Here is a 72,089-nt window from a genome sequence, read left to right as displayed (position 1 = left end):
ACCCTTCATGCTAAAAACTCTCAATAAATTAGGTATTGATGGGACGTATTTCAAAATAATAAGAGCTATCTATGACAAACCCACAGCCAATATCATACTGAATGGGCAAAAACTGGAAGCATTCCCTTTGAAAACTGGCACAAGACAGGGATGCCCTCTCTCACCGCTCCTATTCAACATAGTGTTGGAAGTTCTGGCCAGGGCAATCAGGCAGGAGAAGGAAATAAAGGGTATTCAATTAGGAAAAGAGGAAGTCAAATTGTCCCTGTTTGCAGACGACATGATTGTTTATCTAGAAAACCCCATCGTCTCAGCCCAAAATCTCCTTAAGCTGATAAGCAACTTCAGCAAAGTCTCAGGATACAAAATCAATGTACAAAAGTCACAAGCATTCTTATACACCAACAACAGACAAACAGAGAGCCAAATCATGGGTGAACTCCCATTCATAATTGCTTCAAAGAGAATAAAATACCTAGGAATCCAACTTACAAGGGATGTGAAGGACCTCTTCAAGGAGAACTACAAACCACTGCTCAAGGAAATAAAAGAGGAGACAAACAAATGGAAGAACATTCCATGCTCATGGGTAGGAAGAATCAATATCGTGAAAATGGCCATACTGCCCAAGGTAATTTACAGATTCAATGCCATCCCCATCAAGCTACCAATGACTTTCTTCACAGAATTGGAAAAAACTACTTTAAAGTTCATATGGAACCAAAAAAGAGCCCGCATCGCCAAGTCAATCCTAAGCCAAAAGAACAAAGCTGGAGGCATCACACTACCTGACTTCAAACTATACTACAAGGCTACAGTAACCAAAACAGCATGGTACTGGTACCAAAACAGAGATATAGATCAATGGAACAGAACAGAGCCCTCAGAAATAACGCCGCATATCTACAACTATCTGATCTTTGACAAACCTGAGAAAAACAAGCAATGGGGAAAGGATTCCCTATTTAATAAATGGTGCTGGGAAAACTGGCTAGCCATATGTAGAAAGCTGAAACTGGATCCCTTCCTTACACCTTATACAAAAATCAATTCAAGATGGATTAAAGATTTAAACGTTAGACCTAAAACCATAAAAACCCTAGAAGAAAACCTAGGCATTACCATTCAGGACATAGGCGTGGGCAAGGACTTCATGTCCAAAACACCAAAAACAATGGCAACAAAAGCCAAAATTGACAAATGGGATCTAATTAAACTAAAGAGCTTCTGCACAGCAAAAGAAACTACCATCAGAGTGAACAGGCAACGTACAACATGGGAGAAAATTTTCGCAACCTACTCATCTGACAAAGGGCTAATATCCAGAATCTACAATGAACTCAAACAAATTTACAAGAAAAAAACAAACAACCCCATCAAAAAGTGGGTGAAGGACATGAACAGACACTTCTCAAAAGAAGACATTTATGCAGCCAAAAAACACATGAAGAAATGCTCATCATCACTGGCCATCAGAGAAATGCAAATCAAAACCACTATGAGATATCATCTCACACCAGTTAGAATGGCAATCATTAAAAAGTCAGGAAACAACAGGTGCTGGAGAGGATGTGGAGAAATAGGAACACTTTTACACTGTTGGTGGGACTGTAAACTAGTTCAACCATTGTGGAAGTCAGTGTGGCGATTCCTCAGGGATCTAGAACTAGAAATACCATTTGACCCAGACATCCCATTACTGGGTATATACCCAAAGGACTATAAATCATGCTGCTATAAAGACACATGCACACGTATGTTTATTGCGGCACTATTCACAATAGCAAAGACTTGGAACCAACCCAAATGTCCAACAATGATAGACTGGATTAAGAAAATGTGGCACATATACACCATGGAATACTATGCAGCCATAAAAAATGATGAGTTCATATCCTTTGTAGGGACATGGATGAAATTGGAAACCATCATTCTCAGTAAACTATCGCAAGAAGAAAAAACCAAACACCGCATATTCTCACTCATAGGTGGGAATTGAACAATGAGATCACATGGACACAGGAAGGGGAATATCACACTCTGGGGACTGTGGTGGGGTCGGGGGAGGGGGGAGGGATAGCATTGGGAGATATACCTAATGCTAGATGACACATTAGTGGGTGCAGCGCACCAGCATGGCACATGTATACATATGTAACTAACCTGCACAATGTGCACATGTACCCTAAAACTTAGAGTATAATAAAAAAATAAATAAATAAAATAAATCCAGTGACCCTAGTGGTTTTATTTTGTCTTGTTTTTTAAACACAAATCTGACTGGACGGCTCGATGGTTGGAAACTCATCAGCAGCTTCCCATTGCTGTTAGAATAAGGTCAGAATCCTCAACCTGCCAGAAGCATCCCTGCCCTTTGTCCCCACATTCCTACCCTTTACAATTAGCCTGGCTTATAAGGGCTGCATGTGAAGAAATACACATATTTTCTTTTCCACTGCTAAAATTCTCACTTGCATTCTTGGTGCTGTGAGCAGAGGTGGTGTCTGCTGTGTTCACTCCTTAAATACATAGTCTAGCACTGTGCCTGGTACATAGCAGATGCTCATTACAAATATTTTAAAATAATTCAGTAACCGAGTAAAACAGTCTACCATGTTAATAATGTGAACTGAAGTTAAATAATTATCCAGATGATAGTGATATAGAAGTTAAGAAGAAATTACTTAGGCAGATAGTAAGGGCATGGGAGTCCTCAGTAAGTCTTCTCTCTTTAGTGAAAAGCAGCCCCAAATCATTTTCTAACAAAGAGCAGCCTGTAATGTCGAGCTGCAGATACACACAAGCAAGCTGGTAGCTTGCACAGTGAATGCTGGCAGGAACTAAGGACTAGACATGTTCAAGATGGCAGTTCCATCTTCCCTTCTCTGCCAGCCAAGTGTACAGTAAGAAATAGACAAGATGGCCTCGATCAACTGGAAAGCTCATTTGCATAAGAAGATTAGGGTGGGGCAACAAGCCTTCCCCAGGCACTATGTAAACGTCATACGTGATCGAACCAATCTATGAGCCCTATGTAAATCAGACACCGCCTCCTCAAACTGGACTATAAAACTTGGTGCATTCACGGCCAGCCAGTACTTTCCCCTCAGAGACCCCTTACTCTATAGAGGTAGCTGTTTCTCTTTCTCTTCTCTTCCACCTATTGAACCTCCGCTCTTAAACTCCTCGTGCGTGTCCGTGTCCTAAATTTTCCTGGCAGGCGACGAGGAACCCCAGGGGTATATACCCCAGACAGACAACATAGCCACTACAATAGCAGCACAGAATATTAGATTAGAGGAGGAATATATGGATCCATAAAAAGAATTTAGTGTTAAAAACAGAGGTTATTTATTTTTTAATCATTTTTTTCTCTAGCTAACTATACAGCTTTAAGTAATTTTTATTAAATTTTTAATTTATGAAATATTTTTATGAAACTTTATGAAAGTAACACATGAAAATATCTGCTTGATTAATAAATAAAATCAAGTGTTTTCAGATGAACTTGAATTTTTTTTGTCTACCTCCTTTAATGTCTGGGGATGTTGTTAGACTATTATGAAGTTTTATGTGCATTGCTCTGAATTGAAGGTCCCCTCCAAAATTCATGTTAAAACTTAATACCCAATGTGGCAGTTCTGAGATGTGAGGCCTTTCAGAGGTGACTGGATCATGATGAGGGTTCATGTTCTGGTTGTTAAATAATTTTAATATTGTCTTTGTTTTTTTTTTTTTTTTTTTTTGAGATGGAGTCTTGCTTTGTCCCCCAGGCTGGAGGAGTGCAGTGGCACGATCTCCGCTCACTGCAACCTCCGCCTCCAAGGTTCATGCCATTCGCCTGCCTCAGCCTCCCAGGTAGCTGGGACTACAGGCGCCCACCATTACACCCGGCTAATTTTTTGTATTTTTAGTAGAGACGGGGTTTCACCGCGTTAGCCAGGATGGTCTCGATCTCCTGACCTCGTGATCCGCCCGCCTTGGCCTCCCAAAGTGTTGGAATTACAGGCGTGAGCCACCGCGCCCGGCCTGTCTTTGATTTTTATCTAATTTATTACTGTGATTATATACTGTGCAACAATAGGTCTGCCACTCACTACTATGCAATGTTATTAAGTTACTTAATTTCTCTATGCCTCAGTTTCCTTGTCTATAAAATGGAATAGATAACAGCACCTACCTCATAGGATTATTATATTAAATAACTTACTACATGTAAAGGGCTGGAGCACTTTCTGGCACATGATGTGAGTTGAGTAAATTCTATTATTATTATTGTTATTATTATTATTTTCACTGATACATGCTTCTCTATATTTGTAAGTAGTTGCCCTGGTAGTTAGAGAACATGCTCTCTAGAGCTACACTGATGTTACCCAAAAGGCTTAAAATTAATAAGGCCATTGCAAAATCAAGCTCTAACTATAATGGCCTGGAATAGAGATGTGCAGGCATTGTAATTGTGTCCAGAGCCCCAAGATTGACTGAAGCTTGATTAAACACATGATAAACCCAAAGGGAGACTTTATCCACTGGAGGGGAGCTGGTTTATCTTTGAAGCATTGGAAAAGGAGAGCTCAATTAAACAAAATACACCAGGCACAGGATCTTGACTGTTGTAAGCATAATGTGTCTTCCTCTTTGAAAATTGCTCCCTCTGGTAGGTAGGGGCTGGGGATGAAATACAGAGAGTGGTGTGGGTGGTACCTGCTTAGGACCGTCTCAGAGGCAGGCTGCCTCTGATGGTGTGATCAGAGAAGGCAGGCCAAATGCTATGGTGGGGGCAGATGCTGTGGCTGTCAGAGCCTGGTTGCCAATCCACCTTTGAATCCGATTGTAGACTCAAGGAGAAAACGCCTTCTACCTATTGTAATTCATCTACCTGTGAATGCTACCTAGAGGAAGGGAAGGCAGTGGCCAGTGGATTATATCCTTTCGTGGAGTGATTACTGAGGGTCCAATCAATATCTTGCCCTGTTTGACCTGCTGAAGATAAAATGTGACTAAAACAAAAACTAATCCATAGCCTGGCAGGGCACTTATCCTAGCCATAGAGTCAGGCAATAAGCCATATACAGTATATAGTTTGTGGGGTGGGGGGCAGAAAAGCCCTGGAGGTTGAAATTTTTAAAAAGTTTTTTTTTTTTTGTTTGAGAAGCCTTTTGATTAAATGCCTGTAGGAAGTGAAGTAGTACCTGGTGGGGAGATTCTGGGAAGGGATTCCAAGCAGAGGGAACCACTAGTCTGGGAAAAGTGAGGCAGCAGAGGTGGTGGCTGGAGCAGCTTGAGGAAGGGTGAGCACAAGGAACAGGTGGGCAGATCAGGTAGGGCCTGTAGCAGAGCAAAGAGGATACAGGAGGGAGGCAGCTCAGCACAGATTTTTAAATTGTTTCTATTTTTTTAAAAATGTTCTTTATCAGTATCTCATGAAGCTTATTGTTAGAAATGGACATAATCACTTAGACACACTCATAGGATCATGTAATAGGTGTGACTTTCACAAGCTAAGTGCTCAGGTGTGTAAAATGTAACTTATTTTTTTGGATAACGAAATTAAATTTCTAGTTAGAGAGCCATTAATTCCAGTTAGTTCCAGGCACATATAATCATGCCACTTTTTCTAAGGAATTTCTGGGATTTCTCATTCAGTTCCAGGATTTCTCCTGCTTCTTCTCACGGTCGGTATTTTATGCGGCCTCTCTCCCTCCGTTAACATGGGTGCACTTTGTTGTCATTGATGCCTTAGGTTAGTATCACTGAGACAACTGTGTTTCTAACTGGACTTTGAGTATTGGTCCCCTGCATTCTGGGCTCCTTAAACTTCCCTAAGGCTTTTCCCATCTTCTCCCACGTTAGCAGCCAGCAGTCTAGTTCTCTTGATTTTCCTGGAAAATTTTACTCTCCACTGGCTGTGGAATTCTTCCCAAGGCTGGTGAAAGAAGGGAAGGAAGCTTTTGTCCATTTTGATGTCTTCTCCCATGTCAATCTCTGAAATGAGGAGCAGCTTGAGATGAGATTTTCTCATCTAGATTCTCCAAGGATTTAGTCTCACAAGTCTCAGAGTCTTTCTCTCAAAGTTGTCTCTGCCATGGGCTTCAAAGGTTTGTGTATGTGGTAGGGGGTGGGGGTGAGCATATCTATAATGAAAAGAAATCAACTATGGCTAAATAAAGCAACATTTGTCTAAAATTCTAGACACTAAAAGCAAATCAATAGAACAGAAAGCAGATCAGTGTTTGTTTAGGAATGAGGCAGAAAGGGAGAGATTTTAAAAGGTCATGAGGAAGATTTTGGGGGTGAAGAGTTAAGTTTATTTTTATGATTGTGGTAATAGTTTCACAGTAGTCTGCATATGCCAAATCATCAAATTGCATATTTTAAATATATTCAGTATCCATATGTCAATTATAACTCAATAAAGCTGTTAAAAAAGAATACTTCAGCTGGGCATGGTGGGTCATGCCTGTAATCCCAGCAGTTTGGGAGGCCGAGGCTGGGCGGATCACCTGAGGTCTGGAGTTCGAGACCAGCCTGATCAACATGGTGAAACCACGTCTCTAATAAAAATACAAAATTAGCCAGATGTGGTGGTGCATGGCTGTAATCCCAGCTACTCTGGAGGCTGAGGCAGGAGAATCTCTTGAGCCCAGGAGGCAGAGGTTGCGGTGAGTTGAGATCACAACAGCCAGGGCAACAGAGCGAAACTCCATCTCAAAAAAAAAAAAAAAAAAAAAAAGAATACTTAAAAGACAGGTTCTTAGGGCACCTGTGTTGTTATAAGCAGTAGTGTATGAGCAGCTGAAGCCATGTCACTTTGCTGTCTACATCTCATAGCTCTAGTCCATCTGTAATGACTCCATGGGAGAAAAGCTTTTTTTTTTTTTTTTTTTAAGTTTTTTAAGCTTTACATAGAACTTCAGTGCCTGGACTATAGGAAGATGAAGAGCATCACGGTTTATCCCTTACAAGTTGAGCAGTCTGAGTCATGGCAATATAGGTGGAGTGATCAACAGGGTGTCTGAAGTTGCTGCTGTCAGCCACCACCTCTATGTGCGTAGCCTGTGTTTTTGCAGAGCCAGTCCTCCGGTCTTAGACAAAGCACTCCCATAGAAGTGACCTGCTTGTGAGCAATCACTAACTCATTTTCTCCTTTCTGCCAGCTGCAGGGCCAGGTTCTGCAGGGTTGCGGCTCAGTATGGTGGGTGCATCACCACCATCAGTGACAACTGGTCCAGGCCATTTGCTCCTTATGCATGATTATCTTGATAATTGGACTGCTGAGAGGACAGAAAGCATTTCCATGCTGCTGGATCATAGGCTCTGCTGTAAGGGAACAAGTAATTATGCAGGCACTCACCATGCACACTTGACCAGCACAGCGTTGAAGAACAGGTCTCACATTTCCACCTTGTTGATGAAAGCAGCTTGGGTAGGTTTTCCAGCCACCCATCTTAATGGCCTTTAAAGGCCGCAATGACATATTCCGTTTTTGAGTCAGAGGGCCAAGGGGGAGCCTCTGCCCTTTTATCCACAGCTGGAGATGGACTAGCTTGTCACATGTTGGGGACCCCCAGGAGCATGGCAGATACCTGGTAGACATCTTCCAGCAGCTCTAGGTTGATGTACAGGTAAAGGCCACTCACTGGTGTCATTCTGCCATCTCCTCCAAGCTCTATGTTGAATGTGAGGGCTGCACATTAAATTGTTGTCTCTCTCTTTCTGTACTTTTCAGTGATAACACTGAAGAAGAAGTAATCTAACTGCCAAAGATGGGAGAAAAGACCATGGGAAAAAGGAGAAGGAGGGCTGTGGGAGTCAGGTCATTCCCTACAGTATTATACCACTACTGTAGATTTTATACTTGCAAGGTTGAGGACCATGACCTAGACCTTCCTTGATAAATTTATCAAGGACCTGTCACAGCTGGAAGCCTCCATAACTATGTCCTGGATGACTGTTTTGCCACTGTAGAGACTTCCCCTGGCATGGACATTCTCCAAAATATTGTTAACAGGACAGTTTGTGTTTACAAGATTGTGGGGAATTTGGTATGACTATAGAACTCTAACGCTAAAGTCAATGTCTTTTCTCAATGCCATTTTGGCATTGGTCTATAGATAGGACACAGGAAATGGGGTGAAAAAGCTCCCCTTTTTTCTTTATTTGTACAAAATGTCTGGTGTAAGCTTTTGCTTGGGAACCTCAGGGAGACTCTGGGTTATGAGAGAGGAAGGAAGAAACATTGTGAATATGACCATCACTCTGATAATTCACCTGAACTTTTGGGCTTGGATAATCTTAATGTAATTCCTGCTCTAAAATATTCAGCAAGGGATTTTATTAAATTGAACTTCTAATCACCAAAAGACATTTTCTTGAGTGATGGTCATGACCAACAGAGGCATTAGATTGTTTGGAATCCTTAAGTGGAAGGGTCAGAAATGCTTTGTGGGTGAAGGGTAGGAAGTAGGGCAGGGCTCAAATTTCCAAATCTACTAACCAAGACAAGCACCTAGCTTGGGAAGAATTCTGGCATTTTCTTTCCTTTTTGTAAAGTCTTTCATTGAAATATAACAGTGTATGGCAGACACATTTGACAGCAATAACTTAAGCATAGCTTGAGAATGACCCTGTGGTTTAAGAAGAATGTGTGTTTGGTGTTCCCAGCTGAAGAATCCAGGAATGGCCAATACAGAGATTCACTCCTTATCTACGAAGAACATCTGAACCCCCAGCCCATTCCTTGGAATGCAGGCTGTACAAGGGACCAAGTCCCTTTGTGTTGGGTTAAATGGAGGTTGGTAGGTGGAGGGTGCTAAGCAAAAATGCTATATAAACTGCGTGCTTTTTACAAATGGTAGTGGTTCTCCTTTCCATCCCACCACCACTGGACCGCCCTTGTATGTAAGTCCTCAGTAAACCCTATCTCTGATTCACTGGCTTGAGGTCTCTCTTTTCCCTCGTTGACATAATGCCAGACATAGAGAAAAGTGTATGTATCATGAGTGTACATGGTGGTACATTTTTGAGAAATAAAGCTCACCCATGTAACATTCAGTGAGATCAAGAAACATTTTCAGCCCTCTAGACACTCCCTCTTTACATGCCCACTTCTAGTCACTTCCTACCCATTCGATTGGCTAATCACAAACCTGACTTCTAACACTATAGGTTAGTTTTGCCTATTTTAGAACTTTATATAGGAAGACTTATACAAGTTTCTTATTTCTGGCTTCTTTTGCTCAATATCATGTTTATGAGATTCATCTCTGTTGCAAATGATGGCAATTCGTTCATTCTCATTGCTTTTCATTTCGTTCTCTAAACACACTGCAATTACCTTTAATCTATTCTGTTATTGATGGACATTTGAGTTATTTCCAGGTTTTAGCCATTATCATGAAATCTTGATAAAAATTTTTTACATGGGTTTGGTGAGCATAGCCCACCAAAATGTTTACTGGCTATTTGTATATTCTCTTTCACGATGTGTCTGTTCAAGTCTTTTGTCCATTTTTTCTTTTTATTGGGTTTCCTGTCTTTTTTTATTGATTTGTTGGCATTGTTATATAATCTGGATGGGAGTTCCATATCAAACATATGTATTGCAAATAACTTCTCCCATTCCTTATGTTAATAATTTTTTTTTTTGAAAACCAAGAGATTTTGAATCTTTCTCTCAATGCTTACAGGCGTGATCTTTGGGTATTCACCTATTCTCTCTAAATGAAACCTTTCTCAGTAAAATGAAACTTTATTATCTTAATTTCTTAAATTTTCTCTTGAGCCTGTATTATTTTACTGATATGGTTTGGATCTGTTTCCCCACTCAAATCTCATTTTCAATTGTAATTGCTGATGTTGGAAGTGGGGCCTGGTGGGATGTGATTGGATCATGGGGGTGAATCTTTTATGAATTGTTTAGAACCATACCCCTTTGGTACTGTATAGTGAGTGAATTATTGTGAGAAGTGGTTGTTTAACAGCGTGTGGCACCTCAATCTCCCTCTTCCTCCTGCTCCAGCCCTGTAAGACATGCCTGCTTCTCCTTCACGTTCTGTCATGATTGTGAGCTTTCTGAGGCTTCCCCAGAAGGTGAGCAGATGCTGGTATGCTTCCTGTATAGCCTGCAGAGTCATGAGCCAGTTAAACCTCTTTTCTTTATAAATGACCCAGTCTCAGGAATTTCATTATAGCAATGTGAGAAGAGACTAATACAATTACATATGTACTTTTACAAAAGTTGAGTGAGATTCTAAATCACAGTTTTGGGCTCCCATCAACTGGTTTGAAGTAGAAGAAGGGTGAGCAAAGGAGCTGTGTTAAGTATTGGGCTGGGGATCAGGTGACATTGCAAGGACATATCCAGCCTTTTATCTCCACCCCCAAATCTCTAGCCATTTAGGAAGTAACTTGAAAGTTCTATGCAACTGAAATAATTCCTGCTAAAGAAAATTTACTTCCCATTAGGATAATAATGGGCCACTTCCAAGTTCTTCTTCACTAGAGTCTCACTCTACTAAATGTTCCACTCTGTGGCCTAGGACATCTCCTGCTTGGCTTGAAGAAACAGACTCCTGCTGTCTTGTCCCCAAAATAAGCATCTGCCATAATACTGATGCTTAATAGATTGTTTTTAAACGAGCAAAGAAGATTCTTGGCAAAAATTGAAACTGATGTGGAGATTGTGGTAGAATATTTGGTGGAATTTTGCTTTCTTAATTTTGTTGGTCTCATTTTGTCTTTTTGAGAGAGGTATGTATTATTTCTGTTTTCTCATGAAGAAGCCCCAAGAATCAGTGTAGGTTGGCAAAATCATACAGAGGCTGGAGTGAGATAGAATTGGTTTAATATATGAATTCTTGACCAGTTATGTACTTCTCTGTTTTGTATTTTTCTTATTTGTAAAATAGAAATGATGCTGTCAGCCTTTCTGCGGAGCTCTGAAGAATATAAACCTGCACTGTCTGATGCAGTAGCCAATAGCCACATATGGCCATTGAACACTTGAAATATGGCTTGTTCAAATTGAGATGTGCTTTAGCTTTAACATACATATTAGATGCCAAAGACTTGATACAATTGACTTCATCTTCCTTACATATTACAATGATAACATTTGGAATATATTGGGTTACATTAGAATATGTTATTACATTTAATTTCACCTGTTTCTTTTTACTGTTTTAAATATTGCTATTAAGGATTTTAAATTATATATGTGGCTTATATTTCTATTGGAAAGCATTCTTACAGGTTATGGCTTATAATAGCTATATCCATGTCTGCGAGATCAACACTATCTCACTTACAATGGCAGATTCTGCTTCTTCCATTATATTGGAACACATACACACACACACACACACATACACACAAACAGAGGAAAAGGAGGCAAGCAAAACTCTCTCTTCACTCTACCGTCTCCCACAAAAAGATTCCAAGTTTCCCACCTTTTCTTCAGGGGCACTTATGTGAATCATGGGAAGTCCTTCCTCATTATCTCTTCTACTCCTGGGCCTAGGCCCCGTTCGGGAAGATTTGCTTTCTATTTCACACTTTGAGTGCATCTAATCCTGGAGCCATTTTCACTGGAGTTCAAGTGGACCCTCAGATGCTTCCCTGCCTTTCTAGAAGTCCCAGGCTTTTTTGTTTCTAGGAGGGGAAAAGCTGGCAAATAGGATATATTCACTAGGCACTTAAATCTTTAAATGCTTGCCCCTGTTTGGTTTGGGTAGGAAAGGAAACTCTGCTCTCTGGAAGTACGCATGAGAGAAGAGGGAAAGGAAAAAAATTCACAAAACACTCTGATTTATGGTTTAAGAAATAATGTTGCTGCATAGCAATCTTTTATAGAGCACTGATCATATTTTAGAAGTAAGCTAACAGTGATTGATAGCCAGGCAATATGCCAAAGACATTCAATACATTATCTCATTAATCCTTGAAACCAACCAATGAGGCTATATACCATTAGTATCACCATTTTACAGATAAGAGACTAAGGCTTTAAATCTCTAGGTACCAGCTATGGTTTCAGTGTTTGTCCTCTTCAAAACTGAGGTTGAAACTTAATTCCCAGTGTGGCAGTATTGAGAGGTGGAGTTTTTAAGAGGGGGTTGAATGGGCAGAGCCCTCATGAGGGAATTAATCCATCCATGCATGAATGAATGAATAGGTTAAGAGATTAATGGGCTATGAGAATGGGACTGGGGGCTTTATTAGAAGAAGAGAGGCCTTTGTTCATGTGATGCCCTGAGTTGCCTCAGAACTCTCGAGAGAGTCTCTACCAGCAAGAAGTTTCTCACCAGATGTGGCTTCTTGACCTTGGCCTTCTCAGCCTCCCTAACTGTAAGAAATAAATTCCTTTGCTTTATAAATTACTCAGTTTCAGGTATTCTGTTAGAAGCAAAGAAAACAAATTAAGATAGTACCCTTTTCTGCTAAGATTCAAACTATTGACAGTCTGACTACAGATTTAATAACCGTGCTCTCTACTGCACCAAGGAAAGCATCCAGCAGAATGCCAGGAACACCATAGAGACTTAATAAACGGTAGCTTTTAGTACTATTGTGGTCACTGTTCTTAATAGTGTAGCTTTGAAGCCAAGTTCTCATCTTGTTTTTCTGTCCCTTTTACCTTCAAGCCCACTCTTGTTATTCCTCCTGCCCTTTTTGATGACTCCTTTAGTAGACAGGAGATGGTGCATAATTTCATCCACTTGCCAGCTCCCACTGGTCAGTTGGGAGTGTTGATGAGGAGTCCAGGGGCACATCCGACTTACAGGACAGCAAGGCCATGATTGGTCAAAACGGCTTCCGGGGAAGGACGGGATAAGTGGGGCAACATCGCACAATGTTGTCATCTCTGCTTTCCCACTCTCTATACTCCCATTGCTCAGAGGTGTCTAACTGCTGCGTCTGTCATCCCACTGACCAGATCCTTCTTGTATTCTTTCCAAGAAAGCTAGTTTTCAACTAATTTAAGCCTCCCCATGAACAGTAGTCATGACTCTCAGGGACAGAAACTATTGTACTGAATTAACTCCAGAGATATTCTTCCCTAATCGCCTTTTCTAGTCATTAATTGCCATGTACTCCCGTAGGACTTGGGGAAGCAAGAAGGTGATGAGGACAAAGGGACGTGTTTGCATACAGCCATCCTTTCCTTGTGTCTCCCATCACATGGCACCCACCTGTGGGTGAAGCTCACTTTAGTAATAAATAGATTGTGAAAGGAAAATAAATCTTTGGGCCCTAAATTCACTAAGCTTAAGGGAAATCTCAAGTTGGGAACTGCTTAGGGCAAACCTGCTTTCCATTCTATTCAAAGTCATCCCTCTGCTGACTGAGATAAATGCATGTCTGATTGCCTCGTTTGGAAAGGCCAATCAGAAACTCAAAAGAATGCAACTGTTTTTCTCTCACCTACCTGTGACCTGGAAGTCCCCTCCCTGCTTTGACTTGTCTCATTTTTCTGGACGGAGCCAATGTACATCTTATATGCATGGATTGATGTCTCATGTCTCCCTAAAATGCATAAAACCAAGCTGTGCCCTGACCACCTTGGGGACATGCCGTCCAGACTACCTGAGGCTGTGTCACGGGTGCGTGTGCTCCACCTTGGCAAATAAACTTTCTAAATTAACTGAGATTTGTCTCAGGTATTTGGGGTTCACAATATTAAAGGTCCTAGCAAGTCCCCAATGAGCAGATTTTAAATGTTTCCTTGTGAGGTTACTCTTATATTTGTGTTCACAGTAGAATCCATTTTCTCCCCATAACCAAGACAATTTGGAAAACAGATATTCTCCTACAGACGGGCCCCAGATATTCTTTATTACATGGCATAAACACAAAGCACTGATATTTGTTTGAAATATGCCCCCAAACCCTGCAAAGGGTAAAAATGTGTGTTTGGAAATGGCTTGAATTAGGACAGGCTATAATACTCTGAATGTACAGTTTGTCCTCAGTCTTGCTGTTTTGCAAAAAGCATCTAAAATTTATGCACTTAGATTTGTCAGTTTAAAATTGTGAGCTGTGTGTTAGCCCAGCTCGGTAAAATATTGAAGGCATCACTGTAGAAGGGAGAGCGGGGGTGGGGAATGTAATACATCAAGATCAAAGGCATCGTGCAGACTTTATAAATTCTGCAGAGATTTTATCCCGCCTCATTTGTGAATTTCAAAAAGCTTTGCGTAATATCTTCTTTTTTCCCCTTAAGTACTTAGGAAGGACAACAAATTATATCGTTTTTCTGTCACTTTCAGAGACATGCTGTCAATGAACAAGCTGTAAATAATGTAATGTTCTTAATAAATAAGTGTGGACAAATCATGTTGCAAAACAAGGTTAGGAAAAGAGGCGATAGGTGGTCGATGACTCATAGCAAATTAATAAGGAAGCATGGGGATACAAGTCCCCATGTTCTCTTGCAGAGCAGTGTTCTTACAACTGTCCTTATTCTGAAGCTCTGCAGATTTAACAGTTTTAGCAACACAACCTAGAATCATTCAAAGGGAAAATGCTTCTGGGCCTCATTTAAACAAGTACTGTTGCTTTTCACTTACAGAACCTCTTGGTGGTGAAAAATGATGATCCCAAATAGGATGTTGAAAGAGAGGAATCCAAATTAAGGCACGTTTTTATTTTTACTTTCCCAGAGATGACATCTCAGGCAGTCTTTGCATTTTGCTTTCCTTTTCCTCAAACCAAAACCAAGACATCTTTAGAATGTATGTGGGGAGCACGGCCAGTCCTCATATCCCTTAGCAATAAACTTGAAATGAACTTGATTAAATCATATATGATTATATTATCATCCTAAAATATGTCAAGGGACCCTTGCAATTTCATTTAGGATCATTTTGGAATATCAGTAAGCTGGTTCTATTGGATACTGGGAGGAAGTTAATTGGGGAAAGGAAAATCCATTCCTTCAAAGACTTCTATAAGCCTGTCTAATTGGTATATATGCTACTCAAAAAAGCATGCCTGGCACAATACTATTGTAAGAAGCAGCTTTTATAATAGATACAGTTCTTGCTGTGTTGCTGTCCTACTTCAAAACATGTACATGGAGATATGCCCTGTGTCTGTGAGAACCATGGCTGAATGTTAGCTAACATCTTAGATAAAGAAAGAACATTTAAGCAACTCATCGATTGAGTTTCTGTTTGGCTGTCAGTTATCTAAACCATTTTATGTTTTCTCTCCTCTTCATTGGCACTAATTACATCAATTATTAAAGATTTGACATGTATCAAAAGAGTCTCTGTGCTGGCCACTCTGCTACATGCCAGGAATATTATGGAAGCATTGCCCTTAGAGGGCTGAATGTGGGGAAAATGTGGGGCATCTTTGTTAAACTGTTATGTTATAAACCTGAGGTCTGAAGGGCAAGACTTGGATGCATTGACTCCTTCCTGAGATCCTACTGTGTTCAAGGAACCATGAAAGCATATGAATGTTAAGTAGATGCTTATAAAATCCAAGGGCCACAGAGCCAGCACTCACAATCTGTTCTGTTCTCAACAGAACTTCAGCATTTTCCTTAATAAGGGCATATTAGTCAGTTCTCACACTGCTATGAAGAAATACCCAAGACTGGGTAATTTATAAAGGAAAGAGGTTTAATCGACTCACAGTTCCACGTTGCTGGGGAGACCTTAGGAAACTTACAATCATGGCAGAAGGCAAAGGAGAAACAGGCACCTTCTTCACAGGGCAGTAGGATGGAGTGAGTGCAAGCAGGGAAAATGCCAGATGCTTATAAAACCATTGGATCTCCTGAGACTCACTATCAGGAGAACAGCATGAGGAAACCACCTCCATGATCCAATTACCTCCACCTGGTCCCACCCTTGACATGTGGAGATTATGGGGATTACAATTCAAGATGAGATTTTGGGTGGGGACACAGCCAAACCTTATCAAAGGGTGTGTTAACTCAACTGACATGGGCACCAGCAACAAGATATTTCTGGTAATGGCAGTGAACATCATCCTGAGGCAGAGACTTGTTTATTCTCAGCCTGGTAAGGGAAAAGGAGGCCATGCTGCAACACAGATTGCCCTGGCCCCAGCTTAGAGAAGTTACATCAAAGTTTCTGGCATAGAAGAAAATGCGGAAGAAGAGACAGAACAAAGAAAATTCCACAGTTGCAGGAAACATTACAGATGTATTTGCCTTTAATTTCCAAGATTGTAGTTATTTTGTTATCTTTCCACTTTCTAGAAACAAATATTTTTCCTGTTAACAGAGTATGGAGGAGAGATGATAGAGAAACAGCCTGTCTTTACAAATCACACCAAAAAACAGTGACTCCTTTTAAAACCCATTTTATCTTGGAAAACACACACTACTATAAAACTTTACTGCATTTCCCCACCAATGTGGGTGTGGCTGAGGAAACTGAGCATTTGGTTGTGAGAAGTCCACACATCTGTATGTGAGCTGGTATCCTTCCCATCACTTGGTGCCAACAGCATAACCTCTAGGCTCTATAAAGCAGGTAGATCCAAGAAACTTTTGACTTTCAAAATGGCCATTATTTTAAAAATGAGTAGGCATGTTGCTGGCGAAAGCAAAATTTAGTACAATTAGTTTGGAAAATTTTTGACAGTATCTACTAAAGTCAGGATAAATATATATGACCATACGCTCCAGAAAATTTCCACCCGGGAATATATCCAACAGCAATAAACGCATATATTTACAAAAAGATGCATACCAGAATGTTCAGAGCAACATGCTCAAGGACCAAAAAGAGCCAATGGATAGTGTTTATTCTCACAATGAAATGCTATATGGCAACAGAAGTAAACAAACCACAGCTACATGTAACAACATGGATGGGTCCCAAAGACATAATGTTGAGTAGGGAAGCAAGACACAGAGTTCGCACTGTATATACACTTCAAAATACAAGCAAAAATATGTTGCTAGGTGTCAGGGTAGTGGTTACCTTTGGGGAGGTGGTAGTTGCAAAGGCACACTAGGGGACATTTTGGGGAACAGCAATGTTGCTTTTCTGAAAATGGGTGCTATTAGGTTGGTGTGGTTTTTGCCATTACTTTTAATTACAAAACCACAATTACTTTTGCCCCAACCTAATAATTACATGGCTATATTCACTTCATGAAAATTCATAGAGTTGCATGCTTATGATTTGTACTCTTTCCTGTACATTTGTTATATTTAGAAAAAAATAATTAAAAAGTGATCATGAATCCATAGGCCACTGTGAGATGTTTTGCAAAGCAAGAGCAGTCGGTATAAATCACTTAAGTGTTTTTTGTTCTCAACCAATCAACAATTTACTGAGCACCAACCTTTGCCTGGCACTGTGTTAAGCTTTAGAGAGAAATAAAAAAACTAAAAAGTAGAATATATGGGCCTTGCTCCAGGTGAGTGTAAAATCTAATTGGTGGGATAAACCAAATTAATCTATTAGAAAATTTCTTAGGTTAATGTAGAGTTGGAGCACCAATTAGTATACAAGGGAAAAAAATTAAGTCAGGAGTTCAGATTGGCTAACATAAGCTCTTTTTCCCAGCTCAGGGTTAACACCTGCTTCCACTTCTGTCCAAGTTTCAATGGCACTCTTTGGGAAACCTTCCCTGATTTGCCCCTGTTCTATACTCCCATAATGTTCGAAAATAATGCTGGGTTGCCTGCATCATGATGAGTTGAATTAATCTTATGCTATTTAGTTTATTGTACCTCTCTCCATGTGGCAGGAACAGTTTTGCTAATGGCTTTATCCCTGGGCCTAAGTCATACTTAGAACATTTTTCTGAATAAATAAGAGTGGAAAAAAAAAGAGTTTAACATGAGCTGACTTTGTGAATAAAGACTTTACAGAGGGACATCGTCTAAGTCAGGCTTTGAATGATGCATAGGAAATGAATCAGTGCACAACGTAAGGAAAATGAATACTAACTGAGCAAATGAGAATGTCTCAAGCTGTTTGCGTGTGCACCTCATTTAATTGTCACAATAACCCTGTAATACTGTTCATATGATTCCCATTTTATTTATCCCTATCCAGTATTCAGAGAGGCTAAGTAATTTGTTCTGACTCACACAGTTGGTAAGTAACCAAAATTAGAACCTAATACTTTGGTGCCTTTAAATGGCTCCTCTCAGTAAAAGAAAGGAGGCAGGCTTAGCATGTATAGATGTGTTCAGCTGGGTCAATAGAACTCCCATGCTATTACATGAATCATTTGGTCCCTGAGAGATCTTTTGAGTGGAAGCCATTTTGTTCCATTAAGCAAACAGTAGGACATTTTCACTTTGTTTTTAAAGAAAGCCAAAAGATTTCTCTACAGGCTTAATCCATTTGGCCATATAAATCCTAGGCAATTGTTAAGGCTGAAAATAGTCTTGCCAATATCTAAAAAGGAGAGGTTTGGGTATAAAATCAATATAAGCAATCAAAACGCACTTCACGCATAAGATCTGGGAGGACCTGCCGGGAGGAGAGGGTTGGGGTGGCCAGAGTGATGGCTGATTCTGGTATGCAGGTAACCAGGTACTCTGAATCCTGCACTACTGAGCGTGCTCTCTGCTACCCTACTTCAAGCCCATCTGTGTGCTGCTGCCTGTGTTGCCAAGTACCTGAGTGTTTATGGTGCAACTAATGCCCATCAGCTTTCTAGTGTCCAGCAAATTAATATATCCACTTTGAAGTGTTTCATTTCAGCTAAAAACCATAGAAAAATGAAGCTAGGAGGAAAAATATACAAAACAATAAAAACCTTAAGTGTTATTTTATTTAGTCTTCTTCTCTGCAGATGACAAGTTTGAGGCCCAGATATGTTGTTATCAGTTATCTTTTGTTGCCTAATAAAACACTCCAAACTCCATAGCTTAAAATGTGAACTGTGTTTTACACTTTTGAGTCCATAGGGGAATTCTTCTGATTTAATTCAGAGCTGGGTTCTGGATTCATTCATGTGTATAATGGCCATCTGGTGAGTCAGTGGTGGTGGGCTGATCTAGGATGGCCTCACACCCGTGGCTGGCTGAAGGCTGGGGTGATCCTTTAGCTAGCAGGTTCTCCTGGGCTTGATCACAGAGAGTAAATGTGTACAAGGTCTCTGGAGGCCCTCATGTCTACTGTGTTCTGTTGAAAACTCAAATTACGAGGCCAAACTAGATTTAAATGGAAGAGAACAAACATTAACTCTTGATGACCAAGCAGAAAGGCCACATTGGCAAGGATGTGAATATAGGGAGAGATGGGAACTTTGGGATAATTTTTTAATCAAGTCACCAAAGAAGTGAAATTGGGGGACTGGTTAAATGTCCTTTGGGCTATCAGAGCCAAAGGCATGGCCAACTCAATGTCCCAAGCTGTGCCAGGCCCTTGTGTTTGGGTTAAGACTGAGGTCCTCTTCTGGTACTATGGCACAGCGTTGGTGGTGTGCAAAGGCAACGGTGCACATGGTGTCTCTTTCTTCTTCCTATTAGCAGGTTTGGCCGTTGAAGTTAAAAAGTTCTTTCTTTAGCAGAATGAGAAACCTAGTGAGAATGATTGATAATCATATCTTTAGATTGAAAGTGAAGGGGAAAATGCTTTGTTGCTGGAACTCAGAGGGGTATGGTAAACTGACAAGACAGGTTTTCTAGAAGTCTAGCTGTAAGCAGGCTCAGATAACTTCTCTTTCTACAGAGAAGAGAATCTGGTAGGTGATCCTGACTCAGTGACCTTGACATAGGGTCATGGAGTGACACTATCTATACATGTGGTGATACATAGTGTGTGACTTTCAATTTGTCTTCTGCTCAGGCTTCATTAAAATAGGTTCCATGAGGGGAATGGGTAACTTAAACAAAAACTGAAATTTCTTCAACATTGAAGAGAGGTACAGACCTTTGGTGCCAAAGAAGATGTGGCAGCTGCCAGCAGATGTACCAGTGGAATCTGGTAGAATGAGGATGTATCCATCACATGCCTGGGATAGACTCTGAGGCATCTCGATGTTTTTCTGTCTAAACAGCTGGTGGCCATGGCTGATAAAATTAGATTATTTCTCTTGTTGCAACTCTCCTTTTGCAACAAGGAGGGAAACTCAGTTTCTATTGCCATGCACCTAAACCTAGCAGTAGTAGATGCTGTCAGTGTCCCCCATAATCCTCTCAGTCAACTTTGTATGTCATCACAGCCTTGGGGGATAGTTCCTGCACACTTTCTTGCTACTTGAAGCTCCTGAGTTGATCTGCCTGAAGGCTTTCTGTGGCTATGCAGGCTTGCTTCATACAAAGAGGCAGGCCACAGTTGTTGGGGAGTTGACACCCCAAGAAACAACCCTCATTAAAAGAGAACTATTAATAAAAAGTAGTGGGCAATTGCTTAAACCTTCTCTTCCCTTAGTTGGAACACCTGGGAAGTGTGTTCTATGCACTTCCTCAGGGTGTCTCCAGAAGATCAGGGCATCTCAGAGCATCAGTTTCCCAGAGTGGTAACCTCCTCATTAATCATCCTGTATTCGCGTTCTCTCTTTCCCTATTTCTCTATACTTCTCTTTTGCTGTACTTCCTGGAATTGCATCCATAGTATACCTCTTTCACCCAAATCACTGTCTCAGGTCTGCAAAAGAGCACAACAACCACTTGCAGACTTTCTCTGGTCATCCAGCTGCCAAACTCAAAAGTTACACATTGGTCACATTCTATGTAAACATCTGAGGCTTGTGACGTGGCTGACCTTTTCTCCTGTTGGACTACTTTCTCTGAGCTACTGGGATATGACCTCAATTCTTGTAGCAAGTATCTGATCTCTCACTTTAAATCTTCTTTTTGTTACTTGCTTCTTTAATGCAGGCAGCCCTCCAGGAATGGGTTGTCATTTGCTTTTCATCTCTCTTTACTTTCTCCCTTGATGGCCTTAGGTTTTAATTAACTTTTACTACCATATCTATCTGGATGAACCCCGAATTTGTTACTGACCTCAGGTCTGAGAAGTCCGAGGTCTCTCCCAAATCACAATCCCAAATTTCTAGCTCAGTGCTGCTCAATAAAAATACTTGCAATGATGAAAAAGTCTCAGATCTGTGCTGTTAAATGGTAGACAGTAGCCACATATGGCTATTGAGCACTTGAAATGTAGCTAACAAGGTGAAGGCATTGACTTTTTAAATTATTTAACTTTAATTTATATCTAAATAGTCACATGCGGCTACCTTATCAGACAGCACAGTTCTTCACAGTTCTAGTTGCCTTATGGGTATGTCTTTTTATAATTTTATCTCTTTAATTCTCAATTTTCTCATTGGTAAAATAAGAAGATAGATCAATTCATTTTTTAATTATTCAAATGGAATTTGCACAGAAGCCCCACATATAAAACGTAAATGTATAATAAAAACCTAAAAACAATTACATAGGAACAATAAAAAAGATTTGCCCTAAAATATATCAAAATACCTTCTAAAGCTATGGTTATTAAAGAGGTAAGGTACTTGAGCAGTAACAATGAAACAAATTGAAGGAATTGAAGTTTGGAAAAGACTCATAACTATATAGAAATTTGGTATATGACAAAGGTAGTATTTCAGAACAGTAGGAACAATATAAATAGTATTAAGACAACTGGGCTATCCCTTTAGTAAAAAAAAATCATCTAATTTCAAATTACACATAGTAAACTTCAGATTGACTTAATAGATAGATAAATAAAAATTAAAGACTTAAATGTAAAACCCAAAACTATAGAAACCCTGGAAGACAACCTAGGTAATACCATTCAGCACATAGGCACAGGCAAAGATGTCATGATGAAGGTGCCAAAAGCAATTGCAACAGAAGCAAAAATTGACAAATGGAATCTAATTAAACTAAAGAGATTCTGTACAGCAAAAGAAAGTATTAACAGAGTAAACAGACAACCTACAGAATGGGAGAAAATTTTTGCAAACTATATATCCAAAAAGGTCTGGTATCCAACATCTATAAGGAACTTAAACAAATTTACAAGAAAAATAACCCAACAAACAACTCCATTAAAAAGTGGGTAAAGAACATAAACAGACACTTTTCAAAAGAAGGCATATATGCAACCAACAGGTATAGGAAAAAAAAGCTCAACATCACTGATCATTAGAGAAATTCAAATCAAAACCACAATGAGATACCATCTCACACCAGTTAGAATAGCTGTAATTAAAAAGTAAAAAAATAACAGGTGCTGGCAAGATTGCAGAGAAAAAGGAACACTTATATGCTGCTGGTGGGAGGGTAAATTAGCTCAACCATTTTGGAAAGCAACGTGGCAATTCCTTAAAGACCTAAATGCTGAACTACCATTCGACCCAGCAATCCCATTACTGGGTGTATACTCAAAGGAACAGAAATCATTCTGTTATAAAGACACATGCACATGTATGTTCATTACAGCACTTTTCACAATAACAAAGATATGGAATCAACCTAAACACCCATCAGTGATAGACTGGATAAAGAAAATGTGGTACATATACACCATGGGATAATATACAGCCATAAAAATAATGAGATAATGCCATTTGCAGGAACATGGGTGGAGCTGGAGGCCATCATCCTTATGCAGGAACAGAAAACCAAATACTACATGTTCTCACTTATAAGTGGGAGATACATGATGAGAATACACGGACACATAGAGGGGAACAACACACACTGGGACCTACTTGAGGGTGGACGGTGAGAGAAGCGAGAAGATCAGCAAAAATAACTAATGGGCGCTAGGCTTAATACCTGGGTGATGAAATAATCTGTACAACAAACCCCCAAGACACGAATTTACTTATGTAACAAACTTATACTTGTACCCCTGAATTTCAAATAAAAGTTAAAAAAAAACATAAAAATAATTAAAAGATAAATACAAAAGAATGTTTTTATAGTTGTAAGTTGGGAAAAACTTCTTAAAAATCAGTAAGACAAAGGCAACATTTCAATCTAAAAACTGGGTAAGTCTACTAGTTCAGTCCTATTTTCCACTCACTCTTTTCAGGCAGTGAGCATCCCAGATCAAGGCCCTGCTCTTTTAGAGCTGACATTCTGCTGGGGAAGATGAGCAATTACTTCCTTAGAAGTAGGTGACCAAGGAGTCCCAGTCTATGCTTATTGTTCTGGCATGATTATTGATAGTGTCCATCTTTACTCCCAGCAGGGTCCCAGTGAAATGACAAATTATATGGTTACCATACTTAGAAGGGCATCAGGGCATGAGGGGCCCTAGTCAACAGGACTTTAAGCTTCTTATTCCAACTATCATAAGAGCAGCTTTACTTCACCTATGTTTCCTTTTTGCAGTAACAATGGTTTTGCACTTTTGAAAGAGTATAATTAATATACCAGCATACTTTCCTAGTCAATTAAAAATATATAAGCATATGGAATTAACTACAAAAAGCCCCATAAGTCCTTTAATAAGCCAGACCTCTTCTCAGATGTATTCTCTGTCCACTGGTATTCCTCCATTACTTCCATTTTTAAATATTTACATATATATACTGTTTTTAATTTATAATAATTTTTATATTTTTAAATAAGGTCATAATATAGTGTAATATAGTACAAAATATTAGTATAAGGCAATATCATAACAATTGAATTCTTGTTTTCACTTTACATGTGTTAGAGATCTTTCAGCATCAGTAATTTAGGTTTATATTTTTGTTTTCAATGACTACAGAGTTTTCCACAGTAATGATGGTGTGGTAGGTGGCATAATGGACCCCAACAATGTCCCTGAATCTGTGAAAATGTTACCTTATGTGGCAAAAAGGACTTTGAAGATGTGATTAAGGAATGATTTATATTCCTTTGAGTAAACAAAGGAATATAAATCATCTTGGGGCTTGAGATGGGAAGGTTATCCTGGATTATGTGGCTGGGCCCAATTTAAGCACAGGAGTCTTTATTAGTGGAAGAGGAAGGGACATAGATGGGTCAGAGAGTTGTGACACAAGAAGGACCCCACCTCCCCACTGCTGGCTGTAAAGATGGAAAAGAGGCTAGAAGCCAAGGAATGTGTCAGCCTCTGGAAGCTGGGAAGAGCCTTCAGCATACAGCTGGCAGAAAAATAAGGACCTCAGTCCTACAATTTAAAGGAATCGAATTCTGCCCACAAATGAAAAGAGCAGAAAATCGATTGTCTTCTAAAACCACCATAAAGGAACATAACTTGCTGCCATCTAAATTTTGGCCTTGAGACCATATAGGACTTTTCTGATCTATACAAGTGTAAGATAATAACTTTGTGTTGTTTTAAGTCTCTAAGTTTGTAGTACTTTGTATGGCAGCAATAGAAAACTAATACAGATGGTAAGCTGTAATGTATCCCTTCTATTGATAGACAATAAAGTTATTTCCAATTTTCTTCTATTACAATGCTGAAAATGAACTTGCTTCTCCATTCATCTTTAGGCATATGTGCCAGTAATTGGTTAGAATACATTCCTCCATAATGAAACTTTTTTATCAGAGAATAGAAACAGTTAGAGGTTTTGCTAAGATTACCACATTTTCTCATAAATGTCATTACCAGTTTACACTCCTGTGAACTGCATATTAGTCTGTCCTTTGCCTCTTCCTTCACCTTCCTGAGACCTGGCTATTATTATTCTTGTTATTTTTTGCCAGGTTGATGGATGAAAATGTTTTCTTCTTATTTGAGTTTGGATTCCCCTGGTTACTATTGAGATTGAGCATCTTTTTCTATTGTTACTGCCCCTTGGCGAATCTTTCATAAATTGTCCATTTCAAGTTCATCAAGTTCTACTGTGTAAATCAGCTGCTTTTAATGCTCTTTTGAAGTGAAGCAGATGATAAGGGAATCCCCCAGTATCACAGGGCTGAAGCCTGGACTCATGTTTCACGCCTCCTTCCCTGTTAACGCCCATGATCTGTCCATCCCCCACCCTGAGCGTGCTGTATCTCCAGGTGTTGCTCCTTTCTAGCTCCTCTGCTGCCCTCCAATTCAGACCCCAGTTACTCACATCCTAGTGGTTCTCACTGCCCCTCAGTCCTCTCCTACCATCCAAGTCCCCTTCTTAAATGGGAATTCTACTCTTACTGATCCTATGCTTAGGAAGCCTCAACAGTGGCTGCCCTGTGTATCCAGAGACACATAGTTTGCCGGGCTGATTGGCCTTGAAGTCTCCATGGTGTGACCCCAGCTGCCTTCTCTCCCACCCTTTCCCTTTAATGTTTTACCACGCAGAAATGTTTCTACTTCCCAGAGCACCCTCTCACTTTCTTAGGCCTCTGATTTTGTTAATGCCTAAGTAGTGAATGCCCATTATTTCTGTTTCTACCACTCAAAATCCTTGTATTTTCAAAGAACATTTCAAAATTCCTCCTCATATAGGAGGTTGCTTTTTCCCACAATTTATTATTAAAACTTTCTAACATACAGAAAAATTGAAGGAATTGTATAGTGAATGCTCATATATCCCACCTAGTTTCTACCATTAACACTTTACTATGTTTGCTTTATCATGTATCTGACCATCCATCCATCTTTTATCATTTTATCAATCTGTCTTCTTTTTTATGTATTTCAAAGTAAATTGTGAATTTTATACATTTCTTCCTAAATAGTGTAGTCGCATATCATTAACCAGAATTCAATATTTATACAGCTGCTCTTCAAATTATGATGGGGCTACATCCCAATAAACCCAGTGTAAGTTAAAAATATCATCATAAGTTGGAAATGCATTTAATATACCTAACCTAGTGAACATTGTAACTTAGCCTACTCTACCTTTAATGAGTTCAGAACACTTACATTAGCTACAATTGTGTAAAATCGTTTAACAAAAAGCCTATTTTATAACAGTATTGGCTATGTCGTGTTTTGAGATATCTCAGGTTTTGAGATATCTCATGTTTTGTATTGAATACTGAAAGTGAAAAACAGATTTGTTGTGTGGGAACTGGAAATACAGTTTCTACTGAATGCATATTGCTTTCGCACCATCATAAAGTCAAAAAATCTTAAGTTGAAACATCGTACGTTGTGGACCATCTGTAGTTTCCTATAGAGGTAAGATTTGCATGCACTGAAACACACACATGCAAAGTATATCATGTGATGAGTTTGACAAATGCATGTAACTGTGTAATCCAAACCCCTACCAAGATAGAAAATAGAAAGTGCCATCAAATCTGTTCTCAGCCGTGACCATGTCCCAGAAGCCACTATTCTCATTTTTTTCACCATAGATTAATTTTGCCCATTCCAGAACATCATATAAATGATTAGAATGGTTATATGTTATATACTTTTTGAATATATATATCCTGAATATACATTTTGTATTTTGTTATTATATAACACTTCTGAGTCAGCCTTCCTTTGTTCATAAAAATGCTTTCTCAAATCGTCTCATATAGGAGTAACATGTATTCATGTCTTATGCCTCCTACTGTGTGGCTAACTCTATGAGGTCGGACTTTGCAATGCACATCTCTAAATACACTGTAGTATCAAGCATCCTGCCTTATTTGTAATAGGGAATCCATACCCATTTGCTGAAGTAGAAAGCAGAGTGCTTAAAAGAATCCAAAATATTAGAAGAAGCACACTTCCTGTGTTGCGCTATCTTGGATTGAAGTTAAAAGAAGAGCAAATGTTCTTAAGTTTCTACATTCTGTGAGAAGTATGTAACAAATATCTGATTTTCCCAGTTGTCTTTTCTCATTTTGCAAAGCAGGGAACTGGGTACACTCTTGGGAGCATCCTCAGAGTGGGTACATTTTATGGGAGAAAGCAATTTCTGGCTGCATACTGGCAAAGCTCCTTACAGCTTTTAGAATCCCCAATAACAACATGAATAGACAAAGTTCATGGTCAGAGACAGTATCATAAATAGAAATTTTGAGTTAAGACTGTGAGTAGGTAAAGAAAAACAGGCCTCAATAAGTGCTCAACCATGAAGAATCAGATCTGCATTTCCTACAATTCCTATTAGAAACTTCCATAATAATAATAATTCTGTGTTTGACTTATTTGGGAGGATCAGCTTTGTGCATAGCAATGTGCTGGAATGTATGGAAGATACAAAAACACAGTAAATAGTTCCTGTGTTTGTCTTCCAGGAACTTAGTGTCTTATGGGGTGAAAATGTCATTGAAGAGCACACAGTAATATGTTGGGGTCAGCTTGATGACTCACAAGAACTGATTAACCTTCCAAAAGGTGCCAATCCAGAGTATGTTAGTTCTTTCTTCATGTAATGGGTGATTATTTGACATTATTAAGGAAAGAGTGAACTACATTTTTAAAGAGTTATATTATTGATCATAAAATTACTACTGTAGTAGCTGCATCTATTTCTCCCACAGAATTCAGTTGCTAGAATTAAATATTAGTCTTATCACGTGCCAATCATAAAGCACATATGGAGTCAACAAACCAAGCATGATCAAGATCAATGTTCATTTCTGGCACTTAAGAAAGCACTTTATTTCCGTTAAAAATAGTTAAATTGGATACTTTTTCTTGAAAATAGAGCCTCTGCTCTTCTTCTCATTTTGCTCCATGTCTTCTTCTGAATTATTATTTATCATTTTTTGTAGCATTTGCACTTAAACAGAAAACAACTTTTGTAAAGGAGGTCTATACTACAGGTACTATTGGGAGGCGTCCTGGATGATAGCACAGAGATTATGTTCTCTCAAAGAGCAGCAAATCATTCACTCTGTTCCAAGAAAATTACTCATAGGGGCCTTCACAGAGAGATCTCACATCAAAGCTCATTTTTTTTTCGTCTCTGTGCTCCTGTTGTTTTTTGAAATCTTTGTGTTTGTGCATTCATATTCATTAGGAGTCAAAGCAATCTGCCGCCCTGGTTAATTTCCCCATGCCGACAGCAATAGAAATTCCTATGATATTGCCTGTGTTGGGTAGCGAGGAATCCCTAACTCAACTCAGTACTTTTCCCCACTGGGTAAATGATTCTTCAGAATAGTTAATAGGGCGTTGAAATCTGCACAGACAGAAATGCTAATGCCTCTGCCAAATACCTACGATTATCAGCTCAATCTTTAGTGGCTGGAATCTGACATAAATCCTCTGAATGTATTAAAGTCAGCCATAGTACCTGGCAGAGAGGCTTGTTATGTTGACCTTGAGCAAAGCCTTCCCTGACAGCAATTCAATAGAAAGATGGGTGCCAAGACTGTATTTTTATAAAGAAGGGAAAGAAGAAGCTGTTTAAGAATTTACTTTCATGCACCATAAAAGCCTCCTGTGTATGAGCCACATTCCAATGAGACCCTGAGGAAGAGAGACATTCCAAGCTGAGGGAGAGGGACATCTAAATGCCCATTATTGGTTATTTCACCATAGGGGCTGAAAGTGCCTAATGACTTTGTGTTCCCTTTGATAGAGTTTTATTGCTACAAACTGTGATATTTTGAAACAATATGGGTAGAAGATGATGTCTCTAAAGTTTCTCATAATCTGGACATAGGAATATATTGAATAAAACCCATAGAGATTTCTCAATTAGAATTAACTGCTAACGTTGAAATCCCCCGCATAAAACATGAAATAAAAAGAGTATCATTTATGAAATAGCTAAAGGGCCAATTCTCTTTCAAGTGCACGTTAAAAGTTGACAAGGCCAAATATCATAATAATGTTGAAGTAATAATATTTTGGAAATATTGGATTAAATATGAATAAAATTAATTTTATCCACTTCTTTTTACTATTTTCATGTGGCTACTAGAAAAGTTAAAATTACGTTTGTGGCCCGCATTGTATTTCTAATGGACAATCTTGCTCAGGAGCAGGGGTTGGCAAGCTGGCTAACGAGCCATATCTGGCCTGCAGCCTATTTTTATAAATGAAGCTTTATTGAAACACAACCACACTTATTTGTTTACATATGGTTTACATCTGCTTTTCTTCTTGATATCATTAGCCTTTTTAATTTTAGCTATTCTTATAGAAGAGTCCACTGTGTTTTGACCAGCTGTTTTGTACTCTGCCTTTTCTGCTATATGTTGCAATAATTATTTATGATCTTTTCTCATTTCCTCCTCCCACTGGACTTGGAGTATGACAGGGCAAGGGGCCCTGTCTTTATTTTCCATGAGGTGTCAAACACATTGTAGAAATATCCCCTGCTATGTATATTCAGTGACTGTTGAAAAATATTGCAATTTCAGGAACTTGAATCTCAGTCACAGCAGAGACAGAACTATGATAAACAATTTTGAGAATTTCTGGAACGCCAGGCTATCGGACCATGTTTTTTAAAAAAGAATCAGAAATGGATGCTCTATGTTTGGAAATTAATGAAGATACAATGTCCTTTCAAAGCCAAGGGCCAGTGGAAAAACTGAGGAAAGAAAACCACAGAGCCAAGGTTGAAACTCAGGTCCCTCTATTCTACCACTTAAGGCATCCCGAGATTTTGCCTCTTATTTCACAGTTAATCTCTTATCTTATTTCATTGACAAAAGTTATAAGAGAACAATCTCATCTGTCCACCAGGAAATCTATCAGCCCACATACATCTATACCGCTGTACCCTACCTTCCCTCCTGCTCCAATGGATGAACTGTTCCTTTCTTATTTTAGGATGGAACTTCCTCTTCTGTACTGGCTCCTGTGTTCTCTTGCTTACTTAAGAACTTCATCCTTAAAAATCTCTCTCTTCTCCAACATTAGTTTCTCCTTTTCTTGGATGATTCCTATCCCCAATCATTTTACTTTAAGCATCTTAAAAAACAAACAAACAAAAAACACTTTCCCCTAAACCACAAATAGTCCCTTCCTCCCAACCTTCTCTTTGGAGCAACAGTCCCCGAAGAGCTATTTAAATTTACTGTTTCCCAAAAACAAAGATAAATAGATGAAACTTAATTAAACTAAAAAGCTTCTACAGAGCAAAAGAAATAATCAGCAGAGTTAACAGACAACTCACAGAGTGGGATAAAATCTTCACAATCTATGTATCCGACAAATGACTAATATCCAGAATCTACAAAGGACTCAAACAAATCAGCAAGAAAAAAACCAATCCCATCAAAAAGTGGACTAAGGACACAAACAGACAATTCTCAAAAGAAGATATACAAATGGCCAACAAGCATATGGAAAAATGCTCAACATCACTAACGATCAGGAAAACGCAAATCAAAACCACAATGTGATACCACCCCACTCCTGCAAGAATGGCCATAATCAAAAAATCAAAAAATAATAGATGTTGGCACGGATGTGGTGAAAAGGGAACACTTTCACACTGTTGGTGGGAATGTAAAGTAGTACAATCACTATGGAAAAAAGGGCGGAGATTCTGTAAATAACTAAAAGTAGACCTTCAGTTTTATCCAGCAATCCCCGTATTAGGCATCTACCCAGAGGAAAAGAAGTCATACAGGAAAGACACTTGCACACACATGTTTATAGCAGCACAATTTGCAACTACAAAAATATGGAACCAGCCCAAATGCCCATCAATCAACGAATGGATAAAGAAAATGTGATATATAAATATATGATATATTTATACTATATATACACAGTATTATATAGTGTACATATATCCTATATGTACACTATACTACAGATACACTATACTATATATATAACATATATGTGATATATATGTAATATATATATAGTATACATATATATACACTATGGAATACTAATCAGCCATAAAAAAGAACAAAATAATGGCATTTTCAGCAACCTGGATGTAATTGGAGACAATTATTCTAAGTAAAGTAATTAAGGAATGGAAGACCAAACATTGTATGCTCTCACTCATTTGTGGGAGCTAAGCTATGAGGACGCAAAGACATAAGACTGATAAAGTGCCTGTAATCCTAGCACTTTGGGAGGCCAAGGCGGGCAGATCACGAGGTTAGGAGACAGACCATCCCGGCGAACACAGTGAAACCCCGTCTCCACTAAAAATACAAAAAATTAGCAGGGCGTGGTGGCGGGCGCCTGTAGTCCCAGCTATTCCGCGGGGCTGAGGCAGGAGAATGGTGTGAACCCCGTGGGGGCGGAGCTTTCAGTGAGCGGAGATCGCGCCACTGCACTCCAGCCTGAACGACAGAGCGAGACTCCGTCTCAAAAAAAAAAAAAAAAAATATATATATATATATATATATAGTGGACTTTGGGACTTTGGAGACTCGAGGGAAACGGTGGAGGGTGGCGAGGGATAAAAGACTACACTTTGAGTACAGTGTACACTGCTCGTGATGGGTGCCACAAAATCTCAGAATCACCACTAAAGAACTTATTCATGTAACCAAACACCACCTGTTTCCCAAAAACCTATTGAAATAGAAAATTTAAAAAAAAAATAAATTTACTGTTTCCACATCCTCAGCTTTCTGTTCTCTCCTCAGCCCACACCCATTAGCCCTTCATTCCCACCACTCCGCAGAAACTGTTCTTGCAAAGGTCAATACCCACCACCATCTTGCAACCCAATGGTAAATTTTCAATCCTTATTCTATTTAGCTTCTCATTAGCTTTTGACACAGTTGCACATTCCCTTTTCTAGATGTACTTTTCTACCCTTGGATTCCAGGATAACACTCTTTGCTTGTTTTCCTCCTACCTCTTTGGCCACTCTTTACAAAATTTATGTGGGGATACTCCTCCTTTTTCAGACCTCTAAATATTGGAGTCCCATAGCACTTTCTTTTTGTCTTTGCTTTTATTCACTCTCTACATGGTTTTATCAGTTCTATCACCTTAAATACCACGTGTATGCTAATAATATCCAAATTTAAATTTCCAGGTCTGTTCTCTCTTCTGACTGCAACTGCCAACTTAACACCTCCAGGTATATGTCTAATGGATAAACATAAATTGTTTGTGATTTAAAATTCAGTTTCTCCCATGTCTACTCCCCAAAATTGCTCTTCCTCCATCTTTATTATGTTGGTAAGTGACATCAACATTCACTAATTTGCTTAAGCCAAAAATCTATGAGTCATTCTTTATTTTTCTCTTTTCTACAACCTTCCAGTTTAAACCTAAGTTGTTAGCAAGTCTCTGCCTTCAAAAATTTATTTGCGTCCCAATGACTTTGCTTCCTTATTTAATCTATTGCTTCCTTATTTAATTTATGTGAGAGATAGCCACTCCTGTGAGAAGACTTTCTTATTCACATTACCTAAAATAAACCCAATTATTTCTGATGCTCAATATACCCTTAATTCTGCCTTGCTTTTCTTTATGATACTGATTGCCATCAGACATTTTATTAAACATTTGTGTTACATTTTTTGTTGCTTTACTTATTGTTTAGTGTTTTGTTTATATGTTTATTTTCATTATCTTCTTCTAGAATGTAAGTGCCATTAGAGAAGGGACTGGTAAGCTGTATCCAGCTTACACTAGGTTGCAAGAACCAACTCTCATTTAAAAAAAAAAAAAACTTTAATTTTCGTTAGGGGATACATGTGCAGATTTGTTATATAGCTAAACTCATGTCATGGGAGTTCGTTGCACAGATTATTTTGTCACCCACATATTAAGCCTAGTACCGATTAGTTATTTGATCTGATCCTCTCCCTCCTTCCACTCTCCACCCTCTTGTAGACTCCAGTGTCTGTTTTTCTCCTCTATATATCCATGTGTTCTCAGCATTTAGCTCTCACTTATAAGTGAAAACATGTGGTATTTGATTTTCTGTTCTTGCATTAGCTTGCTAAGGATAATGGCCTCCAGCTCCATCAATGTTCCTGCAAATGACATTATCTCACTCTTTTTATGGCTGCATAGTATTCCATACTGTATACATACCACATTTTCTTTATCCTTTCTACCATTAATGGGCATTTAGGTTGATTTCATGTCTTTGCTATTGTGAATAGTGCTGCAATGAACATATGCGTACATGTGTCTTTATGATAGAATGATTTATATTGGCTTGGGTATATACCCAGTAATGGTATTGCTGGGTCGAATGGTAGTTCTGTCTTCAGGTCTTTGAAGAATCACCACATCTTTTTCCATAATGGTTGAACTAATTTACACTCCCACCAACAGCGTATAAGCATTCTTTTTTCTCTGCCACCTTGCTAGCACCTGTTATTTTTTGACTTTTTAATCGTAGTCTTTCTGACTGGTGTGAGATGGTATCTCACTGTAGTTTCAATTTGCATTCCTCTAATGATAAGTGATATTGAGCCTTTTTTCATATGCTTCTTGGTTGCATGTATGTCTTCTTTTGAGAAGTGTCTGTTAATGTCATTTGCCCACTTCATAATGTTTTTTTCTTGTAAATTTGTTTGTTTCTTAAAGATGCTGTATGTCAGACCTTCGTTAGATGCATAGTTTGCAAAAATTTTCTCCCATTCTGTAGGTTGTCTATGTACTCTGTTGATGGTTTCATTTGCTGTGCAGAAGCTCTTTGTTTTAATTAGATCCCATTTGTCAATTTTTGCTTCCATTGCAATTGCTTTTGGAGTCTTCATCATGAAATCTTTGGTTATTCTTTTGTCCATAATGGTATTGACTAGGCTGTTTTCCAGGGTTTTTACAGTTTTGAGTTTTACATTTAAGTTTTAAATCCATCTTGAGTTGATTTACGTATGTATTAAAAGAAAGGGGTCCAGTTTCAATCTTCTGCATATGACTAGCCAGATATCCCAGCAACATTTATTAAGTAGGGAATCCTTCCCCTATTGCTTGTTTCTGTCAGCTTTGTTGAAGATCAGATAGTTGTAGGCGTGCAGTCTTATTTCTGGGTTCTCTATTCTGTTCCATTGGTGTATGTATCTGTTTTTGTACCAGTATTCTGTTGTTTTGGTTACTGCAGCCCTGCAGTATAGTTTGAAGTCCAGTAGCATGATGTTTCCAGCTTTATTCTTTTTGCTTAAGATCACCTTGGCTGTTTGGGCTCTTTTTTCATTCCATATGAATTTTAAATAGTTTTTTTCTAGTTCTGTAAAGAATGTCATTGGTAGTTTGATAGGAATAGCATTGAATCTATAAACTGTTTTGGGAAGTATGGCCATTTTAATGACATTGATTCTTCCTCTCCATGAGTGTGGGATGTTTTCTCATTTGTTTTTGTCATCTCTAATTTCTCCAAGCAGTGTTTTGTTGTTCTCATTGTAGAGATCTCTCACCTCCCTGGTTAGCTGTATTCCTAGGTATTTTATTTTATTTTTGTTGTGGCAATTGTGAATGGTATTGCATTCCTGACTTGGCTCTCAGGTTGACTGTTGTTGCTGTATAGGAATGAGAGCCAACTCTTAAATTTCCAAAAATTTTGAGAAATGGTCTTAAAAGGAAACAGGCACTAATTAAATTATATAAACTTATAATTAAATTCATCATATTGAAAACAAGTGCAATACTCAATCCTCATCACTTTCTAATTGCTTTATTACATTTTATTCTTATCTGTGTGCTTGTGGTAATTTTCACCTATTGTATCTGGAGATTAAAAATTCTACATAATGTTGTACTACTGCACATCTTTTTACCAAATCTGCGTTCACTTATGTTGGTAAGTTGAAACTGACCATGGCGGGTGTAGTCACACCATGGAAATTGGCAAATGTGATAAATAGGCTAAATAACATTCTAAGGCTACAGGCCTAGTAAGTGGGAGAGAAGGGACCTCAGTTCAAGCTGAGGCTCTCCAGGCTATGCTCACATGATCTCCCACGTGATCTACTACCTCACGTGATCATCCAGAAGGCCTTTTGCATCTCATTGGCTCTGATTGGCCCATGTGCATCAATTAGTGAACCAATGCCTGTGGCCGTGGGCTGGGCTGCTCAGGCCTGAGTCCAGAGAGGCATCCCAAAGTTGCAGTATACTGGCCGGGTGGGTGGCTCACGCCTGTAATCCCAGCACTTTGGGAGGCCAAGGCGGGTGGATCACCTGAGGTCAGGAGTTTGAGACCAGCGTGGTCAACATGGTGAAACTGCGTCTCTACTAAAAATACAAAAATTAGCCCGGCGTGGTGACGGGCACCTGTAATCCTAGCTACTCAGGAGGCTGAGGCAGGAGAATCGCTTGAACCCGGGAGGCGGAGGTTGCAGTGAGCCTAGATCGCGCCACTGCACTCCAGCTTGGGTGACAGAGTGAGACTTTGTCTCAAAAAAGAAAAAAAAAAAAAGTTGCTGTATCCTTCCCTGTCCACATTGCATGGACAAAAATAGCAGCCAGGACTTCCTCCTAGAGCTCTTAAGTAGAGTGAAAGCTGTAATGTTCACTACAGAGGACTCTCAAGTTGCAGGGCTTGGCGATTGTCACTGGGGTGGGATGGACTCCCCTACAGATATGCCGCAGGTTCCCTGAACCTTGAGGCGGTGGGGGAAAGTCAGTCCCTCTGGCAGAGTGATGGGCCTGAACAGGCTGAATCCTCTGTGACCTTGGGAAGTGGGGAAGACTCCATGTGCCATGCTGCGTGGGGGCTCCATCCCATTGTAGGAGCTGATTGACTGCTTGCTTGGATCAGCAGGCCTTCTCTCCCTATAAGGCTTTCAGCTCCCAGCCACAGCGCAGACATTTGAGAACTCATTGATGGAAGCCATTTCTGCTGGGCTTTTGAGGGACGTGTGGCAAGAAACCAAAAGTGTAGATCGCTATTGAGAAATGAGGGAGTCAGATCTTCACCAAATGAGACTCCCCGGGGCACAGAGACGACCCCTCCGGCTGTCCAGACCTTTCCACCTTGTCAGTTTAATAAATTTCAGCGCCATAGCCTGCTGGCAATTGTCCGTGCTTGGAGTGAGACAGTGATGTAATCCTGATTAAAATAGTTAATAAGGATTTAATGAGAGGTTATCTCCTTGTCTTCAATCATTTCCTGGTGAGAAGAAGATTCTGGAGCAGAACTCATTAGAGCTGTTCCTTTGCAGTTACTGAAATTACACTATTTTGAAATTACTCAAGGTTTTCAAGAAGCAAACTCATTTCAAGTCATTATTTTCTAATAAGATTCTATAGTATAAAAAGTGTTTTTTTCCAGGTCTATCTGTGTACCTTCTGTGTTGTGATAAGTGGAATGTTTAAGATACAAAAACAAAAAAGCATCCTCAACAGAATCCAGCTCCTGGGGTCACCCTGGTTACACTGGAAGCTATAAATCTCAGCCCCAACATTGACCATGTTTTGTGATCTTAGGCAACTAATTTTAAGTTTGTTAAGTTTGTTGTTGTTGTTGTTGTTGTTGTTTTAGATGGAATCTCACTCTGTCTCCCAGGCTGGAGTGCAGTGGTGCCATTTGGCTCACTGCACTCACTGCAACCTCCGCCTCCGAGGTTCAAGCGATTGTCTCACCTCCACCTCTGCCTCCTGAGTAGCTGGGACTACAGTCACACCCCACCACATCCAGCTAATTTTTGTGTTTTTAGTAAGGACGGGGTTTCACCATGTTGGCCAGGCTGGTCTCGAACTCCTATCTCAAGTGATCCACCCACTTCAGCCTCTCAAAGTGCTGGGATTACAGGCACAAGCCATCCAGCCTTGGCCTAATTTTCTGTACTTAAAATACAGAAAATGGGGATAAAAGTAATACTTGCCTTATAGGATTTATTTAAGGCATAAAAGAAGTAATCTGTAAAAAGTATTTAGAAAAGTTTCTGATGCATAGTGTGGGCCCAATGGGTGTGTCTGATCAAGGATCCTGGATTACATTAAAGCTAAGATGGAGAACTTTCTGCTTAGAAGTTTGACAAAGTGTATGGACCACCATCTGGTCAGATTCTGCCAGCAAATTACATTTTATTTCAGGTAATCTTAATGGCTCTCTGGGAAGCTGCTTCTGTCAGAGCACTTGGAAAATTACATCCAGGTGTATAGGGAATTTATTATTTGACCAAGAGTGCATTTTTACTCAGAATAGTTTCCTGTCTATATGCTGAAATGATTGCTGAAATAATTGCTACTTATATGGAAGAAATAATACCATGCTGAAATAATTGCTACCTATATGGAAGAAAACATGAGGTCCTTTCCTCACTCCACATACATATGTAAATTTCAGATAGATAAAAGACCTAAATAAAAACAAAAATAATAATCTTGGAACAAATTACAGGGGAATACTTTCATAACCTTGAGGTCATGGGGCATTCTTAACCAGGGCAGGAATCTCAGAAACCATCACGAAATGGAAATATTTGACTATCTAAATACCAAAGTAATATGTCGAATGTATCATTAGTAAAGTGGAAATGTAAACCGTATAGATTGTTAACATAACTACAACAGAAATGACATGATAAAGGTTACTGGTACTGCTGTTCAAATAACTCCTTCAATTGTTAAAATTAAAAATAATATACATGAGTCCAATAAGATGCTTAACCATATGCAGGAAATTGCAAATTACAAATGAATTACCATTTTTTCAGTCATCATAATTACAATCCAATGGGATGAGATTAGCTTTTCTTGTAGGGGGAGTGTAGCAAGGCAAGGAGCCACTGCCATACATTTCTGGTGGGAGAGTAAGTTGCTAACCCATTTGGGAAAATTACCTAGAAATATGGCTTAAAATTAAATATATTGATACCCTTTGTCCATGCCATCCCACTTTACGGAATGTTGCCTACAGAAATCAAAACACAAGAAGGTAATGATATATATAGGAGAATGTTTATTGCAGCTTTGCCGAGGAAGAAAATGAAAAGTAAGCTGGAAAATGCATCAACAAGGTAAAGATTGAATACGTAACAGTGGATACATGCTATTGAACATTATGCAACTTTTAAAGGAATTTATTTATTTTCCCATCTCCTAAATATGTTTTGCTGAGTCTCTCTTGCCTTTCATCTGGCTTTACTCAGCCTCAAAAAGGAGGCTTTACTGTGGCTTTGTTTACGGTTTTCTCCACATCAGTAGTAAGAGAATTGGACCCTGGATGGAAATTCACCTGTTAGATTCATATTCTGCGTGGCATGAAATTGCTGCCTGAAACAGAGCTGAGGGAGCAAGAGGAATGGAATATTGAAAATATATCAGGGCTAGCATGGAGGAGAACACAGGTAGCATGTAAATTATTCACTTAGTCTCTTTGCTTCATAATGAATATTAAAGGGGTGGCTTTTCCTGCTGTGGGGGAGGTTGCCTCTCTACAACATCGTAGAAGATTTAGCCTTACAACCTAGGCTTGTTCTCATGACAACATAGTTAATGTGACTATCTTCTGGGACCTGCCAGCTACAGTCATGACTACCTGCTACATCATCAAGCTCAATTAATTATTTTTCTAATGGCTTTATTACAGTGCCCTGTGATGACTGCAAAACAGTTCTTAGATTATCTGATCTAATTCATTCATGCTGTCATATCTGCAAATAATTATTAAATAATTGATATGTGTCAGACACTATTTTGGGCACTGGAAGAGTGAATCAAACAGACCAAGTCTGTACTCTTAGGAAATTTATATTCTAATCAAGGGCAGGAGTATAAAACAGACGATAGAAGAGTAAATGAATGGATGTATAGAAGAAGATGATGAGTGAATAAAGAAAAATAAAGCAAGTAAGGAGATGGAGAGTGCATACACATGGGTGTGCGTACACATACATGTATTATTTAAAATAGGGTGGTAAGATAGGCCTCTCTGCACAGATGATATTTCAGTCAGACTCTAGCAAAGAAAGAATATGGATTAATGTGGATTCCCAGGAAGGAGTGTTTCAGGCAGAAAGAACAGAAAGTGAAAGTCTTCCCAGGCAGCAGCATTCCTGGTGTTCATGTTCCCAGGTAGGACTAGATGGTCAGTGCATCTGGAACAGAAAACGGGATGAGGAGAGTGGAGGGAGATACCCTCATGGAGGAATGAGGTCACCAAGGTCCCCCTGGCTGTGGTGAGAATTATGGATTTTACTCTGCTTAAAGCCATCTGAGGGTTTTGAACAGAGGCTGATGAGATTGCACTTAACATTTTAACAGGGATCCCTTTGGCTGCTTGAAGAAACAGACAAGAGAAGCAAGGGTGGGGAGCGGCAGGAGTCTGCTTAAGAGGCTCTTTCAGAGGTTCAGGGGGAGATTATGGAGCCTGGACCAGGACGGAAGCTGTGGAATCAGGGAGCAGTGGTCTGATTTGGGACTTCCTGACGATGGAGCTGAGCAAAATTGCCGATGGCTTAGAAACAAGGAAAGAGAGGAGTCGAGGGCAATTCTCCTGGTTTTGGCTGAGCCCCTGGAAGAGCTCCTTTCACAGACATTTCTAGTCTTCTGATCTATATCCAGAGGCTTCATTAATCATAACGAGGTGGACATTTTGCACTCCAGACTTTGGGGCGAGCTCTGGAGGAGGCTTGTTCAGTAGGGTCTTGCTCCCCCGGTTCTCTAGGCTAATTACAAAACTCACACTTCTATCTTCCTTTAGAAGTGAACGAAAGTTGACCTCATTCAAATAAATCATTTAAAACTCAGAAGTATCTCGTGTGGTCTTTTTCCTATCCCTAATCTTATTCTGATTTTGAGTTTGAAACACCAGGGTCAAGTACTAACATGGTTTCTCCAGCTCGGCAGAGCTGATTTGAACCCAAACCTTCTGATCTCTGTGCCTCACCATGTGATGTCCCACATGAACCTGTGAAGCCATTCCCATGCCTTATATAATCTACACTTCCCAGTGACCTTGCCCATCATGTGGAGCAGATATAAATAGCTATATGGTGTGAACAAGGAAAGTGAAGCTCAGAATGATTTACTGAGATTCACAGAGATCATGCTGTTTGAGGTCATGGTGAGGACCTGAGTCTTCTGTTACTTAGGACTGTGCTGATGTGTCATGGTCCAGGAACCTGCAAGGCTGCTGACAACAACAAAGAATTAACAGACTACTTGTTTTCTCCCCCTAATCCAGCATCTTGCTGAAATACTGAGTTCCCTTAAAATAGGGCTTTCTGGAAAGCTAAATTCAGCAAGGCTCTGTTCTTGCAGAGTCTGCTGGCTTACTTAACCCCACTCAGAGAAGATTTTGGTAAGGTGCTCCAACTCAGAGCTCCGAGCTCCCCACTGACCAGGAAGGGTCAGTACAGAAAGCAGAACCCCAGTCAAGGAAAATGAAACTTCCTAAGTCTTCTCTGCACTAAAAAGCTAAAGTGGTTGCTCCACTCCACCTGGAGCAGGCTCATCAAAGAAGGCTGATCTTTGAGGGAGCAAGATCCCATCCTTTTCAGGGAATCACTGCTCCATGTCAGCTGAAAACTCAGAAGGCACAGAGACACCAGGGAAGGCGCTGAAGCCTTTCATTCCTGCCGCTCCTTGTGCTTGCCTCCAGCCTGCTGCAGCAGATGAAGCTGGCTGGCTTCACTCTGAGGTGCTTTGCAGCCCCGTCTGCTTAATTTCCGGTGGACCTTCAATGCCCAGGGAGAGCGCATGTTTTGCTTGTGATGTTGGTAATGAACTGCCGCTGGGAACAAATTAATGAGTGTGTCAGGAGCTGCAGTGGAACTGCATCACGATTCATAAACACCACAATGAAAATGCCAGTTAAGCTCTGGTATAAATACACACAAACTCTGAAGAAGCAAACTCTTTTTTCTTTTAATGAGAGAAGAATTTAAAATAACATCATTCTGCCCTGAGTAGCATTGTCAGGGGAGAATTTCTTAGCAGATAGTTTCTTTTTTTTTTTTTTTTTTTACAAAAAATCATTTAATACATACAGAAATATTAGAGGAATTTAATTTGACTGTTTACGTTTGGGTACATGCATACTATACTTTGAAATACACATAGCACATATACCGTATATGGGTTTGCAGTATACAAAAATGCAGAATGTCAAGTTTATAGGTTATGTACCATGTTTATTAAATGAGATCTTTCTCTTTTTATTGACTATCGTATGTTTCCATGGCCTTCTATTAATATCATTCCTCAGTATTCTGAGTTTGGAATTTGGATTCAGAAATTAAAATTCAATTAAAAAAACCCCATTGGTTGAGAGACCAATAACTTTAAAACTCATGGCTAGGGAATGAAAAGAAACTTCCATCACTCCAAAGGTGCAGCAGGATTGTGTTTGGGGCACCTGTAAGCATCCGAGTTTGTGACTGACCCCTGATATGCATACAGGTGCTTGTGTTTATGGAGCAAGATGTTGCTGGGAAGAGCCCCAACAGAAGGCCAACTATAGGGTTTCCTACAGAGCCTCTCTGTAGCCACCCCCAGTGCTACAGAGCAGAGCACTGGGGGCTGCTACAGAGAGGGTTGGGAAAAGGGGAAGGAATCTAAGTAGTCAAGCTCCAGGCTTTCTCCTCCCAATTCAACCAGAGCCTCTTTTATTTTATCTGGTTTACTTATTAGAGTTCCAGGTAAGGTTTTATTGTATATTATAAATTAAAGCTAGACGACTACAGGTTAGCAGTAGATTGAGCATGAGTTTTGAAATAGTAAGACTTGACTTCCAATATTAACTTTAGGATTTATGAGCTATTCGATGTGGGGCACATGTAACTTCTTTGAACCTTGATTTCTATCTAAGACAGAGTAATCATAATACCAACTTGCTTGGTTGCCTTGAGGATCAGAGATAGTGAATTAAAATGCCATGCACTTCATTGATTTTCACAAAAGACTGTGATTATTACAACAGATTCTAGCTGGTAACTTGTTATAAATTTAAGTGGTTTGTTTTCTTCTGACAACTGCAGAACATGAAGCCTCCTTCTTCCAACCACTCTAATGCCAAGGCTAGCAGAAGGTAATGTTGCCTTGAGTCAGAGAATCTATTTTAGCTAATGACTATCTCAAATGTTAAATAGAGTTTTAGACAGGAGAACAAAACTTGTTTGAAAGTATTGCTTATTTGTCATCAGTGACCAATTTGAATTTAGAATAATTGTGGGAAATGGTTTACTAAGGCTCAAAGAAATAGTTTAACAGTTCTTTTTACCACCCCATTTTCAGTTATGTTGTCCTCAATTGTTCTTTAGTAACTTCTTAACATTGTAACCTGTGAATTTCCATTCAAAACACTATGCAAAAGAGAAATCACAATGGCTAAATCAGGAATAGGTGGCAAATAAACTTTTCTAGCATAAAGGTTTGTCTGTGTTAAACTCTAGTTTAGTCTGTTTGTCTGACTTCAGAAATTGGATTTTTGTAGGGGCCATGTCACTGTTCTCTCCATTGCCTACATCCCTCCAGTCTTATTACAGATGTGCCTTGCTGCATCACATATTTCCTCTATTCCTTCTCAACAGATTGACTTCCTATTGACCTGGTTTTTTTTTTCCTTTAAGGAGATGCAGATCAATTGTTAATGAATCGCTCAGTGGTCAATACAATGGAAAGAATGACAAGAAATGCTCTGCTTTTAATAGAGGTCTTAGTCTTTAAGGGCAAATGAAGTGGGTTATATTTCAGAAATCATGGATTATAATCCAAACTGAATGATACTGACCAAAGGAAAGGAAAGACAACTTAACCTGTTCCCACTTTGCTGGTTTTTTTTCTTTTTTCAAATAGATTTTGTCTTTTGGGCAGCTTTTGGAAATTCTACTACCCAAATTGAACTATTTCAGATTAACTTTCTGCAGTTCAAAAACCAAAGATGAGATATTGTATGATCTTTTCAAACTTAGCAATTCAAGGTACAATTTTAATAGATGGATTCCATTTTACATGGGCAAAAGATCTTAAATGTTCTTTTCACAAAGCATCAGGGGATGTTAAGTTCTTGCATAACCAGGTATGTCCAGAGATGGGACACTCATTTTGCTCATTTATAGCAGTAAAATTGATGCTGTAGATAAAAACGGCTTCTATATGTCGTGAAAATTTATCCTTGAAGGGCAATTAATCAAGACATGAGAAAGGCCTTTAATGAATCCTTCCAGACAGAATTAGAGAAGACTGAGGATTCATTCAAATGCACACACCTACCAGACTTTCAGAAGTGCTTGTTGACTATTGAGGACCATCTTAGCACAGCTGGAGTGTTTCACATTAGCCAAGGTAGGCTCTAAGCTCAAGGTGCTCAAATTACTTTTAGGTGTAATGCCTGAAATGAAACAAAATTGAGAGGCAATGGTAAGTTACTCAGCAAAGAGGAGTGATTTGTGGTAGTTAAAGGAAGGTCAGGGTGAGCCCCAGCCTATTTTGTAGACTTCTGTTCAGCTCCCGTAGGAGAGCAGTTTTTTTTTTTTTATTATTTTACAAAGGTCTTTTGCTATGGCACTCATCTTTGAGGGACATACTTTAGTAATAGTAGGTATCATTCACTGGCAGAAGACCACCGGGACACTGATGTCAATTAAGATAATGATATGGTTTGGCTGGATCTCCACCCGAATCTCAACTTGAATTGTATCTCCCAGAATTCCCACGTGTTGTGGGAGGGAACCAGGGGGAGGTAATTGAATCATGGGGGCTGGTCATTCCTGTGATAGTGAATAAAGCTCAGGAGATCTGATGGGTTTATCAGGGGTTTCTGCTTTTGCTTCTTCCTCATTTTCTCTTGCTGCCACCATGTAAGAAGTGCCTTTTGCCTCCTGCCATGATTCTGAGACCTCCCCAGCCATGTGGAACTGTAAGTCCAACTAAACCTCTTTTTCTTCCCAGTCTCGGGTATGTCTTTATCAGCAGCATGAAATCTGACTCATACAGATACTTTCATGTGCGTCCGTGTGAAGAGACCACCAAACAGGCTTTGTGTGAGCAACATGGCTGTTTATTTCACCTGGGTGCAGGCAGGCTGAGTCCGAAAAGAGAGTCAGTGAAGGGAGATAAGGGTGGGGCCGTTTTATAGGATTTGGGTAGGTAAAGGAAAATTACAGTCAAAGGGGGTTTGTTCTCTGGCAGGCAGGAGTGGGGGTCGCAAGGTGCTCAGTGGGGGTGCTTTTTGAGCCAGGATGAGCCAGGAAAAGGACTTTCACAAGGTAATGTCATCAGTTAAGGCAAGGACCGGCCATTTACACTTCTTTTGTGGTGGAATGTCATCAGTTAAGGTGGGGCAGGGCATATTCACTTCTTTTGTGATTCTTCAGTTACTTCAGGCCACCTGGGCTTATATATGCGTGCAAGTCACAGGGGATGCGATGGCTTGGCTTGGGCTCAGAGGCCTGACATTCCTGCCTTCTTATATTAATAAGAAAAATAAAACAAAATGGTGTTGAAATGTTGGGGCGGCGAAAATTTTTGGGGGGTGGTATGGAGAGAGAATGGGCGATGTTTCTAAGGGCTGCTTCAAGCGGGATTAGGGGCGGCGTGGGAACCTAGAGTGGGAGAGATTAAGCTGAAGGGAGGTCTTGTGGTAAGGGGTGATATTGTGGGGATGTTAGAAGAAACGTTTGTCGTATAGAATGATAGGTGATGGCCTGGATACGGTTTTGGATGAATTGAGAAACTAAATGGAATAACAGAAGGAGAAAAACAGGTGTAAAAGGTCTAAGAATTGGGATGACTCAGGATATCTGATTAGGGAGTGCCTAAGGAGATTCAGCATAGTTCTGCCAGCAAAGATTATTTATTTACTTCAAGAGTTAAGAGTGGCAGTTTGGGGATAGCACCAGGAGATATCAGCTGTGATGGCTTGGAAAAACAGTGTAAACTGGCAGTGTAAACAAGAGCAGGGCATGTATGGGTAGTTGAGAACGGTGAATAGGAGTATGACTAGACAGAAGATAGTAGGGATGACAAGTTTTTTTGGGGGGGCACAGTCTAAGTTGGTCTGGTGTCTGGAATGAGACTGGGGCCTAATAAAAAGGCGTCTATACAGGAGCTTAAACGGGATGTACCTTGTAGCATTCTGAGGACAGGCCTGAATTCTGAGAAGCAAAAGTGGTAAAAGTATTGTCCAGTCCTTTTTAAGTTGGTGGCTGAGCTTGGTGAGGTGTGTTTTTAAAAGACCTTTAGTCCGTTCTACTTTTCTTGAAGACGGAGGACCGTAAGGGATATAAAGGTTTCACTGAATACTAAGAGCCTGAAAAACTGCTCGGCTGATTTGACTAATAAAGGCTGGTCTGTTATCAGACTGTATAGAGGTGGGAAGGCTAAACTGAGGAATTATGCCTGACAGAAGGGAAGAAATGACTGTGGTGGCCTTCTCAGACCCTGTAGGAAAGGCCTTTACTTATTCAGTGAAAGTGTCTATTTAGACTAAGAGGTATTTTAGTTTCCTGACTCAGGACATGTTTAGAAAAGCTAATTTGCCAGTCCTGGGTTGGGGCAAATCCTCGAGCTTGATGTGTAGGGAAGGGAGGGGGCCTGAATAATCCCTGAGGAGTAGTAGAATAGCAAATGGAACACTGAGAAGTTATTTCCTTGAGGATAGATTTCCATGATGGAAAGGAAATGAGAGGTTCTAAGAGGCGGGCTAGTGGCTTGTACTATAGCATAACCTGCCTTTGCTGGTGTGTGGCGATTAGGCCTGGTGGAACCGCCATCAATAAATCAAGCGTGATCAGGGTGAGGAACGGGAAACCAGGAAATTTGGGGAAATGGGGTGAATGTCAGGTGGATCAGAGAGATACAGTCATGGAGGTCAGGTGTGGTATCAGGAATAATGTGGGAGGCCGGATTGAAGTCTGGGCCGGGAACAATGGTAATTGTGGGAGACTCAACAAAGAGTGAGTACAGCTGAAGGAGCCGGGAAGCAGAAAGTATATGCATCAGGTATGAGGAGAAAATAGATTTTGGAAGTTATGAGAAATGTAGAGAGTGAGTTGAGAATGGTTTGTGATTTTTAGGGCCTCTAACAATATTAAAGCAGCGGCAGCCGCTGCACGCAGACATGAGGGCTAGGCTAAAACAGTAAGGTCAAGTTGTTTGGACAGAAAGGCTACACGGTGTGGTCCTGGCTCTTGCGTAAGAATTCTGTCTGTGCTAACCATGCCTAGGAAGGAAAGGAGTTGTTGTCTTGTAGAAGGTGCTGGGGTTTGAGAGATCAGTCGGACACGATTGGCAGGGAGAGCACATGTATTTTTATGAGAATTATGCCGAGATAGGTAACAGATGGGGAAGAAATTTGGGCTTGATTGAAGTAATGGGGGCTGTCTGTGAAGCTTTGTGGCAGTACAGCCTAGGTAATTTGCTGAGCTTGATGGGTGTCAGGGTCAGTCCAAGTGAAAGTGAAGAGAGGCTGGGATTAAGGGTGCAAAGGAATAGTAAAGAAAGCATGTTTGAGATCTAGAACAGAATAATGGGTTGTAGAGACAGGTATTGAGGATAGGAGAGTATATGGGTTTGGCACCACGGGGTGGATAGGCAAAACAATTTGGTCGATAAGGCGCAGATCCTGAACTAACTTGTAAGGCTTGTCTGGTTTTAGGACAGGTAAAATGGGGGAATTGTAAGGAGAGTTTATAGGCTTTAAAAGGCCATGCTGTAGCAGGCGAGTGATAACAGGCTTTAATCTTTTTAAAGCGTGCTGCGGGATGGTATATTGGCGTTTGGTGGGGTAAGGGTGATTAGGTTTTAATGAGATGGTAAGGGGTGCATAATCGGTCGCCAAGGAGGGAGTAGAGGTATCTTATACTTGTGGGTTAAGGTGGGGGATAGAAGAGGAGGATGCAAAGGAGGCTTTGGATTGGGAAGAAGGGCAGCAATGAGATACAGCTGTAGTCCAGGAATAGTCAGGGAAGCAGATAATTTAGTTAAAGTGTCTCGGCCTAATAAGGGAACTGGGCAGGTGGGGATAACTAAAAAGGAGTGCTTAAAAGAGTATTGTCTAAGTTGGCACCAGCGTTGGGGAGTTTTAAGAGGTTTAGAAGCCTGGCCGTCAATACCCACAACAGTTATGGAGGCAAGGGAAACAGGCCCTTGAAAAGAAGGTAATGTGGAGTGTGTAGCCTCTGTATTGATTAAGAAGGGGACGGGCTTACCTTCCACTGTGAGAGTTACCGGAAGCTCAGTGTCCGTGATGGTCTAGGGGGCTTCTGAGGCCATCGGGCAGTGTCAGTCTTCAGCCGCTAAGCCGAGATGATCTGGGAAGGAGTCAGTCGGAGAGCCTTGGGCCAGAGTTCCAGGGGCTCTGGGAGTGGCTGCTAAGTGAGTTGAACAGTCCGATTTTCAGTGGGGTCCCACACAGATGGGACGCGGCTTAGGAGGAATCCCGGGCTGCGGGCATTCCTTGGCCCAATGGCCAGATTTCTGGCATGTGTAGCAAGCTCCTGTGGGAGGAGGTTCTGGAGGAACGCCTGGCTGCTGCGGTTCAGGCTTTTGGAAATTCTTGTGTGCCGGAGATGTGGCTGGGGTTTGTCTCACAGTGGAGGCAAGGAATTGCAACTTTTTTCTATTATTGTACACCTTGAAGGCGAGGTTAATTAAATGCTGTTGTGGGGTTTGAGGGCTGGAATTTAATTTTTGGAGTTTTATTTAATGTCGGGAGCAGATTGGGTAATAAAATGTATTTTGAGAATAAGACGGCCTTTTGACCTTTTAGGGTCTAGGGCTGTAAAGTTTCTCAGGATTGCTGCCAAACAAGTCATGAACTGGGCTGGACTTTTATATTTGATGAAAAAGAGCCTAAACGCTATCTGATTTGGGATAAAGAAAAAGGAGCATTAACCTTGACTATGCCTTTGGCTCCAGCCACCTTTTTAAGAGTAAATTGCTGGGCAGGTGGGGGAGGGCTAGTCACGGAATGAAACTGTAAGCTGGACCAGGGTTGTGAGGAGGGGAGGTGATAAAAAGATTATAGGGTGGAGGAGGAGGGGCTGAGGAAGAATTGGGACCTAGCTCGGCCTGGCCAAGAGGGGAGAGGTCAGATGGGTCTGTAGAAAAGGAAGATTAGAAAGACTCAGTGACGCTTGGGGTTGGTACTGAGGGGACAGGTGGGAGGGAAAGAAGGAAGATTTGGGATGAGTTGCACTGGACACAGAGACTAGGAAGGGACTCATGTGTAAAAGAATGCCTGGACGTCAGGCACCTCAGACTGTTTGCCTATTTTACGACAAGAATTATTTAGATCTTGCAGGATGGAAAAATTCAAAGTGCCATTTTCTGGCTATTTGGAACTACTGTCGAGTTTGTATTGGGGTCAAGCAGCATTGCAGAAGAAAATAAGGCATTTAGGTTTTAGGTCAGGTGTGAGTTGAAGAGGTTTTAAGTTTTTGAGAACACAGGCCAAGGGAGTAGAAGGAGGAATGGAGGGTGGAAGGTTGCCTATAGTGAAGGAAGCAAGCCTAGAGAAAAGAGAGAGTATAGAAACGGAGGGAAGGGGTTCGGGGGTTCTTACCTTCCAAAAAAGTGGGAAAAGGGGTTGGGGTGCAGAGATAAGAGGTCGGGGGGCAGAAATAAGGGATGGGGCACAGAAGTAAGGGGTCGGGGCACCGAAATAAGGGATCGAGGGGCAGAGATGCGAGGTTGGGGTGCGGAAATAAGGGATTGGGGATTCTTGCCCCCCCAGAAAAGCGGGACTTGCCACTAAGGGTGAAGGAGAAGGGGTTGAGGGAAACTTGCCCTTGCCCCAGGAAAGCAGAGAAGGGGTAGAGACAAGGAGAGAAGGCGTTATGGTACTTGCCCCTTGCCCAGAAAAGCAGAGAAGGGGTTGGGGTACTTGCCCCTTCCCCAGAAAAGCGGGACTTGCCGCTAAGGGCGAAGGACCAAGGCAGGCGTCCCTGTGTGGTCTGACACCTTTGAAACATGGATGAATAATCAGGCATCCCTGCCATGATTAAACACCAAGGGAAGGCTGCCTTCCCAGTCCGTGACCGGCGCTGGAGTTTTGGGTCCACGGATAAAACGTGTCTCCTTTGTCTCTCCCCGAAAATGAAAGGAATTGAAATTAAGGGAGAGATTGAAGTGTGGCGCCAAGATTGAAAGGAGAAAGAGGTTGAGGGATAGTGAGGGAGGTTGGAGAAGAGAGTAAAAAGAGGCCGCTTACCAGATTTAAAATTGGTGAGATATTCCTTGGGCTGGTCGGTCTGAGGACCTGAGGTCGTAGGTGGATCTTTCTCACAGAGCGAAGAACAGGAGGACAGGGGATTGATCTCCCAAGGGAGGTCCCCCGATCAGAGTCATGGCACCAAATTTCATGTGCGTCCGTGTGAAGAGACCACCAAACAGGCTTTGTGTGAGCAACATGGCTGTTTATTTCACCTGGGTGCAGGTGGGCTGAGTCCAAAAAGAGAGTCAGCGAAGGGAGATAAGGGTGGGGCCGTTTTATAGGATTTGGGTAGGTAAAGGAAAATTACAGTCAAATGGGGTTTGTTCTCTGGCGGGCAGGAGTGGGGGTCGCAAGGTGCTCATTGGGGGTGCTTTTTGAGCCAGGATGTGCCAGGAAAAGGACTTTCACAAGGTAATGTCATCACTTAAGGCAAGAACCAGGCATTTACACTTCTTTTGTGGTGGAATGTCATCAGTTAAGGTAGGGCAGGGCATATTCACTTCTTTTGTGATTCTTCAGTTACTTCAGGCCATCTGGGCTTATATATGCGTGCAAGTCACAGGGGATGTGATGGCTTGGCTTGGGCTCAGAGGCCTGACAGATACTATCTTAGTTAATTTTCCTAGAAGCAAATTCTGAGATGAGGATCCAAGAGCAAGTGGTTTATTGGGAAAGCACTCCCAGGAAACACTGAAGCATGAGGGGATATTGATAAAGCATGAGTTTTTAAGTAAATTATCACTGGGGACAATGGGAGCTCAATCTCATTGGGAAGCTCCAGGAAATGATGTGGAATATGCTTCCGATTTACCTTATATGAGGAGCAAGGAGGGTCAGTGCAGAAGAGAAACAGGAGGCAGTGGCAGGGTGTGCTACAGATGGTGGCATTTTGATGAAGGAACTGATATCAGAAAAGGGCTTTGGAGATTGGGATGAGTTTGGAAAGGGCAGGAGGATATCCTGCACATGGGAAGATAAAGCAAAGAGAGGGAGCCAAAAAAAAAAAAAAATTACAGGAATGTGAGTTTCATGCGCATCTGTGTGAAGAGACCACCAAACAGGCTTTGTGCGAGCAATAAAGCTTTTAATCACCTGGGCGCAGGTGGGCTGAGTCTGAAAAGAGAGTCAGCGAAGGGAGATAGGGGTGGGGCCATTTTATAGGATTTGGGTAGGTAAAGGAAAATTATAGTCAAAGGTGGGTTGTTCTCTGGCGGGCAGAGTGTGGTCACAAGGTGCTCAGTGGGGGTGATTTTGAGCCAGGATGAGCCAGGAAAAGGACTTTCACAAGGTAATGTCATCACTTAAGGCAAGGACCGGCCATTTACACTTCTTTTGTGGTAGAATGTCATCAGTTAAGGTGGGGCAGGGCATATTCACACTCTTTTGTGATTCTTCAGTTACTTCAGGCCATGTGGGCGTGTATGTCCAAGTCACAGGGGATGTGATGGCTTGGCTTGGGCTCAGAGGCCTGACAGTGAGAACATTTGATACATTGATTCAAGAGCGAGGGACAGTACTGGGTTAATAATAACCACCCACTATTATTAATTTTTAAATAGCCACAGAATGGTTATTAAGCATGTAGGTTTTCCAAGCCCTGATCCTTTCTTTCTTCCTGTTGGCTTCTATTTGACCAAATCCTTGATGACTACCAGTAGGGGACAAGTAAGGAAAAAGAAGGGAAGGAGGAGGAGAAAGGTAAGAGGAGGACAAGGGGAAGAAGAAGATTAAGAAGGAGGAAGAGAGCAAAAGACAATGTAGACGATATACTCTAGAGCAGAAAATTTTGAGAATGGGTTTATGGGCCAATGTTAAACTGTGACAACTTTTTCTAGTCCACGGCAGAAAGAGAAACAAAAAGGCAGTGTAGTAAAATTCTTGTAAAGCTAAATCTAGTTTGATATCTTCTCAACATTTTGACATTAAAATTTTCTCTCCTTTATGTGACAATTTAATGGGTGGGTATTTTTTTTTTTTTTTTTTAGAAAAATACTTTCCCAAAGCAAAATAAAGAATTAGAAATCTCATGCTTCCATTTTTTTTTTTAAATGTGTATATATATTTTCCTGGTAGCAGAAACCCAGAGTCCTAGGACAATTAGCCTCCTCAACAGAGGCATTCCTTATATCACTCTAAAGAGCCAACAAATGGTAATGACTGCAGGTCACTCCTTAGCAAGGCTGCATAGAGAACACAGCATATTAGAGTGGATAACAGCACAGGCTAAGACTGGAAAAATTAGGACTCTATACCACGTGGACACTTGCTGTCCATGAGAACTTTTGTGGATTATTTAACCCTTTTTTTTTCTTGTGGTGCAATCTTGGCTCACTGCAGCCTCTACTTCCCGAGTTTAAGCAATTCTTCTGCCTCAGCCTCCCAAGTAGCTGGGATTACAGGGGTACGCCCCCACACCCAGCTAATTTTTGCATTTTTAGTAGAGACGGGGTTTCACCATGTTGGGCAAGCTGGTCTCAAACTCCTGACCTAGTGATCCACCCGCTTCAGCCTCCCAAAGTGCTGGGATTACAGGCTTGAGCCACTGCACCTGGGCTATTTAACCCTTTTGTGTCTCAAATTATTCATCTATAAAATGGATCAAATAATAACATGTACTTCAGAAAGTTGATATGAAAATAAACCAATTAATACAAGTACAATGTCTAGGACAAGATGTTCCACACACTAAGCAAGCAATAAATGCTGCCCGTTACAGTTAACTAAAGGTCCTATCATGTGTTAATAGAAACACACTAATCATACAACTGGAAATTTCCCAAATTGAGTTTCTAAAACAATGCTTTATTACTAAATTACTTAGCCTATATACACTACAACAGGTAGAGAAGTATTTTTAAACAAAATATTCAAATAACTAAACATAATTTTACACACTGAGGGCAAAGATATCATTTATTAGAGGTAACGACTTTTAAATTCTTTAGATTATTTTAATGAACATACAGGTACTCTTTAGATGGACTCTCCTGTAAGAAATTTACATTTGTATGAAAGCATTTGTAAAGCTTTTAAGATGTAATACTATTTATTTATTTATTTTTGAGATAGGGTCTCACTCTGTCACCCAGGCTGGAGCACAGCGGCGTCATCACGGCTCACTCACTGCAGCCTTGACTCACCCCCGATCCTGAGTTCAGGTGATCTTCCGACCTCAGCCTCCTGGGTAGCTGAGACTATAGGCATGCATCACCATGCTTGGCTAATTTTTTTTGTATTTTTTGTAGAGACAAGGTCTTGCTATGTTGCCAAGCCTGGGCAACAAGGGATCTGCCCACTTTGGTTCCCAAAGTGCTGGGATTACAGGCATGAGCCACCACACCTTTACTGTCATTCTTTGCAAGCATTTCTTATTCTAATTGGTATGGAAAACAATGCCATTTTCTTCTCAGTTAAGATACTCCGAAAATTTGTAACTATATAATACTGTACTGAGATGGGATAGTTCCCTTGACCCCCTTCACAGGCTGGAACTGGAGTGGCTCATATCATAGTCTGCTGCTGGCCATTCCTCACAGGAGGGAGTATGTGAGCAAGGGACTGCAGGAACCAGAGTGAATGAATGCTAGAACCAGTCAGTGGCTCCTCTCTGGTGGGAGCAGGCTCTGTGCAGACCTCACGGCAGCCTCCAAGTGTGTTACAACCAAAGCTCTTTCAGCTGCCATCTAGGGATGGCCAAGTGTCAACTGGCTCAGTGGAGGGTCAGGGTGGCAGCCCCTGCCCTCTTGGCACCTGGGTTCTTGTCCGACATCCAGGAAGAATCAGGTCATAGGAATGTTTGAAAGGTGATGAATGTGGAAGACTTTACTGAGCGGTGGGTGGCTCTCAGCAGAAAGGGAGACTGGAAAGGGGAAGGGAGGGTGATCTTCCTCTGAAGCCCGGCTATTTCCAGCTGGGCCCCTTTCCGAAGCTGTACATTCTGAAGTTAGCTTTGTCTGTCTGTAGTCTCCAACACTCAGCCACTTGTATCTTCAAAGCTCAGCCGCTAGTATTGCTCTGCCAGCTGAAGTCTTTTATGGGCACAAGATAGGGGCGGGGCAGGCCAAAAAGGCAACATTTGCACAGAAAAATGGGGTCAGCTGTTTTCACTTAGGGCCATGGTTCCAGGCTTAAGAGTGGGGTTTAGCCGGGGTCCAGCCCTTCTGCATCATTTCCAGAACAACTGCATTATAGAATGAAAAAGCAAATGAAAGTAGTCAGTTTTACGGTTTTAGATTTTTCTCATTGTTTCAGTAGCAATTTATTGAACAGGGAAGTATGTAAGTACAGATATAGGAGACGACAATGGTTATAACATGAGTATAGTTTGGAACCAGAGTCTATGAAAGACAGAATAAGCAGAGTCTCCACAGAAAACTGAAAATGGAACAGATGGGCTAATTCTGCATTTTCAAGAGTTCTTTCCAAACATGAAAGCCATCCCAGTGGACAAAGGAAAAGTTTTGTCTGAACTCAGCACCTGAAGCAATAAATGCAGACTGTTTTCCCATTATCTTAAAAAAAAAAAATCTTGGCCAAGGTAGTGGGGAGAGTGATGAGAAGAAAGAGACAAGACAGGTTTAAGATACATTTGTTTCTTTATCTCCTAATGGACAGAATACAATTTGATTTAAATTCCAAGCAAAGTGGCATTAGCTGAGTTCAGCAGAACTCCTGAGAGGCGGTTATTGGCCATCTCTAATCACTTCTGAAGCAGTCACTTGGCTGGACTTTCACAGGTCAGCTGGTTTCCAGGCTTGCTGGAGGTGGTGGCTAGAGCACCTGGGAGAGACTATATACACTGTTAGCTTGTTTCTTTCTTGTGTTGTTCCTATACTCAAGGAAGCCACAAACAGCTGTTTGTGGGTGTCTACCATCATAACTTGTTGGGAAAATGCAGTTCACAATTATGGTTTTCAAAATGGCATTTTCCAGTCTGACAAAATACATTTCTATTTTAATTCCTGTTTAAAAAAGTGGAAACTGATTTGAATCGCCCCTCCAATGCCCTCTCTTCATTGCAGGTGGTAGGTTGATAACACCTGGGTGTCTACCCTGGATGGCTGATTGTAGATCCAGATGGTTATTCACATTTAATCCAAAATGATTACATCCTTTTAGTGGGAATACCATGTCCTTCATATTTTCAACTTATTAAATTCCTACTATGTGCAAACAACCCCTTTTCTAAGTGCCGAGAAGAATGTCAATGAAATGCAATGTACAACCTATACACATGCACGCAAACACACTCACATACCATGGATACTTGATTAAGTAAATCCACCATGAACAGTGAATTTACGTATTTTGAGAAATGGTGATTAAAGTTACGGTTTGCAGAAATGGTGTTACTTAATGTGGAGTAGCTTCTAAGATGAAAATGCTGAATGCGTGTTTTAAGAAAGATGATCTGCAAAAATATAATTTGTAGAGTACAACATTTTTAACCAAAGAGTGAATATTGTGATGTAGACTGAAAATCAGAAAATTAAAAGTGGATGAAATTTGCTCTGAGTTTATAGGTTTTCCAGTTGCTGCTTTATAATTACCAAGTATGTGTGAAGCCCAGAGTCACACAACGAAACTGAGTACATGATTGAATTTGCAGACATAGCATTTCTGAATCTGCAGATTTCTCATCAAATGCTAAAGCTCCCCCAAGGTTGTTATTGCAGGTGGTGATCAAAGAATAGTCAAATGAAATACTCTTTTTTTTCTCTCTCTCTCTCTCTCCCTTTGTCTCTTGCTGATATTAGTACCAGAAGTTAAAACTGATGTAACTCTAGGCTAGTGTGGTAGGCATGTGTCAGAGAGTTTCAGCAATACAATTTACCACTAATTGGGGGAATAAAGAAACCCTGCTGTTTTCCTCTCTGCCTTCCAAAGGGAGAGGAAGAAAATCAGACCCCATGGGCTCCCTTAACTTTCTGCCACAAGATTGTATAGGCCAGGCTGGAGATCTCAGTTGGGTCCTGTTCCTCTCACTTCTGCACATACTCCTGTGTCTCTGCCTAATTGGACAATCAAAGAGATCTCTGTGTAGTTGTTTAGCCTTGGCCCAAGATGTTTCTTGATATCACATGTCTATGTCTTCTAAATGCAGCTTTTCTTTAATTTTTTGGGATGCCTTCCCTAACCACCCCCAGCAGATCCCATCATAGCTGCCCTCCTCCACACACACACTTTGTGGGGTCCTAAGAAAACCGCCAGTTCTTTCTTTATGAAGTGATACCATGTCTGTCTCCATCACCAGACTGTGGGATACTTAGAAGGCAAGAACCATGATGCGTTTAATCATCTGGTCTCCTGCACTTTGTAGGCAGTTCCACATGATGGAAGCTCAAAAGATGTTTGCTGAAGGAATCAGGAATAAAGGAAGACAGTTATCTAAAACCCTAGCACCAGGGAATTTTGAAGTAAATCCAATATTGATCAGCTCTGGTGTTTTTCTTTCCTACTTTTCTTTTTCTTTTTTTTTTTTTTCAGTTAATGAAGAATGTAGCCGTTTCTTTCTTTCTTTTTTTTTTTTTGAGATGGAGTTTCACTCTTGGTATCCAGGCTGGAGTGCAATGGTGTGATCTCTGCTCACTGCAACCTCCGCCTCCTGAGTTCAAGCAATTCTCCTGCCTCAGTCTCCCAAGTAGCTGGGATTACAGGCGCTCACCACCACAAAGGGATAATTTTTGCATTTTTAGTAGAGATGAGGTTTCACCATGTTGGCCAGGCTGGTCTCGAACTCCTGACCTCAGGTGATCCTCCTGCCTCGGCCTCCCAAAGTCCTGGGATTACAGGTGTGAGCCACCGTACCTGACCAAATATAGCCATTTCTGACATGCCACCCACCTTCAAGTCATAAGTTGTGAATTCTTTTAACATTTAAAAAAAATATATAATAGAGGCATGGCCTCACCATGTTGCCCAGGCTGGTCTCATACTCCTGGGCTCAAGCAGTCCTCCCACGTTGGCCTCCCAAAGTGCTGAGAGTACAGGCATGAGACACTAGTAATATAAAATGCAGAGGAGATGATATGCCACCTCATCTGCCTTTTCTTTAGTCCTTAACTGCAACATCAAATCTAGGGCCTTTAGCATTTGAGAAGGAATCAAAAGAACTGTATCTGTGAACCCCATCTTGCACTCCATTTCCCTGTGTGACTCTGGACTCCACACCTATTGGAGGATTAAGAGATAACAATTGGAAAACTTATACATTCAGAGCAAATTTTACTCACCTTTACTTTTCTGATTTGCAATCCATATCACAACACTCATTCTTTGATTGAAACTGCTGAGTTCTATCAATTATATTTTAACTTTGACTTAAGAAGCCTTCAAGGCATATTTCCCCAGAACATAGCAAACTATGAAATTCTGGATCCATAATGTGTTGTCTTTATGTCAGTATAAAGTAAATGTATAGTTATTTGCTGAAGCAACTAAGCCGAATATTAATAAATTATGGAGCAGGCCACTGCAACTTATCACTTCACTGTGTATCTTACTGGACCATAGATTTTCTTCCAAAATTTAAGCATTAAAAAGGGAACTTCTCAATTTCACCAGCAGGTATTCAGGGAAGCCCCAATAGTAAATGAACTAGATGAACAGGAATCCAAATAAAGTTTCTAAAGCAATAGTAGTAAAATTAAGGGTTGCATTTCCCATCAAGGACTCAGTATTGAGTAACTCTAAAAAATTATGAACAATTGCTGTAGTGAATACATAAAAATGATACATCATACAAAGAATTTAAAATAGTGAAATTATGTTTTATGCTCAGCAGCCATATACACAGGGGAAACATTTACCTTTAAGTGCATCCATGGTGTCATAAACTGCAGAGACAGTGTTTCAATGGGTCTCAAACACTTAACAGCAGAACACATTCTTATTGACATCTTCCAGTCAGAACACAAATAAACTGAAAAACCTGAGCACTTCCTTTTCCTTTCCTTTTTTTTTTTTCTTTCAGTAGCTTAGGCATACAAGCGGTTTTTGGCTAAGTGGACAAATTGCATAGTGGTAAAGTCTGGACCACTTTTGTTTTCATTTTTGTTAAGGTGAAAGCAGGAATAATCAAGTCTTTCCTTGCCTTTTGTGGTCATCTCTCTGAGACCTCAGGACTTTGTTAGATCATGTGACCACCAAATTAGAAAGGCTAAATAACCAAAGCTAAATATTTGACCTTTCCTTATTTTGTTTTAAAAAATCATTCCTACTTATTTTTAATAAGTGATATATGTATATGGTGAAAAGCTCAAAAGGCACAAAAGGAAATAGAAATTTCTAGATTGACGATGACAGTATTTAGCTGCCATATGCCCTCTCTCTACATAAATCACTAGAAACAAGAAGGAAAAACAAGAGGGACAAATGGAAAAGCCAACTCCATATTAGACAAAGTTTGGGCCAATTGAAATGCTGAATCAGAGTGGATGGAAAGGGCATCAGACTACTATTCATGCAAATTACTGTGGCTGTATAATATTCAAATTACTGTGGCTATATAATAAACTTCAGTATTTGTTTGCCCTAATCCTCCACCCTCACTGTTGCCCCTTAATATTCAAGGTTATTTTTGCTTGCCCATTTTTTCATATGAAGTTTAGAGTGAATTTATCTTGTTCCAAATAGAATACTACTTGTCTTTTTATTTAGATCACCCTCAATTTATAGTTAAGCCAGGAGGGCTTAATAACTTTATGATACTAAGAACATGGAATTTTTTTCCATGTTTTTGTGTCACAATGTATTTTTTAACAGATTGCTCATATTTTTGTTAAATTTATTTATGTACCTTTTTTTGATTGTTACTTTATGTGACATTTCTTATTCCATCATATCTTCAAATAATTTGCATGTATGAAGGTTATTAAAGTCTGTGTATTATTATATTTTTGTGCCCAGATACTTTTTGAATTCTTGAATTGTTTGTTTTTGTTTTAAATTAGATTCCAGTTTCTCATATGAACTTCTGCAATGATTATTTCATTTCTTGGTTTCTCACTGTAATTTTTAAATTTTTCTTATATTAGCTGGTATTTCTTGAGCAATGTTATCTAATAATGGTGATAGCAGCATCTTTGTCTTATTGCTAACATTAATGAGAATGCTGTTTAGTATTTCCCCAATAAACCTATTGCTGACTTTAGGCTATAATCATTCATATTTCATAGCATTATTTTATTTCTACTTCATATTGGTTTTTTAAATCAAGAGTGGATTTTGATATGGTGTGTGTGTGTGTATATATATATAAATTAACATATATGTGTGCATATATGGCATTTTATGTGTGTGTATGACATATATGTGGCATTATAAATGTGTGTACATATATATGTATATATATATATAATGCCATTTATCATCATAAATTCTATAAAGGCATTTTGTAGAATTTATGGTGATGAATGTCCACTTTTGGTCTATTTATATGATAAATTATATTAATACATTTATTAGTATTCCTTGTTAAATTTTTCTATTGAATCCCATCTTGTTATTCTGTGTTATTTTTTAATGTGCTGCTGCATTTTGTCTGCTAACATTTTATTGGGATTTTTGTATCACTTTTTATTATGGACTTGATCTAGAGTTTTCTTTTATTGTATTGACTGTCAGGTTTTGGTAGCAGTGTTACAGTATTTTCAAAGAAAAAAATAAATTTGAAGTTTTTCTTTCTTTTTTTCTTGTGCTTTAGACAAAGCTACGATGATAAACATTAGAATTATCTGTTCTTTCAAAGTTTAGTCGAAGTGCCCTGGGAAACCATCTGTGCTTGATGCTGTTTTGGAAAGGCAGGTCTTTGAAATATTTCACCCCCTATGGCAATTGGGTTGCCTGGATTCTCTAATCTTTTCTTGAATTGGTTCTGGTCAAGTTTTGCTCAGCAATGGCCATGGAGAATCTGTTAACTATACAGAAATCATATTTTTGGAAACATTGTTGACAGCTATTTGGGCACCTTGTATTTCCTTGGTGAGCTTCTATAAAGTCGGAGATACGAAAAATGTAAATTCCAAACATGTGCCACAGAATTGCTAAAAGAAGCATAGGGAAGTGTCTTGACTGTAAATGTGCTACTGCCTTCCAATAATGGAAATTGGCAGGAATATTTGACTGACAGGAAAAGACAGGGAAGGTTTTCAGAGCTTGTAGAAAGCTCTTAAGATGTTGCATAACTCACAAAGATAGAGTCTTCTTTGTGAGAAAGCTGCTTGGCAGAAACCAGTATTTCCATCACTTATTATTTTAAAACTCAGTTTCTCACCCTGGGGAAATCACTAATTTCTGGATGTTTGTCACAAAGCTTTGGTACATCCTTGTAGATACCAAAAAGAAACCCTCTGCTGCCTCTGCTTACCATCTCAGATCATGAACTCATTCCTATAGTGTCGATTTTTTTGAACTACTCAAAGTATATTGTGCTGTGCAGGCCTAGAACTGAGAGTTAATTAGGCAACAGGGAAGTAAAGAAAGAAAGCAGAGAAAATAAACCATTCTTAACCATCTACTATGTATATGACATGATAAAAACTCTTCATATGCTACGTTATTTTTTATCACATCAATTTTACAGAGAACTAACAAGGTCAGTTAAGTTAAGTGACTTCCTTAAAGTCACATTATTAATGCATAACTGAGTTGCAACATCAACCTGTGTTCTTTCCATTACGCTATCTTGTAACTCAAATGACAAAATGAAGAGCTTCAAAGAAATAAAAGTGCGATTAGTAGAGTGAAATATCTATGACCCTAAGTAAAGGGGTTAAAAAATACCATGGGCAACCAAAGCTGAGAATATCAAAATTTCACATCTTAGTCAATCATTTTAATTCCCATTTTATCAGCCTTTTATCACATCAGGGGAAATAAGCATTCTTATTAGTTTCTATTTTAAAGTTGTCAGGCACATTAAAAAGAAAGAGAGGTTTTCAGCAACTTTCTGGTCAGAGAGCTAATTTTCCAGGTTGGCAGTTAGTTCCTAAGTGTGAATGCTATTTTGGTCTGACCTAAACATCAGCCCACCATCCTTAAGAAACTGTCAGGCACCTCTCCAAAGACTTTCCTGTGAAAAGATAGGCTTCACAGCAGTGTACGGGAGATATTTAACCTAGGATGGTTTTAGAAACTAAATTGTAGCAGGGAAACAATGCTTCCCGGTGGCACACTAACCAGAGCCCACTGTTTCTTCTTGTTAGTTCACACATACCCCTCACTAATTTTCTTAGAACTCAGATTTTATTTCATTATTTAATGGGTACAAGGTACGCTATTTGGGTGATGAGCACACTAAAAACACAGACTTCACTGCTACACAATATAGCCATGTAACACAATTACACTTGTACCCCTTAAATTTACACAAATAAAAGAAGTGCTGTTTCCAAGTGCTTTATGGAAACCACTATCTCCTTAAAATGATCTTGCAAATAATATTTCTAAAGTTAAAAATGCTTTTAGGAAATGCTGAGTACTACATTCATCTCTTGGAATCCGCAACATACAGTCACATATTCAAGGCCCTGAGAAGTCCTGCAATAAATAAACTTGCTTAATTTTGTTTAATCCAGCATTTTCAAAGTAATATTTGAATAAGATGCATCATAAACTGTTTTCTTTCAGTGAAAGGAAATGTTTGACAGGTAAACACGTTTGTAAACTATTTTTGAAAATACGTTATTGGAACATATTTCTTTTTCCATTTGGCCCTATTAGGATAAGTTGAGAAACCTAGGAATAAAAAGCAAATGTAGGCATGTCAAAAATATTAATAATAACAATAACCATATTCTACCAATAATAGTTCCTTTTATTCATGAAATATCATTAATTTTTCATCCTACTGTATATTCTGTATATAAACTTCTGTTCATGCCCGTGAACTAAGAGCAACCACAGCCTTGTACATCCTGGAGCTAAGAATGTTTTTCACATTTCTAAAAGATTATAAAAAGAGGAAAAAAAAATGAAGGAAAAAAGAAGAAAAGACAAAAAATAAAAAGCAAAGAAAAGGAAGAATGTACATCATGGGCATTCAAACTCTACATGTGACCCTCAAACCCTAAAATATTGACTCTCTGGTCCTTCATAGCAAATTTGCCCACTCCTGTTAATCTAAACCAAAAAGTTAACATAATTGAAGTTAATAAAGATGTATCACTTGTTATAAATTATATAAAATAATTTTAAAAAAGAATAAAGTAATAGTTCATCTTTCACTTTAAAGATTACCCTTACTCCAGGCTTAGTGCAGTGGCAAATGCCTACAATCCCAGCATTTTGGGAGGCCAAGGTGGGAAGACTGCTTGAGGCCAGGTGTTCAAGATGAGCCTGGGCAACACAGTGAGATCTCATCTCTACCAAAAATAAAAAATAAAAATAAAAATTAGCTAGGTATGATGGTGTGTACCTATAGTCCTTGCTACTCAGGAGACTGAGGCAGAAGGATCACTTGAGCCCAGGAATTCAAAGCTGCAGTGAGCTATGAGTGTGCCACTGCACTCCAGCCTGGGCAACAGAGTGAGACGCCAACTCTACAAATTAAAAAAAAATAAAAATCAAGATTACTTCATGATAGAATTTAAAATTTAATTACTCAGATGAAAAGCATGACAATGAAAATATAAGAGGGTTCAGGGAGCTCCTAAATTTGAGAGTCTAAACCCTCAAATTTAAATTCCATATCAAGAGGCAACATTTAAAATAGGATGAAATAAAGATTAGCTTTAATTGACTCAAAATAACTTTGAAGCCTATACCAATTGAAGGATTTCTAACCTCATAGAATCACTTACAATCTCAGTCTATTATTTATAAAATGAGCAGATTGAAGTCACTGCTTCTTAGTTTAAGGAGAGTGTGTCACAATTATCTAGTAATTAAAATATGTGAGGTTTGCAAGCTGCAACCCCGTTCCACATTAACTAGGTCTTCTCCAAAAGTCACTGAATCCGGGACACCTTTTCAAAACACAGATCCCTTAGTTAGATCCTTTCTCTTGAGATATGTCTTTTAGGTGTAAGGTGGGTCTTATAATTTGATAGACCTTCCAGGGACTTCTTTTTTGCTCCTCCCCTCCTCTTCTCTTCCTACTATTGTGTAACAAACCACCCTAACATTTAGTGTCTTAAAACAACAGTGTAATACACCCACTCTCCTTGGGTCTTTCATGCAGTTGTAGTCAGATGGCACATCAAGATATGGTCATCTGAAGGCTTAGTTGGGCTGGACATCTAAGATGGTTTATCTGCATGGACGGCAGTTGACTGGGAGCTCCTCTGGCACTGCTGGCTAGAAAATCTACAAGTGGCCCCTCTATGTTGCTTGGGCTTCTTACAGAATAGAGTTGGCATCCAAGCAGAAGTATCCGAAAGTCCCAAGTGGAATTTTCCAGAGACCTAGCCTCAGAAGTCCAGAACGTCACTTCTATAGCATTCTACTGGTCAAGCAAGTCATTAAGGCCAACTCAGTTTTGAGGGGAGGAGAATAACATGAGGGCACAGAGAGGGAAATAATTGTTACTTGTATCTTTGGAGTTCATCTACCATGCTCCACAGCTAGATGGTGCCTGTTCATCTAAGAAGCTCCGTCATTTCCAGTCTATAAAGAATAAAGGGATGACATGTCCCTTTTAATTTCTCACTGACAAGATATTGATGCCACTATTTCCAGTGGAAACTACAAACTACGGAGCACTATGATTTTTTTTTTTAAGAGGAGCTGCATTAGGATGGCTTAAGGTTGCAATTGCATTATTTTTCGGTGGCAATTTCTTGTCAAGTAACTCAATGTGTTTTGTAACTTCATCAACCATGGGATTGTACAGTGCAAGGTGTTTCCTTAATTCAAGATTGATGTGATTCTGCAAGCACATACAACACACACAACAAGGCAGTGTGCTTATTGGTGGGGGTTTTTCAGGACTTATGGAATTGAATGAAAGCAGCAATTGGACAGACTGATTCATTGCTCAGGGAAACTCCTGAAAGCAACTCATCTGTGTAAATGTGTCTCTCCATTCATTTAGCCAGGCTGTATAGTTTCCCCTTAATGCTCTGTCTTTGTATCTATAGCTATCCATATATTATAGTAATCAATGTATACGGAAGGAATGTTCTTACTCAAATAAGAATTGATCTAGCTATTTGGACTGATCCTTACTCAAGGGATATTGCAATGAGGAGCAGGTAGGGGAAAGGGAGGTCAATTTAGTAGGGCTTCACATTCACAATAGATCTTAAGTTTAGATCTAGATGTTTTCTCCAAATGAAGATAGGCATATGGTCAGGAGGATACCCTGGCACAGACTAAAAAGACTTTTATTCCAGTACTGGACCCAAATTCATGATCAGACCATTACAAAACTTGTAGTACGTAACAATTTTTTTCAGCTAAAACTAAATCTTCTACTGTCTGCGAATAGCATCATCATATTGTTACACATTTGTACGTACATATTAAAGTTGTAGAATTTTTTCCAAGATAAATACATCCAATTGGCCACAACGTTTGAACTTTGTTTTGACCTTTTTTTTCATTTTTATTAATATGTAGAGCATCTCAAGAGTTGGCAAGATCTTGTCTTGGCTTTGAGAAGCCACAAACCTCCCTCATCTGCATTTTCTGGGGGCCAGGACAGTGGTAAAAACGGCTGCTCTCTCTACCCGGTATTGATTGCTCTACTTAACTTACATATGTCACATAGGAAAAAATGATCATCTTAGCAGGAGATGGAAGAAAGTCATTTTTTGGGAAAACTGTATCTTCTGAAAACAGCCTTTGATATGTGGCAGTTGCATAGAATTTATTTATTTATTTTTTATTTTTATTTTTTGAATATCAATGACATTTTTATTCTCCAAATTATTGGTGACAAGTTTATCTATTTTGTGGTAAAGTTATATATTTAAGTTTTCTACTTGTACGAAGTTAATCATTCAGACTCTGCAAGAAGCCAAAACAAAGTTGCATGGAATTTAGCTTTAAGCCTTCTTCCACATTCACATAAAGGATGGAAGAGAACTTTAATAATTTTGTAGAAAGAAGGGGCAGAGGTCAGCTGAGCAGTGTGCATACAGAAAGTTCAAGGAGAGAGATGACCCCTACACCTAAAGAGACTTGTTGCATTGTTCCCTGTATAAATCATTGTTAAAATGCTCGCTTCAGTCAATTCTACATTACTAAGAAATATTTTTGTGTGACTGTTCTTTTTGAGAAACTTAGAAGAGGATAATGAAATGGCTGGCTATTTGAACCACATAAAGGAATAATGTGATTTGATGAGAGTGGGGGCCATAGTTTGAATGTTTCCCCCAAAGTTCATGTGTTGGATGCTCAGTGCAAACAGAATTGAGAAGCGGGAACTTTAAGAGGTGATTAGGTCCAGGGCTCTGCCCTCACGAATGCTTTAATGACATTATCTCTGGAGTGGGCTAGTTATTGTAGGAACAGGTTCCTGGTAAAAGGATGCATTTGGCCCTCTTTTTTCTCTCTCACCTGTGTGACGCCTTCTACCATGTTATAACACAGCAAGAAGGCCCTCACAGATGCAGCCAGTTGATCTTGGACTTCTCAGCCTCCAGAACCATAAGCCAAATAAATCTCTGTTTATTTTATTTTACTCATTCTGTGGCATTACATTAATACCACAACAAAACGTGGGTTAAGACAGATGATTATACAGCAGGACCCCAGCAGGGCAGAAAATGAACAGCTGTGTTCTGGGCTGCTGTAACAAGAGCAATAGCCTTGATAATGGGAAAGAAGAGGCAGAGGTTTGCCGAGCCTAAGGGGCTTTTCGTGACCTGGAAAAGTAACCTGGGCTTTACCTTTGTCCCACCAATGCTAGGAAGCTTTGCCCAACTCTTCCCTATGAGGAGACACAACCAGAGTGTGATTAGAACCACTCTTTAGTACCAGATAGATTAGAGCCCATAGTCTGCCTCTTTCACATGGTAGTAGTGAGACATTTGCCAAGTTCCTTAACCCTCTCTGCCTTGTTTCCCCCAAAGTATATTGCAGTAAATTGTACCCACCTTAAAGTGTTTCTATGAGACTTAAATGAAATAATGCATAAAACATCCCTGTTGGAGACCACACTTAGTAAGTGTTCAATACATGATAATTTTTACTGTTATTTGTAACAGTATAACTGTAACTATGAAAAATGTTCCTACATTGGTTAAGGACACTATAGGAGTACCATTTGTTTGGAGGAAACATCATGCTCTGGCAGTTCCACATTTGCCTGGAATTTGGCAGTAACAATTCAGAACAGAAATAGCTAAAGCAATAGAAACAGGCTTGGTGATTTTTCAAAACTGAACTCAGTCTTGGAGACACAATGTCCTCTGGAATTGGAACATAGACTCTGAATCAGAAAGCAAACATTACAACACAAATAAGTAAGACCTGTGTGGAACAGGGACCAATGGAGGCTCCTAAGAGGAACAGAAGAGGAACAAATGGAATCGATGGGATTTAGAGTCGAGAAAATAAAAAATAAAAAACAAATCCCAAACCTGTGACTTAGAAAGTTTGTTAGATCAGGTCTTCAAGAATCAGAACTTGAGGTCAGAATTTGTGGACTCCCAAGACATACTGGTGAGGACATGGGGAAGAGAGACAGGGCAAGGGAAGGGCAGAAGCCGGGCAAGATCACAATATTAGAAACCCCAACCTTAGCCTGATCTCAGGGGAGCTCTGCAGCCTGGCTTGCGCTAGGATTTTGCTTCTCTTGAGATAAGGAAACTGGCTTTTGTTACTCAGCACTGGTAAGTCATTGTCACTTTCCAGCTCACACTATATGGCAGCAACCAGAAACGGAATGGAGAATACCTGCTGGAGGTCAGTCACCCTGACCAGAGCCGAGATATGACCACTCATGGCATAATATTCAGTTGGCACCCACCAGGATGGTCAAAATAGTTGTTCTATTTAAATACTTCTGTACAGCAACAGGGTGGTAAAGGGCTATTGCCTCGAGCACTCTGAATGCCTGATAAACACACTGCTGCCTCAAACCCACCTCCAAGGCCCTTCAGATCTCCCTAAAGGCTGCTGGCTACTTATCTGATTGTCCAGTGGCCAATCTCAGAGGCTGAAGGTTCAGGATATCACCTATGAATGGGGTTTTCTACATCATCATTGTTAAGTTGCTAGTCTATCTTTTAATAAAATTGTATCCAGGTCCCTAAACTCTGCCCTTATGGGGATAAATTCCAAAGCATGATGAGAGCAGCAAAGGCAACACATTTTGGGATTTTTATAGGTGAATTTCTCTTATATAGGAAGTCTGGGACATTTTTAGTAATGTCCTTGGACTGATTTAGTAAAGTTTCTCAATGGCAACTGGGTTCGCTTTTTTCCAAACCCAGGTGTTTAATGGGAAACTTCAGAGAAACAGCCTGTGAATCACTCTTAAAGTGACACACTCTGAGAAGGTCGGGGGTGGGGGGAAAGGCAGTGTGTTACCATTTAGCACAATGCAGCTTATAGCTATGTGAGTTCCATTCTCTTGTGAGTTCCATTGAGTTGCCTGCAATCACTGTATTGACAAGCTAAATCTATCTTTCATCCAAGTTGGTAAATAGAGCTGTTTCATAATACAGTGGGGAGGAGGACGCACCTATAAGGGGGTTATGGAATAACTAGAGATGCGCTGCTGAGATCTATGGGTTTAATTCTTTCCCCACGTCATTTGCCTCCTGGTCAAATTTCAGTGGAATGTGGACAGGTCAGGGCCCTGTGCAGCTATGCTCAAGGAAAGATGAGGCATTTATTTCTGAATTAGCTTCTGGATTAGCTCTAACTGGTGTATGTGATAACATGTCTTCTTGTCTTTGGGATATATGACCAGGTGTGTGTGAGTATGTGAAGAGGTTGTCAAAGATTGAGTTTCTCCAGAAGCAGACCCTAAAAAAAAGTTGTGAGTGCCAGCAACATATTAAAAAGTGATCCCACAAAGCAGTGGTTGAGATGTGGGGAAGTGAGCTAGGGAAGGAAAAGGGTGTGTTGTTGAGTGGTAATGACTGTGGGCCACTTGGGTTGAATCCATCCAGGAAAGCCTGAGAGCTGGTGTAGAGCATGTGCCTCAGGGTTGTCCCCAGCAGGGTGGTGGTAGCATCTCTGTATAGATTGATGCTCTCCAACCCAGGCTGTTTTACTCCTTCTCAGGATAGACCTATGAGTTTGTTAATCTGCAGTTGTGAGGCCAGGAGCGGTGGCTCACGCCTGTAATCCCAGCACTTTGGGAGGACGAGGGGGGTGGATCACCTAAGATCAGGAGCTCCAGACCAGCCTCAACAACATGGTGAAACCCTGTCTCTACTAAAAATACAAAAATTAGTTGGGTGTGGTGACAGGCGCCTGTAATCTCAGCTACTCAGGAGGCTGAGGCACGAGAATTGCTTCAACCCGGGAGGCAGAGGTTGCAGTGAGCTGAGATCACGCCATTGCACTCCAACCTGGGTGACACAATGAGACTCTTTCAAAAAAAAAAAAAAAAAAAGAAAAGAAAAACTGCGGTTGCTTGGTAAGTTGGAACAAATGGGGTTATGTATAAAGTCTTAGTTATTACTTGACATTCTAGAAAGTGGGCGTTAAAATGGGCATCTCTGTAACTCAAAATACAGAAATGTTAGGAAGTTTTCTGAACTGTTGCTTTCTACCTATATAAAGTCTTTAATACTATCCTTCCATGAACAAATTTACAGCAGCCATTTTTAAATTTCTGGGTTGATGTCCTTACTAACGGCTCTTCAAGATAAGACAAAAATGGAAAATCCCTTAGACATCTCCACAGACGTACCCAAGGTTAAGGAGAGATATAGGGAAGCAGGACCATCTCTCCAAATTCCATTCCTTGATAAATCAAGAACAAAATTTTCATAACAACAATCTTTGTCATAAGAAAAACAAAAAACTAGAAGGGCAATCTAAGAAACACGAACGAGCAGGGACTAAGAAAATGGAAACAGCAATCCTGTTGCTTTAAACCAATGTAGGTGTATTAGTGAACTCTAGACTGGGGGTCAGAAGACTTCGTTTTGAGTCCATTGTTTACTCCATCTACAGCAGTAACCATGATCTGCTCCTCATCTCTCCTGGCCTCAGTTTTAAGATGGAGACGAGGAAAATGCTTCATTATATGATCACTTTTGGTGCCAAAAATTCGGCACATTTATTGGCTTCTTTTTCCGCTTACATTTTTTCAGGGGGAAAGATAATTTTTCTTTTTGTTTTGTATCCCTTTTTTACCCATTACCAAAGCAACATCGCAAATGTAGAAAACATATGAAAAATAGAAACAGGGAAAAAATATCCATATCCCCTCTACTCTATTTTAGTACGCATCTTTCATTCTTTCTTATGAACACTGTTTTTACATAGTGAATATGATAATTTGTATACATTTGCATATTTTTATATGGATGTGAGAAAAGGAACAGAAAAGAAGGGGATAGTTCTTTTCAAATACTTGAGAGTCTGCCGTGTGGAAAAGATGGCACACTTATTCTATGTAGATTCAAGGACTCAATAAGAAGAGCCAATATCAATTCTGTCTTGCTACAGGGAAAAAGGTTCCTTTTCTGTGTCTCCGGAGAGTGGTGTTGTTCAAAGGGGATGGAATAGGGAAATAGGGAAAATTTGAGATGTGCTAGGATGAGATGATGTCACTCCATTTTGGGAAAAATATAGCTTTAAGGTTTCACCATTTAAGGTCATTTTCTGACATTCTGACTAGCATCTTCCATCCATTGAAAACTCCTAGTAGCCATTTAGCCATTGCCACACTTCTAGGTTGATAATCTTAAATGACCCTTCTAGAGAGGACACAAATATGAAAACCTGAAGACATCTCCACAGCTGTGCCCAAGGCAAAGATGACACATAGGAAAACAGGACCTATTCATGGTCTCTTTAATTTCTAGTTCTTGAATATCTATTACCAGTTACTTTAAACTTCACTGACTTTGCCTTGTACATTTCTTTTAATAAGCCCAAACTGGTTTATTTCAATGCCTTGTCATATGCTATTTCTGTAAAACATTCTATTCAGATCCATGATATTGATTCTCTTAGATTAATCACTGATAATTTGGCTCAAATCACTTGTGGGTAACGTAGGTGGCAAATGCAGCAAGGCATATAATGTCACTTCCATTAAACATTGCTCTAAGAATAGATTTGAATTATTCTTGAGAAATGGGTAAAAACAAGAACTCGAATTTTTACAAGCTTTTTCCTATACCTTCTTTTTTTTCTTTTTTACTTCAGTGCAGTTCTTGAAAATATCTTTTAGTGTGCCCAGGAGTTAAATTAATCATCAACTGGAAGCCAACTCTGTTCTGCTTGAAGAACTATCTAGAAGGGGGCATTTGGGTATTCAACATCCTTGTAAGATGAGAGAAGCATAAGCAGGAGGAATTAAGTCCTCTCAACATATCATTGCGAAGGCATTTAGCTAAAACATTTTTCTACCAAATTGCTTTTTAAAGGTTTTATTGAGATTTACGACTGAGAGACTTCAGATGGCAGAGGAAGGAAGACATTCAGGCATAATCTGGAATAGGCATGCTTAGGGAGGAGACCCATTTCTTACTGTGTCTGGTGTTTTAATTTCTGTTTATTGTAATAATTATTTCTTAATGATAGATGGGTCTTATTTTATTATAGTACCTTTAACTCTTCAAGTTCCATCTATTTAATTTCATTTGATCTTAAAACAAAAACTCTAACAGCAAAGACATGAAGCTCATTGAAAGAACAGGAGACTCTGAAAAATAATGGGGTTAATAAAGTCATAAGAATATTAATAAGCTAACAGTAATGAGATGTGGTGTTGGGTCTTCTGCTGCAAACTTCCATTTTTTTGGTTTTGGTTTGTTTTTTCAACTTTTATTTTAGATTCAGGGATACATGTGCAAGTTTGTTATATAGGTAAATTGTGTGTCACGGGGGTTTGGTGTACAGATAATTTCATCACTCAGGTAATAAGTGTAGTACCTAGTCGATAGTTTTTCTTTTTCTTTTCTTTTCTTTCTTTCTTTTTTTTTTTTTTTTTTTGAGACAGAGTCTCCCTCTGTCCCCCAGGCTGGAGTGCAGTGGCATAATCTCGGCTCAATGCAAGCTCAGTCTCCCGGGTTCAGGCCATTCTCCTGCCTCAACCTCCCAAGTAGCTGGGACTACAGGCGCATGCCACTACGCCCGTCTAATTTTTTGTATTTTTAGTAGAGACGGGGTTTCACCATGTTAGCCAGGATGGTCTTGATCTCCTGACCTCATGATCCGCCTGCCTCAGTCTCCCAAAGTGCTGGGATTATAGGCGTGAGCCATCGCACCTGGCCAGTACCCAGTAGATGGTTTTTCTATCCTCCCTGTAGTCCAAACCTCCACCCTTAAGTAGGTCCTGGTGTCTGTTGTTCTCTTCTTTGTGTCTATATGTACTCAAAGTTTAGCTCCCACTTATAAGTGAGAACATGCAGTATTTGTTTTTTTGTTCCTGTGTTAGATCGCTTAGGATAATAGCTTCCAGTTTCATCCATTTATTTTTTTGTTTCCTCTATGTCAGGTTGCAGATGGTTATACATATATTTCATCTTTTTATTTTTAAATAAATTATATTTGAGTGTGAGGCAGTAGTAATTGAAATAAGGTAGACCAATACTGGTATATGACTTACTATTGCCTCTGGAGAGAGACAGTATAGTGCTGTGGAAAAAGCATGAAACTAAAGACTAAAAATGGGCTCAAATATTAGCTCCATTTTCCTTATAGTTCTTCCCTTCAATGCAGAATCCTATTCACTTAATTCATCTGAGCCTCAAACTCTACTACTTCTTTTTAAATTCTTTTCAAGGTGACCCATAATTGTATATCAGTTGGCAATTCCTAATTGTTTGGAATGGGGACCAGTTGTCCTGTGGCTGCCAAGTGAAGTAGAATTTTCTAATGTTTCATAAAAGAAGTGTCAATGGAAGATGCCCATGATGTATGTAGTTACTGAATGTCTGTAAAACTGAATATCAGTTGCAGTGTCTGTAAGGCATCTCTAGGTTGGTGATTGTATTCATGTCATTATTTTGTGTGGCTACTTTGTAGGTTCAATGATGTGTAACTTGCCTGAGCTCATTGTTTCTAAATCAAATTGTAAAACAGAATCTCTGCTCTGCAGGACTTAGCTTCCCTCTATGTGGAGTGCCAAGGGTAGTTCTGAATTTGTAGGGTGGCACAAATCTTGGGATTCCACGGTAGATAAGTATGCCATTCTTATTTTTTTCTTTTAATGATTTTCCGCCAACTTTTATAAATTAAACATTTTATTTTGAGATAATTGTAGATTCACATGCAGTTGTAAGAAATAATACAGACAGATCCCCTGTACTCTTTACTCAGTTGTAGCCATTCTAGTCACTTGTCTCTTCCTTAGAAATTCTAGAATAATCTTTTCTATATCTCCAAGAAACTTGCTGTGATTTTGCTAGCAATTGCATGAAAGCTGTAAAACAATTTGAGGAGAACTGACATCACTGGTATGTTGAGTCTTCCAATCCACCAACATGGTATTTTCATCTATTTACATTTTCGCTTATTTCTTTCATTAGCATTATGTAGTTTTCAGTAAATAAGTCCTGTGAATATTTTGGTAGATTTATACCTAAGTATTTTAGTTTTTGAGTGACTGTAAACAGTATTTAATTTTGGTTCCCAAATATACATTGTTAGTACATAGAAATACAATTGAGTTTTCTATGTTTATCTTTATTTTGCAAGCTTTGTGAACTCATTTATCAGTTGTAGGAGTGTTTTTGTAGATCTGTTTAGAATTTCTACGTAGACAACGATATTATCTGAAAATAGAAATCATCTTATTTGTTTTCTTTCTGATCTATATGCCATTGATTGGTTGATCAATTGATTGATTGATCTATATGTGCCTTATTGACCTGGCTAAAGTTTCCAGTGCTATGTTGAATAAAAGTGATGAGAGGACATCCTTGCCTTATTCTCCATCTTAGAGAGTAAATATTCAGTTTTTCACTGTTCATCATAATGCGAGCCACGGGTTTTTTTGTAGATGTACTTAATTGAAGAACCTCCCCTTTTGCTTATTTGACTAAGAATTTTATTATGAATAGATATTGAATTTTTAAAAATGCTTTTCCTTCATTGAATTGATGTAATCATATAATTTTTCTCCTTTAGCCTGTTAATATGATGGGATATATGAATTTTTAAATACTAAACTAGGTTTGCCTCCCTGAAATGAA

General features: G+C 39.7%; 8 annotated features.

Annotated features, from left to right (window-relative positions):
- Nucleotides 43,644–44,155: an enhancer, noted in NCBI's record as "OCT4-NANOG-H3K27ac hESC enhancer chr20:12739725-12740236 (GRCh37/hg19 assembly coordinates)". NCBI's record gives its function as "activates a minimal SCP1, AML or CMV promoter by ChIP-STARR-seq in naive and primed H9 embryonic stem cells {active_cell/tissue: H9 hESC(naive and primed)}" and the evidence as "EXISTENCE:reporter gene assay evidence [ECO:0000049][PMID:30033119]".
- Nucleotides 46,453–47,008: an enhancer, noted in NCBI's record as "H3K27ac-H3K4me1 hESC enhancer chr20:12736872-12737427 (GRCh37/hg19 assembly coordinates)". NCBI's record gives its function as "activates a minimal SCP1, AML or CMV promoter by ChIP-STARR-seq in primed H9 embryonic stem cells {active_cell/tissue: H9 hESC(primed)}" and the evidence as "EXISTENCE:reporter gene assay evidence [ECO:0000049][PMID:30033119]".
- Nucleotides 47,885–48,849: an enhancer, noted in NCBI's record as "NANOG-H3K27ac-H3K4me1 hESC enhancer chr20:12735031-12735995 (GRCh37/hg19 assembly coordinates)". NCBI's record gives its function as "activates a minimal SCP1, AML or CMV promoter by ChIP-STARR-seq in primed H9 embryonic stem cells {active_cell/tissue: H9 hESC(primed)}" and the evidence as "EXISTENCE:reporter gene assay evidence [ECO:0000049][PMID:30033119]".
- Nucleotides 48,850–49,815: an enhancer, noted in NCBI's record as "OCT4-NANOG-H3K27ac-H3K4me1 hESC enhancer chr20:12734065-12735030 (GRCh37/hg19 assembly coordinates)". NCBI's record gives its function as "activates a minimal SCP1, AML or CMV promoter by ChIP-STARR-seq in primed H9 embryonic stem cells {active_cell/tissue: H9 hESC(primed)}" and the evidence as "EXISTENCE:reporter gene assay evidence [ECO:0000049][PMID:30033119]".
- Nucleotides 49,816–50,781: an enhancer, noted in NCBI's record as "OCT4-NANOG-H3K27ac hESC enhancer chr20:12733099-12734064 (GRCh37/hg19 assembly coordinates)". NCBI's record gives its function as "activates a minimal SCP1, AML or CMV promoter by ChIP-STARR-seq in naive and primed H9 embryonic stem cells {active_cell/tissue: H9 hESC(naive and primed)}" and the evidence as "EXISTENCE:reporter gene assay evidence [ECO:0000049][PMID:30033119]".
- Nucleotides 51,958–52,478: an enhancer, noted in NCBI's record as "H3K27ac hESC enhancer chr20:12731402-12731922 (GRCh37/hg19 assembly coordinates)". NCBI's record gives its function as "activates a minimal SCP1, AML or CMV promoter by ChIP-STARR-seq in naive and primed H9 embryonic stem cells {active_cell/tissue: H9 hESC(naive and primed)}" and the evidence as "EXISTENCE:reporter gene assay evidence [ECO:0000049][PMID:30033119]".
- Nucleotides 52,479–53,000: an enhancer, noted in NCBI's record as "H3K27ac hESC enhancer chr20:12730880-12731401 (GRCh37/hg19 assembly coordinates)". NCBI's record gives its function as "activates a minimal SCP1, AML or CMV promoter by ChIP-STARR-seq in naive H9 embryonic stem cells {active_cell/tissue: H9 hESC(naive)}" and the evidence as "EXISTENCE:reporter gene assay evidence [ECO:0000049][PMID:30033119]".
- Nucleotides 54,347–55,024: an enhancer, noted in NCBI's record as "OCT4-NANOG hESC enhancer chr20:12728856-12729533 (GRCh37/hg19 assembly coordinates)". NCBI's record gives its function as "activates a minimal SCP1, AML or CMV promoter by ChIP-STARR-seq in naive H9 embryonic stem cells {active_cell/tissue: H9 hESC(naive)}" and the evidence as "EXISTENCE:reporter gene assay evidence [ECO:0000049][PMID:30033119]".

Source organism: Homo sapiens, chromosome 20 (assembly GCF_000001405.40).
Source record: "Homo sapiens chromosome 20, GRCh38.p14 Primary Assembly".
NCBI lineage: Eukaryota > Metazoa > Chordata > Mammalia > Primates > Hominidae > Homo > Homo sapiens.
Note: the sequence above shows the minus strand (reverse complement) of the source record. Positions and strands in the feature narration are given on the sequence as shown.